The sequence below is a fragment of the Micromys minutus genome (genome assembly GCF_963924665.1).
Source record: "Micromys minutus genome assembly, chromosome: 17".
Taxonomy (NCBI): Eukaryota; Metazoa; Chordata; class Mammalia; order Rodentia; family Muridae; genus Micromys; species Micromys minutus.
Window position 1 is genome coordinate 16,675,933 of NC_137952.1, and position 72,089 is coordinate 16,748,021.

The following is a 72,089-nucleotide window of genomic DNA, read 5'->3' on the forward strand; positions in this document are numbered from 1 at the left end:
TCCTAGAATGCTCTTTTTAGAAAACTCTCTATGGGTTTAACCAAAGAAGTCATTGGCTGGAAACAAAAATATCTTATTTTCTCATCAGAAAGCCACTTCAATAAATATTAAGAGTAAATTTCATAAAACATCATTAAATCACGGTTTTATGCTATGGTAATATTTATTAATGACATATTTTATTGCAGATATTTCTGTATTCATATCTATGATTTTCATCCTACTTGAGATGCTTTTAGAATCACAATGAAATATCATTATTGCAATCTAATTATATTATTGCTACAAATAGTAAGCTTCTCAATGCTGTCTCAGCTGCTGCCTGTATTTCTAGTAGCCTGGAAGCCACAAACACATCTAAAAAAAATCTAGTTTTCAGTCTGAGAAAAACACAAAAAAATATGACAAAGAGAATCTATTTCTCCACCCAAGCAAGGAAACAATAAGAAATTAGTTTTATATGGTATTTTAAGGGAGGCAAAATGGCTTTTTCTACTTATCAAATTATTTCATAGGGTAATTGACCCATGTTTTGTTTCTTGTAGGAAATAGTTATTCTGCATTTACAAATGCACTTGTGACTGTTCTCAGAAGCATCTAGCTTAAACACGTACATGATTTGTAAGGAATGATTTTCTTCACTGGATACTGTAGTGTGGAAAATTGGTAAAGGCCTCTTAGAATTACTGAGACTGTCACACAAAGAAATGCCCTAAATGCTATTTATGTGTCTTTGCAGCTTACAAATTTAATGAGGCTGAAATCTAAAGAATGAAAATATTTCCACTACAAAAATAAAAAAGAGCTTGGAAAACGATCTGAGTTCATTGCATACCTAAGATCCGAAGACTCAAACAACATTTTTCTTTCATATGATCACACTGAGTGAGAATGAGTTGGTGTTCATTATATCTTTGTTTAAAAGACATCAAAGGGATGTTGACAGTCTTACTATTCCACTGCACTTGCTATCATCTCTGTAGACATAATAACCTCTACATTCAGGAAGCCTGAAACATCTTATAAATGTTTGGTACGTCCCATGGAATGTGGACTGTGTAGTTACTTGGCCCTGAATGTATAAACTATGAATTAAGTGTTGCTTAAATGGAAAAATTATTTGAAGGAAATACAATGTGATTCACTTCTAATGAATGCTTTCATAAGTCTCTGAAAATGTTCTCATAGAAATAGGCCAAGAAATGACTTCTTCCTATGATATTTTATCTAACAATTTTTAAAGTCAAAGAATTCAGCAAAGCTAACAAGTGTCCTATTATTAACAAGTAGTGCACATAGAAATATTTTGTGCTGTTACAAAAAAACTAAGTAAAATTAATTTTCTCTAACCCAACAAATATGTGAAGTACAATGAGAATTCTTTAACAAATATGAAGATATAAACTCAATGTTCCCCAACTCAATTGGTTTCAAGCAGCTAATATAGATCTTACATCCTTTACAACGTTTTACCCTATAGTTACTCATATAAATGATTTCATTCTCATTTCTTGTCATTGGGTTCAAGGTTATGCTAGAATTTAATAAATACCTATTGATAAAGGCTAATGTCTGTCAACAACAAAGTCTGCTGCATATGTATTAATCCTAATATTTCAGACTCAAATCTTTGTTTCTTGATGTTGGTTAGATAGTTACCATTATATACAGATATTATATCTGCCAGAAAGTCTTAAAACATGGAGGGGATGAGAAATAGCACCCAAGTAACAAAGAGCCAGTAGAAAATATTTGACAAAGAATTATGTTATCATACTTGTATAGGAAGAATAACAATTGTGTTGATTTAGAAAACAGAGTAATATCTAGGGCCTTTGTCCTAATTTGTGGTTTGAAGTCATAGGTCTGAGAAAAGGAGCTTAACATAGCTACCACTGAGAGAGATGTGAACACATAAATGTAAAATAAAGACATAGAATCTGTGATACTTTATATTACTATTTGATTGAATGATGAGAGGCTATCATCAGGATTAGCAGGAATGACATTTGTGATACTCAGGAGAATGTATTCTTTGATGTTTAAATGGAATATTCTGAAGAATTTATGTAAGGTCTATTTCATGTACCATTGCAGTTCCTTCTCACTTTTCTGCCCAACTGATCTGTCTATGGAGAAAGTGAAATATTACAGTCACCTACTATTAACTGAGCAGGCATCAACCTGTTTCTTTATGCCCAGTGATATGCTAATTTGCCCAATTTGGCAGTCCTGAGTTTAGCACATATATGTTTCAATTGTAATGTCTTTTTGCTTAATTTTTCGATAACTAGAAAGAACTATCCTATATCCATTCTTATTTTCTTTTAATCTATTTTGGCAGACAGTAGAATGTTGACACCAGATGGATTCTTTGCTACATTTACTTGGAATATATTTTTCATTTTTACACTTTTAGGAAGATGTGTATGATGATATTTATTATTAATTTATTATGGACAACATATGAATATTTTTCTTTTATGAAGCTAAGATACTAGTATTTTTATTTTTCTCTAATATATTACATTATTATCTAATATCTAATATATTATTATTATATTATTGAGTGAAGACTACACTTTTTACTCCCTTTCTTACCCCTAATTTCCACTACACCTTTCCGATGTCCCAGATTCACCCCTAATCCCTCCCACAGAAAAGTGTAGGCCTCCCAGGAACATCAACTTAAGACTACATAACTGGCTAGAATAAGACATGGCACATACCATTACATCAAAAGTGGACAAGCCATCCATTAGAAGAAAAATGGTCTCACAGTAAGCCAAGCAGTCGAAGGCAGTCCCAGCACCCACTGTTAGCATTCCAACAATAACTCCAAGCTATTCAGCAATAACAAAAATACAGAGGATCAGGCTTTCTGATCTTTGCCAGTCACTATGAGGTCCTGTCAGCTGATTCTATGGGACATGTTCTCTTGGTGTGTCCCTGAGTCTTCTGCTTTTGTTTTTGTTTTTGTTGTTTGTTTTGTTTTTTTTTTTTTCAGTCTTCTCTTGCCTTTCTCCTTGGGACATAGTGAGTTATGCCAAATGTTTGGCTGTGATGCTTTGCAACTATTTTACACTTGAGTCCTTTTCTGGTTCAGGCTCTGTGTATTTTATTACTAGGAGTTGCTTTCTTTCTTTCTTTCTTCCTTTCTAACTTCTATTCCCAATTATCTCTTGTCCTCCACTGGTAAAATCTATTTTATTTCTTCTTTTCAGGAATAGCATTGCTTTCCCTCTAAAGCCCTCCTAATTACTTAGCTACACAAGGTCCATGGCCTATAGCATGTTTGTCTTTTACATTATGGCTAACATCAACTTATATGTGAGCACATACCATGTTTGTCTTTCTGGGTCTGGGTTACCTCACTCAAGATTTTTTCTAGTTCAATTCATATTCCCACAAATAACATGATGCTTTTTTAATATTTGAGAAATACTCCATTGTGTAAATATATTACATTTTTATCTATTTTTCACTCGAGGGACATTAAGATTATTTTTAATTTCTCATTATTACTAATAAAGCTGCAATGAAGTTAGTGGAACAAGTGTCCTTGCGATAGGATGGACTGTCCTTTGTGTATATGCTCAGGAGTGTGGTGACTGGGTCTTGAAGTAGAATGATTTCCAATTTTCCAAGAAACTGCCATATTGACTTCAAAAGTGCACGTGTAAGTATATACTTCCACCAACAGTGAAGGAGTGTTCCCTTTGCTCCACACTCTCAAGAACATGAACTGTCACTTGTGCTCCTGACTTTAGATATTTTGACAGGTATAAAATGGAATCTCCAAGTCAATTTGATTTGCATTTCCCTTATGGATAAGGATGTTGAACATTTCTTTAAGAATTTTTTGGCCATTTGTGATTCTTCTGTTGAAATTTAGATCTGTACTCTATTTTTATTTGAATTATTTAGTTTGCTGATGTCTAGTTTCTTGAGTTCCTTATATACTTTAGATATTAAGCTCTCTGTCAGACATAAAGATAGTGAAAAATCTGTTTTCATTCTGTAGGCTGCTATTTTGTCCTCCGACAGTGTCCTTTGATTTAAGGCTTTTTGTTTTATGAGTCCCACGAGCTTATTGCCTGCAATATTGAGGTACACTTCACGAAGCTGTCTCCTTAATTTAACAAAATTCAGTATCACTTTTATATACAAATGAAAAACAGAAAGAAACCAGGGAAATAGTACCCTTCACAATTGTTACAAATAATATACAATAATATAATATAAAATCTTGGTGTTGGTATATATACGTATATATATGTATATATATGTATACTATAATATAATGTAAATACAAACAAACATATATACATTTGTGTATATCATATAAAATTCACATGTATATATTATTTATTTTCATATATATATATATATATATACATATATATATATATCTGCATACCTATATACATGGCATTATTGCAATGAAGTTAAACCACTTAGGGTGGCAATACTTCATCTACATCCATACTATTTAACAAATGCCAAAGTGTCAGGCATGGTGATGTAAAAATCTCATCTCCAATTGTTGATCAGACAAGACATCTTTAAGATAATGTAGGTTATTGGTATTTCTTATGGTCATATCCCAGTCATTTATGGTAAGATCCTAATCCTGAAGATACCAAGCACTCTGGCCACAGCTCTTGGAGGTACTGAGCTCAACTTGATCTAGGAGCCTTCTCCCTGCAGACCAATTCTCCCTGGAAGAAAGCAGTCAATAGCTGCACACAGCTATGAGTACAGTGATGAACAGCATGGCAAGATATATGAAAATGTGTCATGGAGACCCAATGACAAAAATCTAATATCCACTAGGTAGGATGGGATTCATGAAGAGTACTACAGAAATAACCAAGTACCAGTAGCTCATGAAATCTCAAACCCTAGAGAACATACTGCTGGCATTTTTCTAATCCAGTTTAACTGCATTCTAAATACTTAACCTTATAACCACAGGTAAGTGTATTTTCCATCCTTACCAGAGTAATTAGTAATAGAGATCTAATTTACACCCATAACATTTCAGTCACTACTAAATTTTGTCTGACTTGAGAATGCTATGTTTATACTAGAAACAAACAAACAAACAAAAAAGAAATGTAAGGTACTTTCTAAATTAATATACACAACTTTAGAAAAAAAACATTTATAGAAAATAAATAACTATATAAATATTTTCATGGCTTATATCTCCATGTGTGTTTTGTGGATTGTAGAGTATGGGAATTACTCGACATTCTTCAGCTTAGGGAAAGGTTAAACTCATATTCATTTTTGGAAGACTTTATTGCATGTGGTGAGGTTGGGAAATTTTTTGAAAACAATGGTAGGTTCCAAGCATCAGGTCATTCTGAGAATAATAGAAGTGAGAAAGAAACAAAAAGCAGGATGGAAGAACAGAGAAAGAAGAAACAATTCTTTGTGCATTCTATGTGGAAATCTAAATAGCTATGCATTAGGGCAGCTATTTGCAAAATATATGAAAACATTTTATTTTAAAAATCACTGTATAGCTCTAGATAACTAGAACTTGATATATGGAGATCTGACAAAAATCTATTGCATCTGCCTCCTTAGTGCTGAGATTAAAGAGGTATATCACCAACACTGCCTTGATTTTGACACTTAGAAACTTGGTAGAGAGTTAAATTCTATAGTAATATTATGATTAAGGGAAGTTTGGTCTACATATTGTTGTGGCAAGAAAGATGGAGTTAGAGAAGATACTTATAATCCAAGTTCTAGGCTTTTTCTTGATACCTTAATATCAAGAAACATATGTAGATTGTTCTCCCTTGAGTGGTGGGTAGGAATGTTGCTCTCAGAACAAAAATAAAAAATCAGCTATAAAAAATCATATAGTAACTTACAAGAATAAGTTTTACAGCAAAGACTTCTGGCCAAGTCTCTTTGATCATTAAAGACATGTCCCCCACAGTGAGCTTTGTCCAAAATTCAGAATATCAGGCATTACTCTGAACTGACATATCTGAATTTTTGTTGGGAATCTGGTCCCAAAATCTCAATATAAATTTCTTCATTCCTTAAACAGTGGCTTGGTCTCCTTATAACAATTGTCAAAATAAATAAAGCAGTATGTCCAATGTGTTTAGTAGGATACTTAAAGAATCAGTGTGTTTGTATTCAACTAAAAGCAATTAATAATACCATGCTGTCACTTTTCCAAGAGAATAAAGAAGACCTGTTAAAAAGACTAATAAATCGAAATTCAGACCAAAACTTTTAATTTCTACTTCACACAAGCTACTTTCTGTTTTCAGTTGGACCTGTGTTTACTGGAATATGACCAGAAGAATGGTTTATTTTGATTGGTGCCTCAAGTGGCTCAATTTTGCTGACACACTTAGTACTTGAGTAATCTGAATGACTTTCAGGATCAGTGATTAAGAAAGAAAATTTGGAACAGGAAAGCCACTTATAAGATTAATACAGCCCTAATGTGTAATGCAAATACTATGTTAATTAAATAAAAATGCAAGTGAGCTCTTAATTACTCAAATCATCTCATTCTCTCTCTCTCTCTCTCTCTCTCTCTCTCTCTCTCTCTCTCTCTCTCTCTCTCTCTCTCGCTCTCTCTCTCTCTCTCTCTCTGGGATATGAAAAGGTTTGTTTGGTCTCTCAGCTTTAATTTATTCTAAATATTTCCATGCAAGTTTGCAAATTGATCAAGAAGAACTTTAGGTGTCATATTTCAATCAACCCCCAAATCATCTTTCTTTATTAATGTATTATAAAATTTCATATTTTGTATAACCAGCTCACCTCCACTTCTCCTCTTTATCATCAAAATTTAGGTAGAGAACTAGAAGTCAAGGCTCTTCATTATAATTAAGAACATATACAAATAATTTTTATTCTACATCCTATATATTAGAACAGACCTCCAAGAGAGGTTTAACTTTGATGGATTCTGAGAAGTAACGGAGTGAAACTTGTTGAAAATAAAGATAGATATGGTGGTGGTAGTGATACTCATAGCAATACTGTCATCAGTAGCAATTGGGTGTTCACATACTACTTTAAAATATTATCTTCAAAATATATCATTTTTATTTTGACTGGGAAACTTCAGTTTTGAAAATCAGATACAAATGCAAATACCAACTCAGCATCTCTGATCTTTTTTTGGTTTGTTTTAAGGTTTTAATTAAGTATTTGTGGGTACATATACATACACATATGTATACATGTAACAATAATATAAGAAAAGAGGCTTTTAATTTGAGGGGATATGAGAGAGACTAGAAGAGGCTGTAGGGAGGAAAGGGGGATGTGATACAGTTCTCTTTAAATTAAAATATATTACTCTTTTTGTTGAACTTCACACAGTCTGTGAGTTGTTTCTGGGGTGTTCAGAGCTTTCTGGGGTTAGCATCCCATTATCAGTGACTGCATATTATATTATGTCTATTCTTTTGTGACTGGGTTATCTCACTCAGGATGATATTTTCTAGATGCATCCATTTTCTTAAGAATTTCGTTAAGTCATTGTTTCTGATAGCAGAATAGTACTCCATTGTGTGAATGTACCACAATTTTTGTATCCATTCATCTACTGAAGGACATTAGGGTTCTTTCCAGCTTCTGGCTATTATAAATAGAGCTGCAATGAACATTGTGGTGCATGTACCTTTGTTGTATGTTGGAGCATCTCTGGGGTAAATGCCCAGAAGTGGAATAACTGGGTCTTCAGGTAGTACTATGTCCATTTTTCTGAGGAACTACCAGACTGATTTCCAGAGTGGTTGTATCAGTTTACAACCCCATCAACGGTGGAGAAGTGTTCCTCTTTCTCCACATCCTCGCCAGCATCTGTTGTCATCTGAGTTTTGGATCTCAGCCAATATGACTGGTATGAGGTGGAATCTTAGGGTTTTTTTGATTTGCATTTCCCTGATGGCTAAGGATGTGGAGCACTTCCTTAGATGTTTCTCAGCCATTCGATATTCCTCGATTGAGAACTTTTTGTTTAAGTCTGTACCCCATTTTTTAATAGGGTTGTTTAATTCTCTGGTGTCTAGCTTTTTGAGTTTTTTGTATACCTTGGTAATTAAGCCTCTATCTGATGTGGGGTTGGTAAAGATCTTTTCTCTCTCTGTTGGCTAACATTTTGTTTTCTTGACAGTGTCTTTAGCCTTACAGAAACTTTGCAATCTCATTAAGACACATTTGTCAGTCTTTGACCTTAGAGCTCGAGCCATTGGTGTTCTGTTCAGAAAAATACCTCCTGTGCCTATGAGTTCTAAGGTTTTCCCTACTTACTCATCTAATAGTTGCAGTGTACCTTGTTTAATGTGGAGATCTTTGATCCACTTATACTTGAGCTTTGTACAATGATATATGAAAGGGGCTATTTTCATTCTTCTGCATGCTGAGTGCCAGTTGGACTAGCAACATTTGTTGAATAGGCTGTCCTTTTTCCATTGAATGTTTACAGCACCTTTGTCAAAAACCAAGTGACTATATATGTGAGGGCTCATTTCTGGATCTTCTATTTTATTCCATTGATTCACATGCCTATTTCTGTACAATACCATGCAGTTTTCAGCACAATTGCCTTGTAATATAGCTTGAGGTTAGGGATAGTGATTCCCTCAGATGTTTTCTTGTTGTTGAGGATGGATTTCGCTATTCTAGGTCTTTTGTTATTCCAGATGAAATTGCACATTGCTCTTTCCAACTCAATGAAGAAATGGGTTGGAATTTTGATGGGGATTGTATTGAATCTGTAAATATCTTTTGGTTAGATGGACATTTTTAAAATGTTGATCATTCCAATCCATGAGCATGAGAGATCTTTCCATTTTCTGAGATCTTCCTTGATTTCCTTCTTTAGAGGTTTGAAGTTCTTGTCACACAGGTCCTTCACTTGTTTAGTTAGAATCACACCAAGGTATTTCATAGTTTTGTGACTATTGTGAAGGGTATCTTTTCCCTAATTTCTTTCTCCACATGTTTGTCTTTTGAATGTAGGACGGCTACTGATTTGTTTGAGTCAATTTTGTATACAGCCACTTTGCTGAACTTGTTTATCAGCTGTAGGAGTTCTCTGGAGGAAGTTGTGGGGTCGCTTAAGTACAATATAATGTCATCTTCAAATAGTGATGTTCTTACTTCTTCCTTTCCAATTTGTATCCCTTTGATTTCCTTTTGCTGTCTAATTGCTCCAGCCAGGACTTCCAGTACTATGTTGAATCGGTAGGGGGAGAGTGGGCAGCCTTGTTGAGTCCCTGATTTTAGTGAGATTGCTTAAAGTTTCCCACCTTAAGTTTGATGTTAGCTGTTGGTTTGCTGTATATTGCTTTTATTATGTTTAGGTATGGACCTTGGATTTCTGTTCTTTCCAAGACTTTTAAAATGAAGTGGTGTTGGATTTTGTCAAATGCATTTTCAGCATCTAGTGAGATAATCATGTGGTTTTATTTATTTGAGTTTGTTTATATGGTGGATTATATTGATGGATTTCCTTATATTAAACCATCTCTGCATCCCAGTGATGAAGCCTACTTGATCATTGCGAATGATCGTTTTGATGTGTTCTTGGATTCGGTTTACAAGGAATTTGTTGAGTATTTTTGCATGAATGTTCATGAGTGAGATTGATCTGACATTCTCTATCCTTGTATGGTCTTTTTTGGTTTAGGAACAAGGGTTATTATAGCCTCAAAAATGAATTAGGTAGTGTTCCACCGGATTCTATATTGTGGAATAGTTTGGAGAGTATTGGTATTATGTCATCAATAAATATCTGATAAAACTCTGTACTGAACCCATCTGGACCTGGGCTTTTTTAGTTGGGAGACTTTTGATGACTGCTCTATTTCTTTCAGTGTTATGGGATTATTTAGATGGGTTACCTGGTCCTGATTTTACTTTGGTATCTTATATCTGTCTAGGAATTCATCCATTTCCTACAGATTTTCCAGTTTTGTTGAGTATAGGCTTTTGTAGTAGGATCTGATGGTTTCTTGAATTTCCTCAGTTTCAGTCGTGATTTCTCCACTTCCCTTTCTGATTTTGTTAATTTGGATACTCTCTCTTTGTCCTCTAGTTAGTCTGGCTAGGGGTTTATCAATCTGTTTTCTTCTAGTTCTTTGAGTTCTTTGAGTGTTTTTCTTCTTTCTTCTTTAAAAGCTTCTAATTCTTTATGCTTTTCCTCCCATTCTTGTTTAAGGATCTCTACCATCATCTTGAGGTAGGTTTTCATGTCTGAGTCTTCTTTTTCTGGAGTTTTTGGCATTCTGCTGTTTGTTGTGATGGGAGAGCTGGGTTCTACTGTTACCTGGTTGTCTTGGTTTCACTGGGGTATATTCTTTGCTTTCCTCTTGCCATCATGCCTTTCCCTTGTACCTGGCCTGTGTCCCTGGATCTCTGCTGTTCCTGGTGGCGGATGGTCCAAGTGCCTGTTGTGCACCCCAGAAGCCACCAGCTGGGAACAGAGGGCCCAATGCCGCCAGGTCCCTAGGTCCCTGGATCAAGCTGGGCAGCTGCACACTTTCAGCGTGCTCCGCTGAAATCTCTGCCTACTGGCTAGTCGGAATCCATTCTCACCCGGTTCTCATCAGTTCTGTGTGTCTGGTCTCCCAGCATCTCTGATCTTAATGCCCATGTGGTATTATAAAAGTAAGTTTCTTAAATAAACAACATGTTTGTTTGTACATGATGACCATCCTATAGTTGATGTTTCTAATAAAAATATTAATTGAAGGTCATACTTTCTCCGATCAGTTTGGTTCTAACAAACACTACTTCAGCTCTGTGAATCCACCTTTGTGTCACTGAGGAGATTAATGCTACCATTTCATTTTATTGAGATATCAAAGTATGTTTCCATTTGATTTCCACAGAGCTCAATGAAAAATAGAGTTTAACCTTATTAGATGAAAAATGTGATGTAGAATGTGCAAATAAAATTTAGCAATCATTAATAGGGCAAAGAGAGAATCCACAGTAATTCAGACTTCAGAGATTTCTTTTCCATCAGAAATACATTATATAAGAATACTCATATTATCATATGAAAAATACCAGAACTACTGCTTTAAAGTTATGAAGGGATTATCATTTTAAATCTTTATGAATGTCACTGTTTGAAGAGAGGTCTGGTTGTAAAAAGTCTCTTTCTTTTTTTTTTTTTTCTTTTTCTTTTTTTTTTTTTTTTTTTTTTTAATTTCCCAACAGTGCCTGCATACCTCACTGATTCTTCTTATTAAGCAATAGGGATTGGACTACGTTAGTAAATCAAGTAACTTACCAAGAGATGCAGGAGTGTGTGTTGTCTAGCAATTCCCTTTTAACTGAGACATTTTATTCTTGAGGGAAAATAATGTGCATCTGTAGCTCAGCCACTGAGAGATGAAGTATCTGCAGAGGAAAATGCCAAGTTGGCTATCTTTTTCTATGTGATATGGAGTTTTATGAATCCTCAATCCTGGGTTAACCATGTGAAAATGGAGATACACTAAGATGATTAAGGAATTTCATTGCAGTCCCTTATAACAGCATTGAGATGGTGCTGCCAGTAAGATGTTAAACCATTTGCGTAGCCAATCCTATGAATAATATGTAAAACGGATGCCAATATAGCATCTCAGAGGGAACCTGCATATTTAAACCAGAACTTAGAAGGGAGCAGGAGCACACAGTATGAGCCACCCAAGTGGCTGTATTGTTGGCCTCCTGCATGTTATTGCTCTGGGTCCAGGAGGAAGACAGAGTACAGTACAATTTGTGCTAAAGCAGATTTCTTTGAATGAGATCTTTGGAAATCCAAAATTATTGCAAACTATGGAGGAGGAGATCATGGTAAAAGTAGAAGAAGGTTCCTCTTAGGTCTCACCTTAAGTAGAGATGAAGGAAAAGTCTTTGAGCCAGATTGTAGACTGAGTTTTTCTTCTTTTCAATGAACACAGAGAAAGATAGTAGCAGAAGTGAGAGAAGACACTTTTTAACTCTAAACTTTCATAGAAACAGAAGGAGAAATCCATAATTTAAAATATAGATGGGGCCCCACTAAAGCCCTAATTTCATTTTTTACCTTTATTGGTTATTTTATTTATTTACATTTCAAATGTTATCCCTTTCTTGTTTTCCACTCCACCTCTTCCCCCTTCTACTATAACAGTACTCCTCTATCATCTACATCATCTACCCATTCCTGCCTCACTGCCCTAGTATTCCTCTATGCTGAGATATCAAACCTTTACAGAACCAAGGACCTCCTCTCTCATTGATATCACATAAGGCCATCCTCTGCTACACATGCAGCTGGAGCCATGGTTCCCTCCATTTGTACTCTTTAGTAGGTGGTAGTTCAGTCTTTGGGAGTTCTATGGAGGTCTAGTTGGTTGACACTGCTGTTCTTATGGTGATGCAAACACTTCAGATCCTCCAGTCCTTCCTGTAACTCTTCTATTGGAGTTCTCATGCTCAGTCATATTTGCCTGCAATCATCCACCTCTGTATAGGTACGGCTCAGGCAGAGCCTCTCAGGAGATGTACATATGAGGCTTCTGTCATCAGGCACTTCTTGGCATTAGCAATTGTGACTGGGTTTGGTGGCCGCATTTGTGATGGTTGCCTACGTAGGGCAGTCTCTAGATGGATGGCCTTTCCTTTAATCTATGCTCCACTCTTTGGCACTGTATTTCCTTTAGACAAAATCAATTCTGGGTTAAAATTTTGAGAAGGGTGAGTTGCCCCATCTCTCAACCCAGCACCTTGCCTAAGATCTCCATATGGTTCCTACAGGTTCTCTCTTCCCTTTGTTGAATATTTCAGTTAGTGCCATCCCTGTTGGGTCCTCAGAGCCTATTGCTTTTCTGGCACCTGGAACTTTCTGTTGGCTATCCCTGTTTCCCATTCCCTATTGCTACACACCTCTGTTCACTATTCTGACTTTTACATCTCCCTGGACTCCACACACCTGATCCCTCCCTTCATCCCCCCCCCATCTCTTCCTTCCACATTCCACCTTTTACCTCCCATTATTATTTTGTTTCTCCTTTTAAGAAGTACTGAAGCATCCACAGTTTGGTCTTCCTTCTTTTTGAGCTTCATATGGTTTGTAAGATGTATCATGGGTATTCTGAGCTTTCCTTATTTTTTTTTTAATTTTTAAATTTTTATTAGATATTCTCTGTATTTACAATTCAAATGGTGTCCCCGTCCCCCTCACACCCCCCTCCCCCTAACTTATTTCCATGAAAGTATTCCTTCTCTCAGTCACAATCTGCACCTCAGTGCCTTTACATCCCCCTACACTGGGAAAACAAGCCTTCACTGCTGTAACTGGTGAGCTATCTTGTCACTCCTCAAATTGCATTTCTTTCAGATTAAACTTACAGTGTTGAAGCAAAAGAAAACACTATTAATATATGTAGAAAAAGAATATATAGTGTCTTTTAACATGGATACAATAGGGAATATTGTATTAATAATAGGAATATTGAAACATTGCCTAATATAGTAAAAGTCAATGGGCCTTTTTTTATTGAACAACTTTATTTTAAAAAACAAAGATAAATGTACAAAATTTAAGCATTTTTTGCATAAAAGTATATGAATACATTTTTGCTAGTGCTTGGCTTTCTTTTTAAAGATTTGGTAGTGTGCATTAAGATCTTACTAGTTACAATGAGCATAAAGTACATGTAAAACAGGATGTATCTCGGAATTACTCAAAATTTTCTTGGTGTGAAAGTATTAAGCATAATGGTTTTTTCTTTTCTTTTCTTGAACTTTACACAGTCTGAGCTTTTCTCTAATATCCATGTATCAGTGAGTACATACTGTGTGTGTTCTTTTTTGGACTTTGTTCATCAATTTGCCTGTGAAGTTAATGAAGTCATTAATTTAATATATTTACTCCATTGTATAAATGTACTACATTTTCATTATCCATTCCTCTCTTGAGGGATATTTCTATAGTGATCGAACAACACTCAGCTCCTGTACTTCTTGGATTGGAAAAATCTTTTAAGGAAGCAATAATATGAGTCTGCCTCAGGAGATGTGGAACAATGGATGATATTAGTCTAAGTTTTTTGGACATAGAAATACTGAGTGATATAACTACATGCTTCACTAAAGCACAGACTTAATCCTCATACTTGATATGAAAGAAATCAGTCCCAATAGGAATACCTGGCTACTGTCATCTTAGGTGCTATTGAGTTACCACAAATGAAATATGAAGGGAAGCTAGGCATGTTTCAATTACCACTACATGGTGCCAGATGGGTCGGTTTCCATAGAAGAGTATTAAAAATAACTTTTTCAATGGAGGATGGGTCATGATCTATGGATGTTAGTAATTTTACCAGATCTTTATGTTATACAGTAGCATATAAACCAAGGTTGTAAAGTAAAGAAGCAATCAATAAGGAAAAAGAGAAGGAAGAGAGAAAGATGAATGAGAGGAGTCTTTCCAATACACTCAAAATTAAATGTGCAAAGATGATGGCAAGCTGGAGGTCTGGGAGAAAAATACAACTTAATAGAAAAAAATATATATACTATACTAGTTGGTTTCAAGTGGCTATAAACCTTGAGCAGGAGGTCACAGAATGTAGGGTTGTAGGGTCCGACCTCTGTTCCACTACAGGGCAGAGCCACTCTGGGGGGCAGTACATGAGAGTTGACTGTGGATACCATCTCTGGGCAGGCATCTGCTTCCTCCAGGGTTGTGGAAGCACAGTGTGAAACATGGGGCTACTGGAGCTGGCTGAGGGTCCCTGGGTCTGTGACAATGTTGGGGTCATCTGGTTCTCAGGCTTTTGATATTGAGGTACCACTGGAAGCTGCTTAAGAATGGAGAGCCTGAGAATGGAGTAGGGGTCTGTGGGCTGAAGCTCCAGCTGGTCCCGCTGGGAATGAGTCCTTGCCTTGACTGCTGTTGGACTTGAACTTGGCTTGGGGTTGGTGGTCATGGCTGGGAGTGCAGAGAGGCCTTCTACCTAAGATCTGACAGCAGCTCTGTAGGCAAACACCTTTTCCATTGGCTCCCCATGGATACCTATGAAAAGAGTAAGTTTGTGGTTTTAAGATATTTATTGTCATGGTAGAAAGCAGATGAGTAAAACCGTACCCCACTACTCAGAGTGGGCCTGAGGTTAAATACCTTTTATAGTGAGGAGTGTCTGGGAAGGAAAGCTTATTGGCTAAGTGCTCCAAGCCTTTAGGTAACTCATTAAAATGGAGATTTGTCTTGAGACAAAATGACCAGTGATCCCTTCTTCTAAATATGAAGGGACTTGGGGTATTGCCCATAATGACTGATGGTCACAAATCTATGGGGGCTGTGGCTCGTGACAGTGGTTTGTGCCTGGGAATCAGGAGAAACTCCTACCATTTCTTCAGGGTATACAAGGTTTCAAGCATTAGCTTAACCAGGAAGCAGGCTACCTTTCACAGTCCTGCAATGGAACATGTCAGTGATGATACAGATGAGAACATTGGATCCTTTCCCAGGGGTGTGTATTTATTTCCCCTAGAGCAGTAGTTCTTAAACTATAGATTACAACTCATTGAGGGTTCTTATGGCTGGGGGTCTCCACAACACAAGGAACTGAGTAAAATGGTCACATCATTAAGAAGCTTGAGAAACAATGCCTTAGATTATATAATGTAAAATAAGACAGTGTGTCTTGCCCAGGGTTCTTTCAGTAGCTAAGTATGATCCTTAGAAAGATAAGGGCCATAACATTGTCCCAGCCTATCAGAACAAAAAACAAACAAACAAACAAAAAAACAAAACAAACAAACAAAAAATTCTCTAGCATTAAATACCTCAGGCTAGTGTGAGGCCTTTAGGCCTAAACTGAGCAAGCAAATCAAAGTAACTATGAAAACACTGGCATCACTGCATATGAAAGATATTTGTAGTCTTACTGTATTTCATTATGCCATGTTCCTGGATATTTCTGGCAATCCTCCTCCTTTTGGAAGGGAGATGAAAGAGGAGTGGATTTTGGGAGAAGGAGGCTAAAGAGAGGAGAAACTTCAGTCAGGGCAAGAATGTACTAGATGGGAGGAGAATGATAAAATTGAAAAAAAATCTTATTTCTGGGTTGAGCTTCTTTCTTCTGAGTGGTGGACTTAACCGAAGGCCCATCAGATCCTTTCAACCACAGAGGCTGCTAAAACCCATGTTATTTGTGTATTAAGAACTAGACAGTAAGTCCCTATTGCTAAAATGACCACTTATTGTGATTGCTGTATTTGAGAGAAACAAGCTGGAGTTAAATATCCTCTCTTTCTGATCAAAAGTTCTGGAAGGTATCTATGCTGGAAGATAAATTTCATTGGTAGTCTTATTTGGCTATGACCCTTTTGTGCTACAGTACCAACAGTGAAAGAAAATGTACCCACTTTACAGTACTGGCATCGCTATGAAGAAAAAAGCAAGCCATATTTTTAGTTGTATTATTATTCAATCCCATGGGAGGAAACTCATTTTTGTTCCTCTTAGCCAGATAAGAGCCTGTGACTTAAGAGGTTACATATACTTGGACTTGAACTTTGTATGGGAGGTAAGAAAGAAGACATTAAGTTCTTGTCATACAAATCCTTCACTTGTTTGGTTATGGTCATACCAATGTATTTTATATTATTTGTAACTATTGTGAAGGGTGTCAATTCTCTAATTTCTTTATCAGCCTGTTTATCTTTTGAGTAGAAGAAGGTTACTGATTTCTTCAAGTTAATTTTATATCCAGTCACTTTGCTGAAGTTTTTTTTATCAACTCTAGGAGTTCTCTGATGTAAATTTTGGGGTCACATAAATTTACTATTATATAATCTGCAAGTAGTGATATTTTGACTTCTTCCTTTTCAATTTGTATTCATTTGACCTCTTTTTGCTGTTAATTGGTCTGGATAGTACTTCCAGTACTATATTGAATAGGTAGGGAGAGAGTGGACAGCCTTATCTATTCCCTGATTTTAGTGGTTTCTCAACATTTAGTTTGATGTTGGCTACTGGTTTGCTGTATGTTGCTTTTACTATGTTTAAGTATGGACCATGAATTCCTGATCTTTCTCAGACTATTAATATAAAGAGGTTTTGAATTTTGTCATATGCTTTTGTATCATCTAAAGAGATGATTATGTGTTTTTTTTTCCCCCTTTGGGTTTCTTTATATATTGGATTTTGTTGATGGACTTCAATATATTGAACCAACCATTTTTGCATCCGAGGGATGAAGTCTACTTGATCATGGTGAATGATCATCTTAATGTATTCTTGGATTTGTATTGCAAGCATTTTATTGAGTATATTTGCATCAATATTCATGAGGAAAATTAGTTTAAAGTTCTTTCTTTGTAAGGTCTTTGTGTGTTTTAGGAAGGAACATAATGGTGGCTTTGTAGAATGAGTTGGGTAGTGTTCCCTCTTTCTATTTTGTGGAATAGTTTGGTGAATATTGGTACACTGAAACTAACAGAACAGAAAGTGGGAAAGACCTTAGAACACATAGGCACAGGGGAAATTTTCCTGAAAAACACACCAATGGCTTATGCTCTAAGATCAAGAATAGACAAATGGGACCTCATGAAATTGCAAAGATTCTGTAAGGTAAAGGAATCTGTCAAAAGGTAAAAATGACAACCAACAAATTAATAAAAATCTTTTTACCAATTCTACATCTGATAGAGGGCTAGTATTCCATACATACAAAGAACTCAAGAAGTTAGACTCTGGAGAATCAAAAATTCCTAATTTTAAATGGGGTACAGAGCTAAATAAAAAATTCTCAATTGAAGAATATCAAATGGCTGAAAAGTACATAATGAAATGTACAACATCTATAGTTATCAGAAAAAATGCAAATTAAGATAACTGCAAGATTCCACCTCATACCAGTCAGAATGGCTAAGATCAAAGACTCAGGTTACAGCAGATGCTAATGAGAATGTGAAAAAAGAAGAACACTCCTCTACTATTGGTGAGTTGTAAGCTGGTATTGTACTCTGTAAATCAGTTTGGCAGAAATTAGACATAGGACCTGACAACCCAGCTACCCCTTCTTGGCATATGCCTTAAAGAATTTTCAACATCTAATGAAGACACATGTTCCACCATTTTTATAGCAGCCTTATTCATAATAGCCATAAGCTAGAAAAATCCCAGATGTTCTTCAACAAAAGAATGGATACAGAAATTTTGGTACATTTGCACAGTGCAGTACTACTCAGCTATTAAAAATAAGGACTTCATGAAATTCCTAGGCAAATGGATGGAACTTGAAGATATCATTTTGAATGAGGTAACCCAGTCAGAAAAACAAACAAACAAAAAAAAAATCAATCATGGTATGTACTCACTGATAAGTGGATACTACCCCCAGAATGCTCTGAATAGCCAAGAAACAATTTACAGACTTTATGAACCACAAAGAGAAGAAAGGCCAGAATGCCTCTGCCCTTCTTAGACGAGAGAACAAAACAATAATGGGAGGAAACACAAGGTCAAATAGTGGAGCAGAAATTGAATAAAAGATGATTCAATGACTGTTTTACCTGGGGATCTACCCAATATGCAGCCACCAAACCCAAGCACTATTGCTGATGCCAAAAAGTGCTTACTAGCAGCAACCAGATATGGATGCTTCCTCTGAGGCTCTGTCAGAGTCATACTAATACAGAGGAGGATGCTTGCAGGTAACCATCGGACTGAACACCGGGACCCCCATGAAGGAGCTAGAAATAAAAACTGAAGGAGCTGAAAGTGTCTGCAACTTTATGGGAAGAACAAAATTATCAACTAATAAAACCCACCACAGCTCTTAGAGACTAGAACACCAACCAGTGATTTAGCATGGAGAGACCAATGGCTCCAGATGCATATGCAGCGGAGGCTAGCATTCTCTGGCATCAATGGGAGGAGAGGCCTTTGATCCAGAGAAAGATCATTTTCCCAGTATAGTGGAATGCCAAAGCTTTGAGGTAGGGGAGGGTTTTTGGAAGAGGTTCAACCTTCATGAAGGCAGTGTGGAGGGGAATGTGATTCTAGGAAAGGGGATAACATCTGAAATGTAAATACAGGAAATATCCAATTATAAAAAGAGGTTATCTGTACAAGTAGAAAGGCATTTTTAATATTATACTTTGTAAAAGGGATGCTATACATCTGCTTTTTCTAAACATTTGTGTTTTTGTCCACATGTCAGCCTCAGACGTTGAATATACTTCCACTTTAGAATGGATAGTGTGCTATAGAGAATCAACTGCTGTTAACATTCCTGATAACAAGTCACTCCTGATATGACATCATGGCTCAAAGTTTATCTTTAGGTGGGCAACTGAATCCTCTCTAAGGTTTAGGGAACATCATGGAAGAGAAAACAAAAAGAATTCAAGGGCTAGAGAAAGGGGTTTTAGTAGTATAGAAAAGTTTTCTCTGGCCTGAGATATAACTTTCTGGGAGGAAGGGAAAAGGGAGAATCTAGAGTCAGTTTTGAGAAGTGAATAAGCTTCTGAGTCCTAGAGAGCTCCAATTTACATTACAATTACACTTTTCACACAAGGATTCTCAAGATTGTAGAAGCTGTAAACAGTAGATGGGGAACAGTATGACCTGTTGAGTTGCACAGGGAGATTCATTGACACAACACTTCCATGAGTCAACACTGGTGGTGGGGTAGTCTTTTGACTGATGTTATCATGTCTGAGTGAGCCATGTTCTTATAAGAACCACCTCATTAATACTTCTGTCAGTAATCCAAATAAACACATTAGTTCATTGAGTTAGACTGTGCTGGATTTATTCCTTAATCTGTAGGCAATTCCCTCTCTGGAGTCAGTGATGCTTGCTCCTGTCTCCCCTGGAAAAGTTAAACACAAGGGAATGGGAACATCAGAGAGCTCAGTTCATGGGCGACATGTAGAAAATGTAGCACTGGAATACAGGAAAAACAATAGAAGCCTTTCTTATGTGCTCACTTGTGCACTAAAATGAGTTTAATATTGCTGACAAAAAAAAAAAAAAACTTCCACTGAAACATCACCATGGAAACTAAATATGGTCATTATTTATTTAGTATATGTTAATAAAAATTATTCATTTTGATTCATGGCATATTTACAGAAGATGTACTCCATGTTAGCTTCTCTGGAGGGGCAAGTAAATAGAAAAAAAATGAACATAGCTAGGCAGATGAAGCATATACTAAACTGTTTGCTGCTTAAGTAAGAGGGTCTGAGCCCAGATTCCTAGAACCCTGTTAAATGTCAGACAAGAAGTCGTACAGTAACTCTAGCACAGGGAAGAATCGACAGTGTAAATCCCTAGAGAGGGCCTAGTGACCAACCAGCTTTGCTGAATGCTGAGCTTCTGGTTCAGTTGGAGTCCTTGAGAGAAGAAAAATAAAGTGGAGAAAAAGACTCAGAGACAAAATTACAAACTACCTTTGGCCTTAACATGCACACACACACACACACACACACACACACACACAAATATGGATATATATAGCTATCTATCTTTCTGCCTAAATATTTATGAACAATATGAAGAAAAAAAGAAAGAATGAAATAAAAGCTTTAGAAAAAAACATATTGAAAAAGTGAATAGAAGGACTGAAGGACCTTCTGACTCACAGGAATTGATTTTAAATACAATCTTCTTTTTTCCAGTTTTTACTAATTTATGTATTTTATAAAATATTATTATAGCTCACAAAATTTGTAATGTAATAATATATGATGAAGATAATTTTTTTTCCTTTTTCTTTTTATTTTTCTGAGAAGGACTGAGACTTCCACATTTTGGCCTTCTTTCTTTTTGAGCTTCATATGGACTAAGAGCTATTTCTTAGGTATTAAGAGATTTTGGGGGCTAGCATCCAATTAGGAGTGACTGAATATCATGTGTGTTCTTTTGTGACTGGGTTACCTCACTCAGTATAATATTCTCTCATTCCATCCATTTGCCTAGCAATTTAGTAACGTCATTGTTTCTAATAGCTGAGTAGTACTCCATTGTATAAATGTACCACAATTTCTATATCCATTCCTTTACTGAAAATCATCTGGGTACTTTCCAGCTTCTGGCTATTATAAATAAGGCTGCTATGAATATGGAAGAACATGTGTCCTTATTATATTTTGGAACATCTTTGGGGTATATGCCCAGGAGTGAAATAACTGGGTCTTCAGTTAGTACTACGTCCATTTTTCTGAGGAACCACCAGACTGATTTCCAGAGTGGTTGTACCAGTTTAAAACCCCACCAACAATGGAGGAGTGTTTCTTTTTCTCTGCATCCTTGCCATCATCTGCTGTCATCTGAGCTTTTTTTATCTGAGATATTCTAATTGGTGTGAGGTGTAATCTGAGGGTTGTTTTGATTTGCATTTCCCTTATGACTAGGGATGTTGAGCATTTCTTTAGGTACTTCTCAGCCATTCAATATTCTTCAGTTAAGAATTCTTTGTTTAGCTCTTTCCCCCATTTTTTAACAGGATTGCTGATTCTCTGGAGTCTAACTTCTTTAGTTCTTTGTATGTATTGAGTATTACACCTCTATCAAATGTGGGATTTGTAAAGATCCTTTTCCAGTCTGTTGGCTGTAGGTTTTTTGTTTTTTTGGTTTTTTTTTTTTGTTTTTTTTGATAGTGTCCTTAGCTTTACAGAAGCTTTTCAGTTTCATTAGGTCCCATTTATTGATTCTTGGTCTTAGAGCATAGGCCACTGTGTTCTGTTCAGGAAAATTTCCCCTGTACCTATGCATTCTAAGCTCTTCCCCACTTTCTCTTCTAATAGTTTTAGTGTACCTGGTTTTATGTGCATGTTGTCGATCAACTCATACTAGAGCTTTGTACAAGGACATAAGAAAGGTTCTATCTGCTTTCTTCTGCATGCTGACTGCCAGTTGAACCAACACCATTTATTGAAGATGCTGTTCTTTTTCCATTGAATGTTTTTAGCACCTTTGTCAAAGATCAAGTAGGCATAGGTGTGTGGGTTCAATTTTGGGTTTTCAATTCTGTTCCACTAATCTATCTGCCTATCTCTTTATTAATACCTTGCAAATTTTAACACAATTGATTCGTATGTAGCTTGAAGTCAATGATGGTGTTTCCTCAGAAGTTTTCTTCTTGAGAGTAGATTTCACTATTCTCCTTTGTTGTTGTCATTGTTGTTGTTGTTGTTGCTGTTGCTATTCCAGATGAATTTGCAAATGGCTCTTTCCAATTCTATGCAGAATTGGAATTTTGGTGGGGATTGCATTGAATCTGTATATTGCTTTCATTAAGATGGCCATTTTTACAGTGTTGATTCTTCCAATTCCTGAGCATGGAATATCATTACAACTTCTGAGATTGTCCGAGACCAGCTTGGTCAAACAACAGGTTTCCCAGGGCCTAAGTGTGGATTGAAAGAAAAAAAGACAAGGTTAGTCAAAATTGTAACAGACAGGCTGAGGGTTAGCAGCTGAAGAAATGCCTAGCTGAGTGAATCCTCTTTTAAACCACTTTAATAACATGCAGAAAGATAACATCAGTACTGAGTCAGAGAATAAGCAAGTTAACAACCAAAGATCCCTTAAACATCTTTCAGGTGTAAAGGTCAGGGACAAAAATGGAGTCTAACTATTGTGCCTACATTCATGGAATCAGTACTGCCCTGAGCTACATTCCTAAGGGTTCTACCTTGAACTTCAGATGTTTCCTTATAGCCTTCATTCCTGAGGGTTCTGCCTTGAGCTACATATGCTTCCTTATAGCCTTTTTAGGGTTTAGCACTGAGGCCAAGTTTCTGCCTTTGGCCAGCTTCAAAATATCCTGGTAAAATAAGATTATCTGTCATCAACAGTCCAGAGGTGCCAAAAAATGCTCCTTACATGAGATCTTCAATTTCCTTCTTCAGAGATTTGAAGTTCTTGTCATACAGAGCTTTCACTTGCTTAGTTAGAGTCACATCAAGGTATTTTATATTGTTTGTGACTAATGTGAAGGGTATCTTTTCTCTAATTCTTTTCTTAGCATGTTTGTCCTTTGGGTAAAGGACGGCTATTGATTTGTTTGAGTTAATTTTATATCCAGCCACACTGCTGAAGTTGTTTATCAGCTGTCAAACTTCTCTGGTGAAATTCATGGGGTCACTTAAGCATACTATCATGTCATTGGAAAACACTGATATTTTGACTTCTTTTCTGATTTTTATCCCTTTAACTTTCTTTGGTTGTGTAATTGTTGTGGTCAGAACTTCTAGTACTATACTGAATAGGTACAGGGAGTGGGCAGCCTTGTCTAGTCCCTAATATTTGTGGGATTGCTTCAAGTTTGTCACCATTTAGTTTGATGTTGGCTACTCATTTGCTGTATATTTAGTATATTTTGATATGGACCTTGGATTCCTGCTCTTTCCAAGACTTTTAACATGAAGGGGTGTTGAATTTTGTCAAATGCTTTCTCTGCATCTAGTGAGATGATCATGTGGTTTTTTTTTTTTTTTTTCTTTGAGTTTATTTATATGGTAGATTACATTGATGGATTTCCATTTATTGAACCATCCCTGCATTCCAGGAATGAAGCCTATTTGATCATGGTGAGTGATCATTTTGATGTTTTCTTGGATCTGGTTTGCAATAATTTTATTTAGTTTTTTTTTTTTTTTTGCATCAGTATTTATGAAAGAAATTGGTCTAAAGTTTTTTTTCTTTGTAGAATCTTTGTGTGGTTTAAAAATGAGCATAATTGTGGCTTTGAAAAAAGAGTTTGTTAGTGTTTTATCTGACTCTATTTTGTGGAATAGTTTGGAGATTATTGGTATTAGGTTATCAATAAATGTCTGATAGAATTCTGCACTGAACCCATCTGTCCTGGGCTTTCTTTGTTTGGGAGGTTTTTGATGACTGCTTCTATTTCTATAAGTGTTATAGGACTGTTTTAGTGGTTTATCTGATCCTGATTTAACATTGGTATCTTGTATCTGTCTTGAAATTTGTCTGTTTTCTCCAGATGTTCTAGTTTTGTTGAGTATAGGCTTATATAGTAGGATCTATATTATTTCTTAAATTTCCTCAGTTTCTGTTGCTATGTCTCTCCTTTTATTTCTGATTTTGTTAATTTGGATACTCTCTTTGCCCTCTAGCTAGTCTGCCTAAGGATTTATCAATCTTGTTGATTTTCACAAAGAACAAGCACTTTTTTTTTTTTTTTTTTTTTTTTTTTTTGATTCTTTGTATGGTTCTTTTTGTTTCTACTTGGTTAATTTCTGCTCTGAGTTTGATTATTTCTTGCCATCTACTCCTTTTAGGTGTATCTAATTCTTTTGTTCTAGAGCTTTCAATTGTGCTGTCAAGTTGCTAGTGTATGCTCTCTCCAGTTTCGTTTTGGAGGCACTCATAGCTATGAGTTTTCTTCTCAGTACTGCTTTCATTGCATCCCATAGATTTAGGTATGTTGTGCTTTAATTTTCATTAAATTCTTAAAAATACTTAATGTTTTTTTATTTTTTCCTTGACCATGTTATTTTTGAGCAATACACATTTCAGCTTCCATGTGTATGTGGGCTTTTTGTTATCTTTGATGTTATTAAATACCAGCCTTTTTTCATTGTGATCTGATACAATGCATGGGAGTATTTCAATCTTCTTCTTTCTGTTGAGGTTTGCTTTGTGACATTAAATACCTTCTTTAGGTTCCCAGTTCTCTTGTCAGATTGTTCCTAATACCTGTAACTATTGCTTCAGCAGATTGTCTGGCCTCTGTAACACTTGGAACTCATGAATAACTACACATACCCACTAAGTAAATATGATTTAATAATTTTAAAAATCAACTTTTCTGGCTAGAGAGATGAGTGAAGGGCAGTTGCTGACTTGCAGAGGATCAGAGTTTGGACGTTAACTCCTACATCGTGTAAGTCATAGTTATTTGTAACTTCAGCTCCAATCTATCAGAAGCTTTATCTTAATCTCTGCAAGTACCTGCAGTTATGTACAAACATATACACACGTGCATACAACCTGTCACTAATAATAGTAAATAAACTTTGAAAATCCTTTCTAATAAAATAGATTTGTAAACATTCCTTCATCAGTAGAAAAAAAAAGTCTTAAATAATTAATATCCAAGAGAATTGGTTGAATCTCAATGAAAATTTTCATTGATAATCTATTTTTTTAAAAAGATCTATAAACCATTTAAGTCGCTTGGATCACTGAGGGAAAAAGAGCAGAATATTTAAAAGCATGAAGCACTGAGAAATCTGCTGAGAGAACAAATTTATTTTCTATCATTTCTAATGTCTTCTAATTAATTAATCATGACATTTAGGAGAAATTTTATCTAACGCCTAGTCATGACAATATGTCACGGCAAACAAAAGGTAATGAGTATCTATTGCCTGATTGTGTGGGTAAGGCTATAGTTATAGTCTTATTGATAGACTTCAATTTTCTGACTCAAGTATTGTAAGAGATAATATTTCTAGAAATATTAATTTCATTATTTTGTGGATTGTTGCTTTCAAGGATATAAATACAGAGTCATATAAAATATCTTAATTTATTTACAATATCCTACTTGGTTTTCAAATTATTTATTGCAGAAATATAATTTTGATGGGTTTATTTTTTACATATGAGCAACTGTGTTAGACTCAAGAGATACAAAAATAATCCCATATCCTCAGTCTCCCTGAGTTATACAGTGAAATTTTATAGACATTTAATCAGCTATTTAAACATTATAAGGAATAGAAAGATAGGAATAAACCAATAGAAACATTAATATAGATGATCTATTCAATACTGAAAAATATGTGGGTAATTTGTGAAACTAGACCTAGCCTTTGAAAAAATGAGAAATATATTAGAGGAATTTGTTTTACACTAGTCTTATATGGTTTAAACAAGTATGCTATAAAGAATTAAAGATGTCTTTGGACATTGCCAGAAAACATTGGTATGTGGAGTATCAGAAACACTGGTATGAAGCAAGATGTAGGCAATTAGTTAAATTTTTTGCACTTAGAGTGTTTTTATGTTCTGTCTTCCTCGACAGCCTTCTATAAGACAATTTCTCCATTGTAGCTTGTGTTTTTTATGGCTCTGTGATTGTTCGCTTGCCACAGAAACCAATGCTTGTTGGTGCAGTTATACAGCTGCTGCCAAGAACACTATAAAAGAATGAATCTGAGTGAGCTACAAAGGGTCTGTTAATGGATCGCATTGGTGTTAATTAAAGTGTTATTCTAAGGCTGACTGTTGCCTCCCATATTCATAGGATTTACAACACACTTCATTAATCTCTGCCCTCCTTGTGGGATGAGCCACTGACCTGTTCTTTATGAATAAAAGTATTGCCTGCCAGATAGCTGGTGTGCCACTCCAAACAGGAATGAGTGGCATGTGGCAGATGAAAGAAAAAATTTTGCCATTTGCTATGAAATTTGATTTCCAAATATTTAGGTGAGGCATTCTGGCTGATTTTTTTTTTCTTTTTTCTGCGTTATTCACTGTCAAAGTTGATAATGACATACTCAAAACATTCCCTCACCCTACGATGCCATTATCAATAACGACACCCTTTTGTGTTTCAGGTATGTTCTGCAATCCTTAGAATTTTTTAATGATAAATTGTTAAGTGTTTTCGGGAAATGTCCATAGTTTTTAATTTTGAAAGTTTGACTTTTAGGAGGACACATGAGACAGAAATTATTGACTGCATGTAGAAACTACAACATCATGTCAAAGTAGAGATCTTTGGAGAAAAGGTTGCAGTTTTGGTTGAAGAAGTAAGGAATGAAAAACAAGGATGGTGTCAATATGAAAGTTACACTTAACTGGGTATTATTGTTTTGAACTGTGGGGATATTAAAATAGCTGTCATTAGCATTCTTCCTGCTTTGTATTTTAACAATCATACTATTATTACCAAGGTCTTCATTGTCTACAGTTAGAGGTAGGACAGCATGCAATAATAAGTAAATTTGCCTCTGCAGAATGCTTTCAACCTTTATCTTCAGTTGTTTATTTGGGAGCAACAGATTATCAGCAACATCCCAAGCTTGACTATTAGTTAATGCTAACTACTTGAAAGAAACAGTTTTAAACAAGAAAAGGCTTATTTTTCCTTATAATTTGAGGGTACAGTCCATCATGGAAGGGAGGAGATAACATCTGGAGCTTGAAGCAGTTTTTCATGCTGGGTCTATATTAGGGACATAAAGAACAGTGGTGATCAGTTGATGCTCTTTCTTTTTTTGTGAAAATGTGACACTGGTTTACAAATTTATGCAAATAATGTGCAAATATATTTCTTCAATCTTCTGTGTCTCCCTGGGACAAATACATGCAGATGTGGATCTCCTAGTTGATTGCAAGTCCACTGTTGAAGGATATCTGGGTTCTTTCCAGCTTCTAACTATTATAAATAAGGCTGCTACAAGCACAGTGGAGCATGTGCCATTGGTATAAGATGGAACATCTTTTGGATATATGCCCAGGAGTGGTATAGCTGTCTGGATACTCAGGTAGGACTCTGTCTAATTTTCTGAGGAACTGCCAAAATAATTTTCAGAGTGATTGTACCAGCTTGCAATATCACCAGTGATGGAGGAGTGTTCATTTTTTGTACATGCTATTCGGCATCTTCTGTCACATGAGTTTTTTATCTTAGCCATTCTGACTGGTGTGATGTAGAATCTCAGGGTTATTGTGATTTGCATTTCCCTGATGACTAAGAATGTTGAACATTTCTTTAGGTTTTTCTCAGCCATTCAATATTCCTCAATTGAGAATTCTTTGTTTAGCCCTGTATCCCATTTTTAATAGGATTATTTGATTCTATGGAGTATAACTTCTTGAGTTCTATGTATATATTTGATATTAACCATCCATTGAACGTAAAATTGTTAAATCTCTTTTCCTAATGTGTTGTTGGTTGACATTTTGTCTTATTGACAACATCCTTTGCCTTAGAGAAGCTTTGCAAGGTTATGAGGTACTATTTGTCAATTCTTGATTTAAGAGCATAAGCCATTGGTGTTCTGTTTGGGAAAATTTCTCCTGTGCCTCTGTGTTCTAACCTGTTCCCCCACTTTCTCTTTTATTAATTTCTGTGTATATATTTGCATATTTTTGATGCACTTGTGCTTGAGCTTTATACAAAAAGATAAATAGATAAATATCGGTTAATTTGCATTCTCCTAAATACTTACTGCCAGATGTACCAGCACCATTTGCTGAAAATGCTGTTTTCTTTCCATTGGATGTTTTTAGCTCTTTTGTCAAAGATCAAGTGACCATAGGTGTGTGGATTCATTTCTGGGTCTTCATATATTTAGTTGATCTACCTGCCTGTCCCTGTACTATCACCATACAGTTTTTATCACAATTGCTTTGTAACACAGCTTGAGGTTAGGGATGGTGATTCCCCCAGAACTTCTTTTATTGTTGAGAATATTTTTGCTATCCTTGGCTTTGTGTTATACCAAATTAATTTGCAAATTGCTCTTTCTATCTCTATAAAAATTGAGTTGTATTTTGATGCAGGTTGCATTTAATCTGTAGATTGCTTTTGACAAGATGGCCATTTTTACTTTATTAATCTTGGCAATACATGAGCATGCAAAATCTTTCCATCTTTTCAACTCTTTTTAGATTTCGTTTTTCTGAGACTCGAAGTTCTTGTCATATAGATCTTTTACTTGCTTGGTTAGCATCACACTAGGTATTTTATATTATTTGTGACTATTGTGAAGAATGTCATTTCTATAATTTCTTTCTCAGCCTGTTTATCTTTTGAGTAGAGGAAAGCTACTCATATGTTTTAGTTAATTTTATATCCAGACCCTTTGTTAAAGTTGTTTATCAGCTGTACACATTCTCCTGTTAAATTTTTGGGGTCACTAAAGTATACTATGATATCATCTGTAAATATTTTGACTACTTCCTTTCCAATTTGTTTCCCTTTGACCTCCTTTGGTTGTCTAATTGCTCTGGCTAGGACTTAGAATACTATGTTAAATAGGTAGGGGGAAAGTGGTCATCTTTGTCTATTCTCTGATTTTAGTTGGATTGCTTCAAGTTTCTCACCATTTAGTTTGATGTTGACTACTGTCTTGCTCTATATTGCTTTTATTATGTTTAGTTACCTTGAATTCTTCATCTTTCCAAGACTTTGTTTTTTTATGCATCGGTGTTAAATTATGTCAAATGCTTTCTCAACATCCAATGAGATGATCCTGTGTTTTAGCTTGTTTATATAGTTGATTACAAGAATGTATTTTCATATATTGATCCATCCCTGCATCCCTGGAATGGGGCCTACTTGATCATGGTGAATGATCCTTTATGTATGTTCTTGGATTTGTTTAGAAACATTTTATTTATTAATTTTTGCATTACTATTCGTGAAGGAAATTGGCCTGAAGTTTTTTCTTTCTTAGGTCGTTGCGTCATTTAAGTATACACATAATTGTAGCTTCAAAGAAGTATTTAAATAGTGTTCCTTCTGTTTCTATTTTGTGAAATAATTTGAAGAGTATTGGTATTAAATCTTCTTTAAAAATTTGACATAATTCTGAATCAAACCCATCTGGTCCTTAGATGTATTTTGGTTCGGTGTCTTTTTATGACTGCTTGTATTTCTTTAGTGGTTTATGGACTGTTCTGATGCTTTACCTGATCATGATTTACCTTTGTTACCTGGTATCTGTCTAGAAAATAGTCTATATTTGTTAAATTTTCCAGTTTTGTTGAGTATAAGCTTTTGTAGTATGATCATAAGTTTTTGAATTTCCTCAGTTTTTGTTGTTATATTTCCCTTTTCATTTCTAATTTTGTTAATTTGAATAGTGTTTCTGTGACCTCTGGTTATTCTGGCTAAGGGTTGATCTATTCTATTGATTTACTCAAAGAACCAGCTCTTGGTTTTGTTGATTTTTTTCTATAGTTTTTTTTTTTTTTTCTACTTGGTTGATTTCAGCTTTGATTTTGATAATTTCCTGCTTTCTACTCCTCCTAGGTACATTTTCTTCTTTTTGTTTTAGAGCCTTCAATTTTGGTGTCTAGGTGTTAGTGTATGCTTTCTCCAGTTTATTTTTGGAGACACTCAGAGCTATGCATTTTTCTTTTAGTGTGGCTTTCATTATATCCCATAAGTTTGAGTATACTGTGTCTTCACTTTTATTAAATTCTAAAAATTCTTCAATTTCTTCAGTTTTCTCTTGAACAAGTTGTCATTGAGTAGAGCATTATTCACTTTCCATATGTATGTGGACTTTTTTGTTGTTGTTGTTATTGAAGACTATTATTAGTCCATGGTGATATGATATGATTCATGAAATTATTTCAATCTTCTTGTATCTTCTGAAGCCTATTTTGTGATGGATTATATGGTAAATTATGGAGAAGGTATCATGAGGTCCTAAGAAGTAGGTATGTTCTTTTGTTTTAAGATGAATGTTCTGTAGAAACCTAGTAAATCTGTTTGGTTCATAAATTCTGTTAAATTCACTGTATTTTCATTTAATATCTGTGTTCATGGTCTGTTCTTTGATGACAATAGGTTGTTAAAGTGTTCCACTATTATTGTGTGTGGTGTAATATATGCTTTGACCTTTAGTAAAGTTTCTTTTATGAATGTGGGTACCTTTGCATTTGGAGCATAGCTTTCAAGATTGAGAGTTCCTTTTGATAGATTTTTCCTTTGATGAATATGAAATGTCTTTCATTATCATTTTAATAATTTTTGGTTGAAAGTCAATTTAATTTCCTAATTAAAATGGCTACTCCAGGTTGTTTCTTGGGACCATTTTCTTGGAAATTTTTTCATAGCCATTTACTCTGAGGTACTCTCTGTCATTGTAAGTGAGATGAGTTTTCTGTATGCAGCAGAATGCTGGGTCTTGTTTATGTATCCAGTCTCTTATTCTATGCCTTTTAAGTGGGGAATTTACTTCACTGATATTAAGAGATATCAAGGAATAGTGGTTGTTGTTTCCTGATATTTTTGCTATTAGATGTAGAATTATGTTTGTATGACTATCTTTTTTTGGGTTTGTTGCAAGATTACTTTCTTGGCTTCCATATGATGTAGCTTTCCTCCTTGAGATGGAATTTTTCACTTATCATCTTTTGTAATGCTGGATTTGTGGGAATATATTGCATAAATTTGTTTTTATTGTGAAATATCTTGGTTTTTTATCTAAGGTAATTGATAGTTTTGCTGGATATAGTAACCTAGGCTAGTATTTACGTTCTCTTGGGGTATGTAATACATTTGTTCAGCATCTTCTAGCTTTCATAGTTTCTGTTGAAAGTTCTGTTATAATTCTGATAAGTCTGCCTTTATATGTTACTTGACAGTTTCCTTTTTTTGCTATTAATATTCTTTCTTTGCTTTGTACATTTGGTGTTTTGACTATTATGTGACAGGAGGAATTTTTTCTGGTACAATTTATTTGGAGTTCTGAAGGTTTTTTGTATGTTCATGTGCATTTTCATTTTTAGGTTAGGAAAATATTTTTCTATAATTTTGTTGAAGACATTTACTGGCTTTTTTTATTTGGGAGTCTTTGCTCCCTTCTACACCTATTATCCTTAGGTTTTGTCTTCTCATTGTGTATGGGATTTCATGAATGTTTTGGGTTAGGGGATTTTTACTTTTTGCATTTTCTTTGACAATTGTTTCAATGTTTTTTATAATATCTTTTGCTTCTGAGATTCTCTCTTCAATCTCTTGTATTGTGTTGGTGATGCTTGCATCTATGTCTTCTAATATTTTTTCCTAGGTTTTCTATCTCCAGAGTTGTCTTTCTTTGTGATTACTTTATTTTTCTATATACATTCTTAGATATTACATGGTTGAGTTCAGTTCTTTCACATGCTTGGTTGTGTTTTCCTGTAACTCTTTAAGTAATTTTTGTTTTTTCTCTTTAAGGGCTTCTACTTGTTTACTAGTGTTCTCCTGTATTTCTTTAAGTGAATTATTCATGTGCTTCTAAAGTCTTCTATAATGATTTGTGATTTTAAACCAAAATCTTGCTTTTCTGGTATATTGGGATATTTAGTGCTTTTTTGTGATTGGAGAGCTGGGTTGTGATGGTTCCAAGATGTCTTGGTTTCTCTTGCTTAGGTTCTTGCACTTGCCTCTTGCCATCTTGTTATCTGTGATGTTAGTTGGTCCTGCTGTCTCTGACTGGAACTTGTTCCTCCTGTGAGCCTTTCAGCCAGTAATCTTAGAAGTGAAAGAACTCCTGGGAGAACAGCTCTCTCCAGGCAGGTTTTGGATCTGGAAGACTATGGGACAGCCTTATCCCTGGGCACAAATGCAAACCAGAAAGGTCCTGTCCCAGGTGACCTTGTGGATTCAGCACTGTACTCACAGTCGGTGTCTCCTCAGCCTCTTAGTGAAGTAAAATGAATTCCCAACTCTGGGCTTTGAATAATGCACTACTAAGAGACCAGCTCTCCGTGGGCAGGTTTTGGGTTAAAGGGAAGTGGGATAGTCCCAGCTCTGAGCACAGATAGAGACCTGAAAGATCCAGTCCCAGGCAGCTCCATGATTCCCATGCCCTGTGCACTCCTAATAGGTCTCTTTTCAGACAACACTCAGTGGAGAGAAATTGGGGTCTCACCTGTGGGCTTAGGAGTAAGAGTGCCCCTGGGAGATTAGCTGTCTTTGGGCAGGTTTTTGGTCCCAGTAGCCATGGAACTACCCCAGCTCTGGGCACATATAAAGACTAGAAGTGAATTTTATAGTTTAAATGACCTGATCTTGGTGAGATTTTAGCTATGACTTAAGTGTGATTTTAAAGTCAGTATCCTCTTTTGACAATTCAGAAGTCTGCCTTTTTGAATAAAAAGAAAAAAGGAAAAAAGAAAGTAAGAAATAAATAAATAAATAAAGATAGAAAGAAAGAAAGAAAGAAAGAAAGAAAGAAAGAAAGAAAGAAAAAGAGAGAGAGAGAGAAAGAGAAAAAGTTGAAAATAGAATATGCTAAAAAACTGTCAGGAAGATTCTCATCTGTGAAACAAAATACCACATAAGAAAAAAAATTAAAATAAAATCACTGTGTGTTTTTTTAAAGAAGTTTTATAAAGTACAAAGAAGAACATTTACAGGTTCGAATGATATGATAATGAACACACATTTAAGATTTGAAATTTTGAACCATTTAAAATAGAAAATGATTTCTTAGCCAAAATATGTGCTCCTGGAAAATAAGAAAAGGAACATAACCGAAAGGCACTGAAACCAAATCACTTCCTGAGCAATAATGAGCTTAGGTTTTTAATCAGACTAATGAGAAAAGATCTGTAATTCAGCACAGCCCATGACTCATACCATAGAGTTTTTCCCTACAGTTTCATGGCAGGCCTTGATGTATCATTCATTAGGTACTGCAAAAGCAACACTTTCTAGAACACAATGAACTTCAGACAGAATGGCAAAACAATGAGGAAGCAGCTCAGGTCCTCCTTTGCAAACTGCCCCTTGCTACTTCCGTGAGCGTGTTAGCATTTCTCATCTCCAAGCCATACTTATTACCTCTGTTCTAATTTAATGACTTACTCGTGAGGTTGGAAATTCTGCCTTTTTAAATCCCTGTGATAAAATTGTTGCATTGTAGGGGGAATCTGACTAGAAATAATTGACTAGGTAACCGATCAATTCTCAGGTTTCCCAGCCTCTCTAGGTTATCAAGGACATAGGATTTTGATGGTTCATTAATATCTCTGTTTGTGATTCCTGTCCAGAATGGCTTCAAATGTTCTAAATGTATAGCACTTGTAGGTGCAATTCAAGACTGAATCATTTGTAGTTTAAAGACTAAGTACTTACAGATAGTCCCTGACAGCCAGAAGGATCATACAACTCGAGTAGACCACCTAATAAAATAACAAGAAGGTTAGAATTGATCTTAAGATGGAAAGGTAGGAACAAGTGGTCAGAGTTCAAAGGGAAAAGTGTGGGGTGTGGGTTCCACCCTCCTATGGCCCTGTCATGCTTTACGTGTCCACCCTTAAGAGTGACTCTGAACTTCTCTAAAACTCAATGTTCTCGACTGTTTAATGATGATAAAATATAGCTTTGCATTATAGATTTCTTATCTGCATTAAATCAAAGTTTATCTTATTGATTTGTTTGCACTTAGACCTATTATATTGTAACTAGGTTGTATTGACTGTGCTCCTATTGTAGGAGAAATTATGTGTTTTCATACATTGCAGGACACATTCTCTTTTAAACTAGAAGAGAAAGGTTAATTTCCTGTATCCAATCACTGTGAGGATCACAATCATCCTGTTAAGGTACCCTCACGACTCCTGGCTGGATTTTCTCTTAGGGAGGACTAAAGAATACATAATCACCTGTCGATACTCTCATTGACCCAAAGTACAAATTGCAATTTTGTTCCACTCTATCCTCTCTCTTTTGCTCACTCTATATTTTCTATCTACTTATCTGAGTTTTTCCCTCCCAAATTTTATTTTATTGGAAATTCTCTGCATTTACATTTTAGATGTTATCCCGTTACCACTGTACCCCTCCATTACCTCCATGAAGGTACTCTCTCTCCCAACTACTCTCTCCCACCTCAGCACTTTGGTGTTCCCCTACACTGGAAAAACAAGCCTTTCCTGGACCATTGATGTCAGAAAATGCTACCCTCTGCTGCATATGTACCTCGGCCATGGGTCTTTCCATGCAAACTCATTGGTTGGTGTTTTAGTCCCTGGGAGATATGGTGGGTTTGGAACATTGATAATTTTGTGCTTCCCATTGGGTTGCAGATGCATTCAGCTCCTTCAGTCCTTTCTCTAGCTCCTTCATTGTGGTCCTTGTGTTCAGTTTGCTGGTCAGCTGCAAGCATCCTCCTCTGTATCAGTATGGCTCTGGCAGAGCCTCTGAGGAGGCATCCATATCAGGGTCTTGCCATTAAGCACTAATTGGCATCAGCAATAGTGCTGAGGGTTTTTTGTTTTGTTTTATTTTGTTTATTTGTTTTTGCTGTGACCTTCATCTGTAAGTGCTTTATCTTTAGAATTGTAAGATGGTACTTTATGTCATTTTAAAAATGTATTTAGATTCATTCTCCTCGTGGTCCACTCGCTATTCCACATCCCATACCCCACCCCCAGATGTCCACACACCCCATACCCATCCCACCAGACCTCCGTACCCACTTGGACCTCCAGTTTCTTAAGGGTTAGGTGCATCTTCTTTGACTGAATTCAGACGTGTCAGTCCTCTGCTGACTATGTGTGAGTGTCTGACTAGTGGCATAGTGTATAAGAAATCTAAGTAGTCTAGGCTTGTTGAGACTACTGGTCCTCCACCAGTGTCATCCTCCTTCTCAGCTTCTCTCAGATTTCTCCTAATTCACAGGGGTCAGCCGCTTCTGTCCATTAGATGTGTGTATATATCTTCATCTGACGATTTCAGCTATTTGTTAGGTCATGGTAAGCCCCTCTCTGTGAGCACCCCATAGCCTCATTAACAGTGTTAGGCCTTGGGGCCTCCTCTTGAGATGGATCCCATTAGGGCCTGTCATTGGGTTTACTTTTCCTCAGGCTTTTCTCCATTTTTATCCCTGCAGTTCTTTCAGATAAGAAAAACTATGGCGCTGAGTTTTTTACTATGGTATGACAACCTCATCCTCACTTGATAGCCTGTCTTTCTGCTAGAGGTGGGCTCTACAAGTTTCCTCACCTCACTATAGGGCATTCCATATAAGATCCCTCACTTGAAGTCCTGAGAGTTCCTCATCTCCCATGTCTCTGATACATTCTAGAGAGTCCCACTTATCTCCTGAGGTTGCCTGTTTCCATTATTTCTGCCTGCTCTGTGGGTATCAGTCCTGCCCCCCCCAAACCTTATCATGTTCTCCTCTTTCCCTCCCTGTCCCCTTTCCCTCTCAGGTTCCTCTCTTCCTACCCACTCCTGTGATTGTTTTCTTCTCATTCTAAGTGGGACTGAGGTATCCTAACTTGGTCCCTTAGACTTGTTAACCTTTTTGAGATCTATAGATTGTATCCTGGATACTCTTTATTATTTTGGCTAATATCTACTTATTAGTGAGTGCATTTCATGCATGTCATTTTGGGTCTGTGTTACCTTACTCAGAATATTTTTTATTTCATTCATTTTCTGCAAAACTCAGAAATTAAGCCACGTACCTACAGACACTTGATTTATGACAATGAAACCAAAACCATACAATGGAAAATAAAAAGCATTTTCAAAAAATTGTGCAGGTCCAACTCTATGTCTGCATGTAAAATAATGCAAGAGGATCTATATTTATCACCTTGCACAAAACTAAAGTTCAAGTGGTTCAGTGACCTCAACATAAACCCAATACACTAAACCTAATAGAAGAGATAATGAGAATAGCCTTGAACACATTGGTGCAGGAAAAAAAAATGAACAGAATACCAACAGTCCAACAATATAAAATTAATAAATAAGATGCTGTGGAAATATAAAGCTTCTGTAAAGCTAAGTAAACTGTCAATAAGATAATACTATAGCCTAGAGATTGAGAAAAGATCTTTCCTCACCTTGCATCAAACAGATAGCTAATATACAAAATATATACAAAATTCCAGGGGCTAAACTCTAGCAAACCAAATAACCCAATTAAAAAACGGAATACAAAACTAAAGAGAGAATTCTCAACAGGAATCTCAAATAGCCTTGCAATACTTAAAGAAATGCTCAGAATTCTTAGTTTTCAATGGAATACAAATCAAAATGATCTCGAGATTCCACCTTATACATAAAGATACAGCTAGACTACTCATGTATTTATCCCCTAAAGGTGCCCCATCCTACTCTAGGGACACATGGTCCACTATGTTCATAGCAACTTTATTCATAATAGTCATAAACTGGAAATAACCCATGTTGTAGATTTGATATAATGCTTGTATTATGGGTTCCAAAAATTGCATGAGAATTCCTCATGTGAGATGCTGAGGACCCCTATCCCCACCTGGCTCTGACTAGCAAATAAAGTTGCTGGTGGACAATGGCTTGGCATAGAGACAGAGGCAGGGCATTAGGATTCACAGGCAATGAGACCTAGAAAGTGGAAGTACTGCCATGACAGAGAAGCAGAAGGATTAGGCTTGAGGCCTGCAGAAGAAAGAACATACAATAATGAAAGAACCAGAAAAGAGGATGCCCTGAGAGGCTCTAGTCCAGCAAGGCTAGCAAAGTATAGATTTTTTTCTCTTACAAATTTATTTTTAAAAAGAGGGATACATGTATAGATTTTTAAAGGCATTTTGGCATAACATTATATGAATATATTTTTGTCAGTACTTAATTCTTTTAGAGGGTTGATAGTATGCATTGAAATCCCACTAGTTACCATAAGCATAAAGTACATGTAGGACAGAACGTGACATAAAAACAGTCAGTTTTCTTTGTGTGTATAGATTAACCATAATGATCTTTGAATATTTTGTGAGTAATAATTCAGGAGTATCGGAGGGGAGATATTATCAATCTATAAATTTGGCATGGCCCAGTCATTGAGCTGTTAAAGGCACATTAAATATAAGACTGTGTGTGTGTGTGTGTGTGTGTGTGTGTGTGTGTGTGTGTGTTCTTTCAAGAAACTAGAATATTTAGATAGGTAGCAAGAAATTCACACTACCACTAGGATATTAGAGCATATTAATCAACTAGTATTGCAAACCCAGATGCCCCTTATCCAAAATGTCCATACAGAAAATGTGGTTTATGTACAACATGGAATACTATAGTTTTAGCACGAGAACATCATGAGTTTTGTAATCAAATGGATGCAGCTAGAAAATATCAATCTGAGTGAGGTAACCCAGACCCATAAGTCCATGCAAGGTATATACTCACTGATAAGTGGATATTAGCGATAAAGTACAGAATATCCTTGATACAACTCATAGAGCTGAAGAAGTTAATCAAGCAGGAGGGCCCAAGGGAGGACCCCTGAATCACACTTAGAAAGAAAAATAAAAGGAGTCAGAAGGAGGGAGGAAAGCAGATGGAAGTCTGGAGTGAGAAGGAAATCAGGGGGCAGGAACAGGTGTGAAGAGGCAACAGAGAAGTGTAAAGGGCCAGGAGAATGAATGGAAATATGTAGCTGCCTGGAATGGAGGAGGGTAGCATCACTAGGAAGTCTCAGAGATTTGAGATAGTCAATAATATATAGGAGTCAATACAAGTGATCTTAGCCGAGATGACTAACAGTGGGAACACCGACATTGTAGCCAGGCAGGGCCCTCAGTGAAGGGATAAGAACACCAACTTACCAACAAAATTTCTGACCCAACAATTATACATTTGAAAGAAATGTGGGGATGGAGCAGAGAAAAAGCTAAAAGCAAAACCAAACCAAATCAACCAAATAAACAAAAATGGCCACGCAACAATTCGTCCAACTCTAAATCCACCCCATGGACAAGAACCAATCCCTGACATTATTAATGATGCTCTCTTATGCTTGCAGCCAGTAGCCTAGTGTAACTTTCCTTTGAAAGGTTCTGCCCAGCAGAAGACTGAAACAGATGCAGATACCCACAGCCAAACATTGGATAGAGGTCAGGGACACTTATGGAAGAGTCTGAGGGAAGGATTGAAGGTCTTAAAGGGAATAGCATCCAACAAGAAGACCAACAGAGTCAACAAATATGGACCCCTGGGAGCTCTTAGAGACTGTGCCAACAGAAAACATACACAAGCTGATCCAAAGTTTCCAGCATCTGTGTAGCAATCAACAACTTAGTCTTCATGACTGACTTGCCTGGCTTCAGAGGGAGAGGATACATCTATTCCAGCAGAGATTTGATTTGCCAGAGTTTAGAGGGCAGATACCCAGAGGGTCCCCACTATCTCAGAGGAGAAGGAGAGGGTGGATAAATACCGAACTCTGAGAGAGAAGAACATGAAGGGGCATACACTTAAAGGGGGTGTCAATTAATTAATCAATTAAAAACATTAACTTAGGTTTTGCACACCATATGAAAAATTAATTTAAAATGGATTATGTATAAAAAATGTCAAGGCTTTATTAGAACTTATCTAAGCTGCTTTTGAATGATAAATGCAAATATATTTTAATATTTCTATAATCTGATGAGTGACTCAGGAATTAAAAGAAAATGCTTATCTTGTGATATCTATTTTCTCCAAATCTTCTAGTTACAAAAACACTATTAAAATGCAAAACATTAAATTTATTTTTATCTCATAATAAGGTTTGGCTGAACTATGAATTATAATATAACTTGTGAAAACCATATGTATTCAAGTGGCAGTGACTTGTAACAATTTCCTAAACCACAGAATAGCCCATGCTTTTATAAGTCACACTGCTGATATTTTAAGTTTTGACTCTATATAGTATAATGACAGCTGGATTGATATGAAAAATTTTAGAGCACTTTTTGTTGAATCTGTATATTCATATCATAAGCATCAGAAATTGCCTTACTAAATGAACAGAATTATCAGTCTATTGGTCCCAGAGTTTCCTGTAATATGGGTGTCAGGTAAATCCAAGCTCACTACAGATTGTAAAATTGAGCACAAGGTGAATAAGTCTGTCAAGTTTTAAATAGCAATGAACAGCAAGTTTTGAATAGCAATGAATACCAGCACCCATTTTGTGGCCAAGAGTTTGTAAATATCAGGTTGTGTTTACTGTAATGGGCTCCTTAATTTTCAGATTTCAAAGCCCTATTGTCATTTAATCATTTTTATCAGCAGATAGCAGCTGGCTATATTGAGCCACATTGTTTTGAATGTGTACATTGTAAATCCTTTTTGAGCAGAGTAATTAATGATCCATGGAATGAGTTCAAGAGATGCTAATTTCTATCAGTTTCTCAGTAATACAGTATTATCATTACACATGAAATGAAAACTTTTGAGGAAGTCATAAAACCTAAAGTTTGTCACTGATCGTAGAATAGAAATTTTATTTAGGATTATGACTTGGGTTCGTGCATGCGTTTTTTGATCATTTACAAATGTGTTCAGAAACATGGTGAGGTGCTAATGAGCATCGTATTCTGGATAAGGACTGCAAGAGGAGTCATGACTTGTGTGATAAAGTAATCATTCCCAAGCTTGACTGCCTCTGTGACTTTAGAAACAGCATCTCTAAATTTGATATCTAATGAGCATCAGTTGAGAGCAATAAAAAAGAAGGCTGATAGAAGAATGATTGTACATTTGCTGGATAAAAAAAAAACATGTTGCCAAGAGACAGTATATTTATTAGCCCGATTACTGTTACTAAGAGGTTGTGTGAATTCAGGTCAGCAACTTAATTTTCAGATTCTTCAGTTCTTCCTACATGTGAAGAAATAGTCAACATTTAGTGGACATGAACATAATTACAAAGACTTAGGACTGAATGGTTTTAATCACACATCCATTTTGTATTAGCCAATAGATATTTTGCTAAATACCTGAATATTCTGAGCCTAAATTCTTTAGGAAATGGAGCTAAAGTTTCAATGGCTTAAGGTTGTGAAAATTAATATAAGCAATTACACTAAAACCAGGTAGATACTAAGGAAGATAGAAATGTCTGAAATTATCTTTTTGTAGCTATTCAAATAAAACGAGGCAATTCCCAAAGGCTCCTAGGATAAGTTTTACAACCTAGCTACTGGGATGTAAATTTGAATACTCATTTGCTGTGTAAGAGATAAAGAAACATTATGGAAGAGAGGTGCCCTATTTGAGTGAAAAACTGTTGTTAGCCAACTCTGTGAAAAACACAATTCTTGTGTGGACCATAATACATAAGCATATTTAAATAATAGATTTCCGATTGTTATTCATGTTAATTTTTGATCTTGCTCTTTTGACCTTGCTCTTTGCATACTACTCATTATGCACATTCTTGTTTTTAAATATTGTTTGGTTATTTTATTTATTTATATTTCAAATGTTATCCCATTTCTCAGTTTCACCTCCACAAACTCCCAATCCCCCTGCTTCTATGAAGATGTTCCCCTACCCACCCACCTACTCCCACTTCACTGCCCTAGTATTCCCCTAAGCTGTGGCTTCAGGTCTCCCTTTGATGCCAGATAAATGTGCCCTCTACTACATATGTAGCTGGAGTCAAGGGTCCCTCCATTTGTATTCCTTGGTTGGTGGTTTAGTTCCTGGGAACTCTGGGGTTCTGGTTGGTTGGCATTTTAGTCCTTCCTGTGATGTTGCAAACCCTTTTAGCTTCTTCAGTTCTTCCCTAACACTTCCATTGGGGTCCTTGTGTTCAGTCAGATAATTAGCTACAAATATCCTAAGTTTTCAAACTTTAAAATATTTTAGGTGCTTTAAAATAAACATTTAGATGCTTTTAAATAAACTTTATTATAAAAAGTTTTGCAAATATAAATATCACTTATTAAGACTAACTATATTTAAACTTGATAGAGCAAATTTTGTTCTGTTTTGGGTTGTGAGTGTGTGTGTGTGTGTGTGTGTGTGTGTGTGTGTGTGTGTGTGTGTGTGTTTTGCTGTTGTTCTTTTGCCCTGGTTGTGGAGTTTACATTGATGTACTGTTATTTATGTAAATAACTCAATCAGGACAGAACATCCCACTCTATCAAAACTGGAAAAAAATAGGATGTAGGTTTCTTAGGGCCTTACAATTTGTTAACTTTGTATGTTTATTGAGCCAGGCTGGGAGCATTTTCTGATAGCCAATGAGATGGCGTCACGAAAGTCCTAAAGCCTCAAACATTCTTCATTTATGAACTAAGCAGCAGTGCTCTCCTGACTGGTTCCATACCACATTTTCTTGTTCTTCTTGTTCTTGTTCTTCATTTTCTTCTTATTGTTCTTCATTTTCTTTGTGCTCTTCTTGTTCTTGTTCTTGTTCTTGTTCTTGTTCTTGTTCTTGTTCTTGTTCTTGTTCTTGTTCTTGTTCTTGTTCTTGTTCTTGTTCTTGTTCTTGTTCTTGTTCTTCTTCTTCTTCTTCTTCTTCTTCTTCTTCTTCTTCTTCTTCTTCTTCTTCTTCTTCTTCTTCTTCTTCTTCTTCTTCTTCTTTTTCTTCTCCTCCTTCTCTTCCTCCTCCTCTTCCTCCTCCTCTTCCTTTTTCTCCTCCTCCTCCTTCTTTGCCTGTAATCAAAATTGATGTCTTTGGGTTAAAATAATGGAAACTATCATTTTTGCACAAAAAGTATTAGCAAAAGTTTATTGAATTCAACAATGTGTAAACAGGCACTTTACAAAATACTAGCATTCATTTCAGATATGCAAAGCTGGAATAACATTAAAATATATCAATTTCCTATTGATATAATAACAAGTGTTTATATGAGGACTATTTTTCTTGATGGTGTGGCCACAGGTAAGTTCCTCATATAAATGTAATCAAGAAAATGAACATATCGTTGTACTAATTGATGGTGAAATTATTTGACAAACTTCAACATTCATTCAAGATTGATTTCTCATAAAACTTTTATGTCTTACAAAATGGCTGAAAATTAACTGTATTGCTAACACCATAGTTAAGGAGTTGGCTTAAAGAGATGCAGCACTAGAGAATTTTTAAAGTATGTAAAACATTTGTAACTTTGATGATGGACTTAAAATATCTATTTCCCCAAATCCACATAAAGGATAGCACAAGGGAGTAATCTTAATGTCTGTAAGAATTTAAATTTCTTAAGGAGTTTGTGGTGAAATTCTAACTGTAATAAAACAAGATAACTGTATTAAAAATGTATGAAATCACTAAAAAATTGTGGAGGAGAAAGTGCTGACCTGAGGAAAAATGAGAAGAATCTATAAAACTAATGGCAATGGGAATTGTACATAGGATAGTACTGTAGTTAATAACATATTTTCCCAAGGGAGTACTGTTAATGATTCTTATACTGATATAAATGTGAACAAGAGTAGAACAATTATGCAAATGTATGGTAATATGAATGTCAGCTTTATCACCCTTAGTGTAGTTAGAGATATGCATGGGCAATAATCTACATATTTTCAGGAATTAATGAATTAAAGTTATATTGATGTCTGTACTCATGGTCCACTTTAACATACACACATATTGTTGCATGTATAAATATTAGTAGATATACATACCTACATTTATTTTTATCTAAGCATATATTTGACATACTGTCAAATTAGTAAACATTAAAACAATAAACACATCTTTGTATATGTATATTTGTTAAGTAACATAGTTCAGCTTTTAACAGTAAGAGATCTTTTTGGTGACTTCTGTGTTTCTCTGACAAACTCTGTGTGTGTGTGTGTGTGTGTGTGTGTGTGTGTGTGTGTGTGTGTGTATTTATGATGAATGCACATTCAGAAATTCTTACTTTAGCTGTTAGAAGATATTTTATTTGGGAAACATGTTGTTTATTTCTACCTCAGCTTTGAATGTACTTCTTCTCAAAGAATTTCTAAAAGCTCTAAAGTGGTGGAGGGATATTGATCCTGAACACCCTAAATGTCTATATATTGTTATCTACTTAGGCAGAATAAGTGTGTCCTCATATCAAAGAATTCTAATTCTCTATAAAAACATTCTTCTCTCAAAGAAAGGGAGCAGAACTGCTGTGTTTAATTCTGGGCTGTGCATCTTATAAAACAGAAATGGAAAGAGGGAGCTTTACATGAGATAAATGTGGCATAGTTACAGATTTTAGTTAATGGCAATTGGACTTGGGTCTTCCCTCATGTGTGTACCTTTGTCTTTCTATGGGTCCCAAACAACTGATGCCAGGGCCATCCCAAAAGCTGTTGCTTGTACATGAGAGAAGTTTTTCTAGTTGGAATCTCTTGTGTAGGGAGCTGCACCCAAACATGGCGCCAGCTTCCCGCCCATTGTTCAGCCTACAAAAACCTTTCCCCTCGTGTTGCTTGGCAACCACATAGTCACAGCCCACCCCCGGGGCACGTGATTGAGCTACAGGAGGATGCACCAATCAGGTAGCGACACAAGTCTCTTAGGCATATATAGCAGTGGAGAGGAAGAGAGTGGAGAGATTGTGGGAGACACCACGTGGACAGAAGCCCAATAGGAGAGGTTGTGGGAGATCCCACGTGGAGAGAGACTCGGTAAAAGAGATTGCGGGAGGTCCTGCGTGGACAGAGACTGGACAGAGAGATCGCTCGTGGGGGACTGCGCATGAGAGGTCGCCTAGACAGTAGAACTCGGTAGGGAGTCCCCGGCTCGGAGAGAAGTTTCCTGCTCAAAGTGCTGTTTAATAAAGGTTATCCACAGAAGAAGAATTTGTTTGTTGCATGCCTGTTCCTAGCGGCGGGAAGCGTGGGCGTGTGACACTCTTGTCTGGCCTCACTTGGTGAGGATATGTCCGGCCTGGTAGAGATTTGATATGCTAAGGTGGCAGATACCAATGGGAGGAGTTCTTGGGGAAAAATTATGGGTGGAATGACCTACAAGGGAGCAGTGAGCGAGATGTAAATTGAATAAGTAAAACAAAAACAAAAACAAAACAAAACTACAACAAAAATCAGTTAATGTCAACAAGTAATGCTGCTATAATATGCTTTGAAATGTAGATGACACTATATGTCTATGATCTTCCTGCCAACTGCACACAATATTGGTACAACCAGGAGAAAAACATTACATGAATAGCACTTGTACATACTTGACTACAGATGTATAGAATGTATAATTAATGATTCTCAAAACCACAGATTCACTCACATAATCTAAGAAATTATCATAGACCAGTACACTCAAAGAGTTGTGTTACATGAGAAGCAGAATGGAGCACAGAAATGAAAAGGCACTATTCCAGGAAGATTGGCTTGTTTCAATGATTAAATATCTAAGAGAAACATCAGGTGAATTAGCAACTCTCTTTTCATCCACTGTTGGGGGGGGTAAGCATGCCAAATGGAACAGTCCATATTACCTCAGAGAGAAGACAAAGAGAAGATACAATAACTCTTTTTTATCCAGGTGTCCAAGGCCCACATCATGGTATCATTTACATTTGGAATGGGTGTTTTTCTGTTAGCACTTCTGCTCTAGAAATATCTTCTGAGACAGAACCGGTTGTGTGTTATATCACCTAGGCACTTATCAATCCAATCAAGCTAACAACAGAAATTAACCATCATAAGAACATCAAGTTAAAAACTGAGAATCTCAAAACCGTGTAACTAGGATGATAATGTAGGAGAGGAGAAATGAACAGTCAAAGCTAGGACTCTTCTTTATATGTCATAGTTTCATCCTGCTACAAAAGAAGGACCCAATAATACAGTAAATATTGAGACTTTTTACAGGTAAGACTTTTCAAATGGTTTCTTTTTGGTCGAATTTGAGGCCTTCTCTACAGGGGGAATTTATGTCTGGTACTGTCAACATAGCCAAAACCCATGTAAAACCCAGAGAGTCACGCATCCAAAGAAAACTCATTTATGTTGTTCTAAATGATTATCATTCTCTAATTGATTTTTAAATATTTGCATTTTATTTTGGTCAAATAAACTTATGGCAGAGAGTGACTAATTCAGGGATATATTGTTTTTTAAAGTGTTGAGAATAAGAGATGAAGAGTTTGCGGACAATGATCAATGCTTCACACAAGTATAGGGTTAAGAGAACATTACAAAGTAGGGAACAGAAAAATGTAAAAATTAATGGAGTATAATCAGTGCTATGAAATATTGACCTTTGAACATGACATAGATGATGTACATATCGCATAACCTCATAGCAGCTGGAACTACCTAGAGAACAAAGAACAATTATAAATTTCAGTGAGGAGGTGGGAGGAGCTCCAAAGGTTTGACCTTTAACAGACAAGTTTTGGCCAGTTTGTGGCTGCTGGCACGGCAAAGTTACTATTCTTTGGGGTATGATCACTGGTATGTTTTCTATTTTAGGGGCACTACTCTATACACTTCTTAATATGGGCAGTGCTAGCTTGATTTGATATGTTAAAATACTACTTATTTTTAAAAAGAAAAGTATGACTTTGGAAGAAAGAACTAATGAGAGGTTCTGGTAGATAATATGGAGTGTGAAAAGGAATAGTGGATATTATAAAAAAAATACTGTATATTTGTATGAAACTGTCAAAGATTGAAAAAAAAATATCATAGTAACATAAAGGTAATTCACACTCCTATTGTCTGGACTTCCCTTACATGATGGATGGTATTCTCAACCTATACACCAAAAAAAAAAAAAAAAAAAAAAAAAAAAAACTTCCTCCTTCTGATGCTTTTATCAGGTATTTTTTCCACAGCAACAACAAAAGTAACTAATGCAACAGCTTTAGAACTACAAAAACTCTGTTTACAAGATGATGTGCAGGGGATCAGCCTGTTCTCTGCATGACAAGACTTAGTCTAAGCCACACTACTGTGCTGCTTCTTAGGCATGTCATTGAGACAGTCTTGGTCTAAGGCTTGGATTGACATAAATAACCAAACACTGAATAGGTTGAATAATATTCTTAAATTGATTGAATTAATATTCTCCCACTAAAAGCCTCATTGCATGAAGAAACATACCTCTTTTCACATTTAATGACTCCTTTACTACAGTGTTCATTGAGAGACATAAACAAATAATCATCAAGGAAGGTACACAGAAACTTTTGATACTGTTTTAAATTTTATGTCAGGAAGCATAACTTGTCTAGCATTTTACTCATTGTAAGCAGGTAATTCAGTGTAACCAGTGTCTAAGTTTTTTGGGAGTTTGGGTGGATAGCTCTATATTAAAAGGAGGTGGTAAAGGCTTGACTAAGGGGAGGTTTGGATGTATTGCATGAAAGAAGAATAAAGAAAAAAAGAGTATTGGGAGAACAGATGAGTTGCGGGTACCTGAAGCTTCTTCCAAGATGATGCCCACACCAGTTATCCTGTTGAAAGAGGGTACTGATAGCTCCCAAGGCATCATTCAGCTTGTGAGTAACATCAGTGCCTGCCAAGTGACTGCTGAGGCTGTAAGACACACCCTTGGTCCCCGTGGCATGAACAAATTTATTGTGGATGGTTGAGGCAAAGCAACAATTTCTAATGATAGGGGCCACAATTCTGAAACTCCTCGATGTTGTCCATCCTGCAGCAAAGACTTTACCGGACATTGATTGCTAAGTCCCAAGACCCTGAGGTTGGTGATGGCACCACCTCAGTGACCCTGCTGGCTTCAGAGTTTCTGAAGTGGGTGATGCCCTATGTGGAGGAAGGTTAGCACCCTCAGACCATCATCCTTCTGAAGCTGCATGCCTTATTGTGACCAGGGATGTGTCTATCAAGAACCCCGCCCTACAGTGAATGTTTCAGCTCCAACTGCTGCCCGGGGCAGAGACCAGGGCCGCTTCCATTGAGAGGTAGTCTGCACACCTCCTTGTGAGGTGAATTTGGGGAGTGAAAAAATTAATCTTCAATGTTCTCACTGGAGGTGATTTAAATAAAACATAAGGTTATTTGATCAGTCTTTTTATAAGCATCAATAAAAGAGAAAAAGAGTATCAAGAATTTCTATATAGAATTAAAATTATGTTTATGTGTCATGATGAATGCTATAGAATTCTAATTGATAAAATTATAGCCTATGCTTTGTGTTTTAAATTCCAGCTAAAGTAAGGGCACAGGTCTGCCAGGTAGGTCCTGTTGTGAATCCTGGAATAAATAGCTAATACTGGTGGAACAGGTTTTACAAAGAAGTAATTGAGAGTTACATCTTGCCAAAACAAACTGTGAGCTGTATTCTGTAAACACTGTTTGCAGTAGGAACACAGAATCAATAACAACAGAAATCATAAAACCAAACAATAGGATGGAAGTCCTTAGTACTCTACAATTAAAATTTAAACTTAATTTGAGGAGTTAAAATTATGGATTCATTCCATATGGATCCAAGTTCCTTGCTTGTGGAAGAATCTCACCATCTTCTTTCTGAAAAAAAAATTTTTACTCTTTCCACATTTAAGTTCCTGTTAACTCAATACAGTTTGCCTGTACCAGTTGCCTTGAAAGGCGTTATTGCTGTGCAAACATAGTGTAAATATCCACCATTCGTGGTAGACTAAGAAATGAGAACTGAAAAAAAAAAAAAAAAAGAAATGAGAACTGATCTCACATTGCTTTAATGTGTACAATGTAAAATGAGAAGAAACACACACCAGTAAGATGGCAATAATCTGACATGTCAGGAGAAATTAGAGAAAGCATGCCACTAAATGAGGTTAGAAAACAGAAGAATAAATGTAACTCGTGCCTTGGGCTAAAAGTATTTGAATGTGTATACTCGATACTTGTAGATTTCAAGTGTTAGCTCACTTGTCTGAAATTGGCTTTATACTACGACTTTGTTTGACTGAAGTTTGGATTTAATACCAGCTGTATTAAGGATGTGGATAAGGTGCTGAGAATGAAGCTTCTAGTACTTTCTGAACACCTTTTCTCAAATAAGTTCCTCAAATACTGCTTTATTGAAGTAGTGAACAAAACGTCAGTGATAGAAGCAGTGTTGCTCGTGACTGTCTTTTACTTGGTGGACACTCATATTGAAAGCAAGTAAGACCAAGTTCTGCTCAAGATAGAGGATACTGTCAGTTCACTCTCTCATTTCCTTTAGTCTCATTATACCTTTCCTATATCGTTTGATGACAATGTTGGCTATTTAGTCTATAAGCCTCACTTCCATCATGAGCTTGATAAGTAGTACTATACAGGTTTAGTTACTCAACATTTTGTTTTAAAGAGTCTTTCTAAAATAGGGAAACTCTTTCTAAAACCTTAAGTATTTTAGTTAGTGACTGGAAGCATGATATTTGCTTGGGATATATTCAAGGAAGAAGGCCAGTCTCTCGGAATCAGTGAATAAATTTCAAAATAAAAGCTAAACGCCCAACAGCGGCAGTTGAACATTTTTGTATTCTGCATGGTGAAACCTGGAGAGACCACCTTCAATAGCTAAACAGAACCTCCAGTGGAGGGATGTGGACAACAATCCACCTATAAGACTTTCAACCAAAAATTGGTCCTGTCTAAAAGAAATACAGGGATCAGGATGGAGCAGACTCTGAAGTAACATCAGGCTAGTCAATGGCCCAAGTTAAGACCCATCCCATTGACAAGTGCCAATCACTGACACTACTACAGATTAAATGTTGTGCTTGCAGATTAGAGCCTAGCATAGAATTCCCCTGAGGGGCTCTACCCAGACAGAAACAAATACCTATAGCCCAATATTGGTTAGACGTCAGAGACCCCCATGGAAGAGTTAGGGGAAGGATTGAAAGTTCTGAATGTGATGGCAACCCCACATAACAAGTGAAACATTTTATACAAGGCAAATTTCAAATTGATTCTCTCAAGGTCTAGTATGCATTTAGTTAGAATAGGCAAGGTAATTTTGTGTCAAGGGGAACAAAATTAAAAAATCTGTGGAGAATGAGTTGTGTTACCTCATGCACAATACTAAATTTTAGTTTCTAGGATAACCAGGTTTGAAAGTTTATTTGCTGAAGGAATATGTATGTATATTCCTTCATATATATATATATATATTTCTGTATCTCTATTTTTATCTCTATCTATGTATATATGTATATATGTATGTATGCATCTACCTATCTATCTATCTATACTTCTATATTACTTAAAGCCATCTCAACTTCAGTATTTATTTCAAGAAAGATGTCTAGTATCCTTTAATCCAACTACACAATATGCTAATGTATTTTAACAATTAAAAACTCATTAGGAATTCTGAGAAGCATGAACCCCTGATCAAGGATTTTTTTCTTTATGCAAGTCAACAACTCTTAAAGTATAGACTGATGATTCAGGTGATTCAAATGTTAAGTAACTGCCTTGAATTTTGAGTTAAAATTAATATACTCACAGATGTCCATGTCATGCTGTCCAGCACTGCTTTCCAAGCTGCAGGTCTTAGTGACCCATTATTGAATAAACAATGAAAACAACTTAATGAGTCAAGAAGAGCATTTTAAAATACAAATAGAAAATATAAAACTGAGTCATATGAAAGAAGAGTGAATTTTTCTCTTAGAAATCTGCTCGCATATGTCTGTTTGAATGCACATGCCTGTGTACATGGCCACGCTTTAGTAATGCACTTCAGAATGTGACACACCTGAAAACTGTGTCTCTCACAAGTTATTTAAGCACTCAAGTACAACAGGGAAGTGCTACATTTCAACTCTTTTCTAAAATCTCTTTTCCAGATTAAGGAGGATTGATAAAATTCTAAAAACAACAACAAAAGTGGATGCATTAGGCATCCTTTATACTTCTTTCATAAACAGGAACTGTGTTTTTGAGTGTTGAATTTAAATGATTTAGACCTTCGGTCTCCATTTCATTCTTCCTGAGACAATTGAAGTCTCCAGTGACCAATTTGAGATAATGAATTTTAAAGGCTATTTCAGAAAGAAATCAAGAACAGCATATGTATATCACTTTCCCAGACATTCAAAATACAAAAGGACCTTCATGAGAAATGAGCACAAAAATATCTGAAAAAAATATACGAAGCTGGATTCGAAGATCAAGAAAGCTGTGGATAGAAACTGAAACTAGGTGAGAGATTCAGTAGATCATAATCCAAACAAAAATAACACTAGAAATATAAAATAAGTGGGACATAGAGGAATCAGAATAACTTGAGGAAACCTGTATAAAAGAATGCCATAGGAAATAAATGCCACTGAGTAAGGAAGAAACTCTGTCTTGTTTGTGTGTGTATATGCATATGTGTATGTGTGTATACCCACAAAGAGTAATCATATAGATGATATTGTATTGCTTTTGATATATGTATAATTTGAACCTTCATACATAGTAACAATTATTTGAGTGCATCAGAAGGTAATGAGAAACGAATATTAATAAATACCTTTTAGTATAATTAAGCTATCTTGTAAATACTAAAGCTATAAAGCAAAAATACTTTTGGAGGAAAATAGGTTAAATTAGATACCTTTGAAGACTAACATTGCACCTTGAGATCACATCAATATGTTAAGAAGAAACAGCTATACATAGAAAGATAATGAAAAAATAGTACTCAGAAATGAAAATGGAACAGATACAAATTTGTCTCATGAATTAATGAAGCACAATTTTAAAGAAAAGTATTTAGATCTCAAAAGTTTCATGTATTGAATATTAGACCTCAACAAGCACCCCCCCCCAAAGAAAGATCTCAGAATACACAATAAACCATCCACAGAACTTATGAATGGATGTCTCTCAGAAGTTCTCCCAAAGTCACACAGATACAGATGAGAATGCTGGCAGCTCAACAACAGTCTGAACATGGGGTTCCCAATGAAAAAGCTAGATAAAAGATGGAACTATCTGAAAGATTTGCACCCTCATGGGAAGAACTACATCAGCAGCAGCAGCCAAGGCACTGTGGTGGAGAGGGTGACTGGGAGAGGGAGCATCTTCATGGAAACAAATTGAGTTGGAGGAGTAAGGGGGGGAGGGGTGCGGAAGGATATAACATTTGAAATGTAAATAGAGAGAACATCCAGTAAAATTTTTACAAAAGTCTCATGTAATGTAAGTTCTTAATAAAATACTTAAACTGATAATTTATTATGCCAGTTTACTGCTAGAAAAGAAAAAAATTATGGATGAAGTAAAATGCAAAAGGGTATAAAATTGGGAACTAAGAAAGTATCCTGATTTTGACGAATAAATACACTTATAGCTAGTTGTGTCAAAAAGAATGAGTTAGAGCCTTCTAAAATTTTAGACTATACAAAAGACAGTTGTGTAGATTATAAAATAAAGTATAATGTGAGTTATTGAATGACATATTTCTCTTTCAACATGCTATTGTCATGTAATGTTCAAAATATAATTTAATGTAAACAAATTTTCTTATAATCCTCTACTTCTAGTTTACTGAGCCACTTTTGCCTTATCTCTAGATAGGAATAATATTATTCTAGCTTGTTAATAATACAAATAAAATATGTTGAAATTACCTCATTTTTTTTCTTTTCTCATATTTTATATCCTTTGCAAAATCATATTTTAGGGCAGATGGGACCAGCAAAACACAAGCATGAGGATATGAGTTATCTTTAGCACCCTTGTAAAAAGTTAAGCATGGTCATACATGTTCCTGTTACCTTGCAAAACTGAGACAGGAGGATCCCTCAGACTTGTCAGCCACCAGACTAGCCGGATTACTGAGCACTGGGCCTCTGACAAACCCTGTTTCAAAATCCAAGACATACAATATACGAATAACAATTTAAGCTGTATTCTGTTTTCTACTTCCTGTCATTTCTCTCCTGGTTACTATGATAGATTCCATATGTTAATGCTTGATTCACAGAGATCACATGATTTATAAAGTAGTATAATATCACCTTCAAGTAAAATCAGTCCATGGATTCCCATTTTTCATGTGCTACAGCCAAAATAACGACAGATTTACATGGTCAAACTATCTCTCACTGCTTCTTTACTCTTGCAGGCTAGACCGATAATGTCTCCCCTACATCATCCAGCTTCTGTGGACCTCCTCCTTTACTGATCTTCAAATGTTCAATCAGACCTCACCTCTGAATCATTCTTTGCCCCCTGAAAATATCTACAAAGTCCAAGCATGGATTCCTTGTAAATCTTTGAGAATTTTTTTGAGTTACTTTTATTACCTTATTTAAAAGTACAGGGTTTTTTCTCAAGACTTTTGTTGCTGTTGTTAACTTATTGATACATTTAAATTACATAAGGCAGGCCCTGGCAACAAGAAATACGTATGAATGCTTCATTGTTGAATAGATCTCTGCATGAGTGAATTTAGATGCCTTAGCTCGCTTCCAGCTTTCAGAAGAACGTTCTGAGTTCTTGTTGTACCAGTCATAAGATGTGGTTAGTATATCTCTATGCTTCAAGTTGAACAAAAATTTAAAAGTGAAGATGCCAAAATATGGTGTCATCTTGCAAAGTATCTTAAAATAATTATTGGAGAACAAAGGCTGTTTCTGAGGAAGAGAATATTCACAGGAAATGCAGTAATATATATCCTTTGCTCCTGTCCCAAAAGACTGTCTGACTCATCTTCATTCAAAGGAATCCACAGCTTCAAGGCGAATCATTCTCTGTTCTAGAATAAAGTTGCAGGACCCACACCATAGGACAGCAGGCACAGTGGGAAGCTATTATTATATACCATATTTCACAAGTTGAGTGGTTATTACATTATTTAGCTAGGTGGATGATTTGGGAACTTAAAAAAAAAAAGGAATGCTTATGTTCTCTTTTCCTGCTCCATTGCAACACTTGATCAGCATTTCCTGAGGCTGGGCTGGATAATATCTAAGCAAATGACTCAGTAGAATAGGCAAACAAAGAAAAAATGCATTTTAGAATATACTGGTGATATAAAGGGACAACTATTAATACTTATTGCTTCGGGGGGGGGGGATGGCTCAGTCGTTACCAGACTAGGTGCTGTTTCAGAACACCAACATTCCCAGAACTCACAGAGTAGTTCATGACTTCTAGCTCAAAAGAATCAGATAGTATCTTTTGGGTTTTACTGATACCTCCACTTGTGAGGAAGTATGCAAGTACACAAGCATAGAAATAAATACTGCAAGCTAAACCTTCAGCTTTCTCCTGTAAACAGTCCCCCCTTCTTCCATGATACAGGTATCTTTTTTTTTTAACCTCTCTCCCCACAGCTGAAGCACTCTTTTTCATCTCTTTCACTCCCTTTCCTACTAGTATGACCTCCATGTATTTGGGTTAGAATATGAGTGGATATGCATGTATGTCTAAAATTAATGTATATTTCAAAATATGGCTTATTTCATTTAGTGTAATGATCCTCAGACCAATACATTTATAGCAAGTATTTTTTGAAATTATGATTTAAAATTTTATATTTTTATTCCAGTGTGTTTTTATTGGTTATTTTATTTATTTACAATTAAGATGTTATTATCCCCCCTCCTTGTTTCCCCTTCCCAAATTCCCTATCACATTCTCCCTCGCCCTTGATTCTACAAGGGAATCCTCACCATCCCTACTCTCCTCTCATTCCCCTACACTGGAGCAACAGGACTCCACAGGACCAAGGCCCTACCTTCCATCGATGCTACATAAGTCAATCCTTTGTTATATATGCAACTGGAGACATAAGTCTCTCTGTGTTTACTCTTTGTTGGTGGTTTAGTTTCTGGGAGGTCTGGTTTAGGTCCTGGGGGAGTTTGGATTGGTTGATATTGTTATTTTTATAGAGTTGCAAAACCGTTCATCTCCTTCAAGATTCCACTTAACTCCTCAATTGGGGTCCCTATGCTCATTCTGATGATTGGCAGAACCTTTTAGGTGACAGCCATATCAGACTCCAATCCGCAAGAGCTTCTTGGCATCAGCAAGAGAATCTGGGTTTGGTGTCTGCAGTTGGAATGGATCTGTAGGTAAAACAGTCTCTGGATGGCCTTTCCTTCAGTCTCTGCTCCACAATTTTTTCCTACATTTTCATTAGACAGCAACACTTCTCCATTGCTGGTGGGATTGTATGCTGGTACAACCTCTCTGGAAATCACTTTGGAGGTTTCTCCAAAAAGTGAACATAGTACTACTTGGTGACCAAGCTGGCCATATACCCAAAAGATGCTACAACATCTAACAAGGACACATGCTCCACTATGTTCTTAACAGTGTTATTTATAATAGACAGAAGCTGGAAAGAACCCAGATGTCCTTCAGCAGATGATTGGATATAAAACAAAAATGTGGTACATTTACAGAATGGAGTACTACTTTGCCATTGACTTCCTGAAATTTTTAGGCAAATGGATGGAACTAGGAAATATTGTCCTGAGTGAGGTAACACAGTCACAAAAGAATACACATTATAGCCATTCACAGATAAGTGAATATTAGGAAATAATCTATGATACCATATGGGTATTCCCAAAGATCATAAGAAGCTCAAGAAGAAGGAAGAGCAAAGTGTGGATGCTTCTTAGAAGCATCTTCTTAGAAGATAGAACAATATGATCATGGGAGGTAGAGGGTAGGAGGGACTTGGGAGGAAAAGAGGCGGGGAGAGAGAATAAGGGTGTCAGAATCAGTTGTGGAAGGAGACAGGGGAGAAAGTCCTCTAGGCACTAGAAAGTCCCAGATGCCAGGAAAGTAAGAGGCTCTCAGGACCCAGAGGATAACATTAGATGAAATACTCTACTCTTATGTTATCATATTTTTCTAGCTATTCATTTGTTGATGGAATCCAGGCTGGGTCCATTTCTTATGTATTGTGTATGATACAGCAATAGACACATTCCTGTGGTATGATGATAGTTGCTTATAGTCCTTCAGATATATTTCTGACTGGTGCATATGTGTAACTTGGTAGATGTGTAATTCCTCTTAGGCAAACTCAACAATAACATTCACAGTAGCAACACCAGTCTCTACTCTCACAAGCAGTATACAAGTTCTGCCATCTCTTCGTCTTTAACAAGAAACTGTTTTCTTTGCTTAGGATCATCAGAACTCCATGACAAATTTCCCTTTCTTTTATTCAGCGGATAAAAGGGTTGAATGCTCCTTAAAATATTTATTGACCATTCATATTTTTTGTTGTCATTGTTGAGAACTGTCATTTAATAAGCTCATTTATTGATTGGATGGTTTGTTTATTTGATTATTACATTTTTAAAAATTAAATTCTCCCTGTATTTACATTTAAAATGTTATCCCTTTTCCCAATCCTGCTCTCATCCACCCTCCTTCTCTACTTATTTCACTAAGATACACTCACACCTAATCAATCTCTTTACCCCATTGCCTTGGTATTCCCCTACACTGGGAAAACATGCAATTTCTAGACCAAAGGCCTCTTCTCCCATTGATAGCAGACACTGCTATCTTCAGCTACATATGCACCTAGAGCCATAGGTCTCTCAATGTGTGCTCAATGGTTGGTGTTTTAGTCCATGAGAGTTGCAGAGGGTTTGGTTGGTTGAGATTGTTGTTCTTCCCATGAGGTTGCAACCCCTTTTAGCTTCTTCAGTCCTTTCTTTAGCACCTTCATTGGGGTCCCCATGTTCAGTCCCCTGGTTAGCTGCAAGTATGCTCAGCTGCATCTGTATGACTCTGGAAGAGCACCTGAAGAGGTATCTTTATCTAGTTCCTGCCAGTAAGAACTTCTTGCATCAGCAATAGTGCTTTGGTTTTGTGTCTGCATAAGGGGTTAGATTCCTAGGTGAGGTAGCCTCTGAATCTGAATGTTCTTTTCTTCAATCCCTGTTCCTCTATGTGTCCTTGCATCTCCTTTTGTGATTGTTTTTTTTCCCCCTCCAAAAAAGAACTGAGGCATTCCCATTTTAGCCTTTTTCCTATTTGAGCTTCATGAGGTCTGTGAAATGTTTCTTGGGTATTCAGAGCTTTCTGGGATTAGTATTCCCTTATCATTGACTGCATACCATGTGTGTTATTTTGTGACTAGGTTACCTCACTAAGGATGATAGTCTTTAGTTCCATCCATTTGCCTGGAAATTTCATGAAATCATTGTTTCTAATAGCTGAGTAGTCCATTGTATAAATGTACCACACTCTGTATCCATTGCTTTGTTGAAGGAGATCTGGGTTCTCTCCAGCTTGTGGCTATTATAAATAAGGCCACTATGAACATATTGGAACATGTGTCCTTGTTATATATTGGAGTGTCTTTTGGGTATATGCTAAGGAGTGGAATAGCTGGGTATAGAGGTAGTACTATGTCCAATATTCTGAGGAACCACCAGACTGATATCCAGAATGGTTGTACCAACTTACAACTCCACCAACAGTGGAGAATTGTTCCTTTCTCCACATCCTTACCAGCATCTGATGTTATCTGTGTTTTTGATGTTAGGCATTCTGACTGGTTTGAGGTGAATCTCAGGGTTGTTTTGATTTGCATTTCCCTGATGACTAAGGATGTTGAGTATTTCTTAGATGCTTCTCAGCCATTCCTCAGTTGAGAATTTCTTTATTTAGCTCTGTACCCTATTTTAACAGGCCTGTTTGATTCTCTGGATTACATTTTCTTGAGGTTATTGTATATATCGGATATTAGCTGTCAGATGTAGGATTGGTGAAAATCCTTTCCCAGTCTGTTGACTGCCTTTTTGTTTTCTTGACAGTGTCCTCAGCCTTACAGAAACTTTGCAATTTCATGAGGTCCCATTTGTTAATTCTTGCTCTTAGACCATAAGCCATTGGTATTCTGTTCAGGAAAATTTTCCCTGTGCCAATGTGTTCTACGTTCTTCCTCACTTTTTCTTCTAATAGTTTCAGTGTACTTGCTTTTATTTGGAGGTCTTTTATTACATTCTTTATATATTCTAGATAGATAGTTATTCTTCATATAGTCCAGAATATGTATCATACACTTTATATACTATAATTTTCTTACAGATTCATAGTTGGCACCAATCTCCTCTCTGTCATTCTACACTCTGGTAATGATTTTCCCTTCTCTATAGAAATTTTGATTAATTTAACTTTATTTTTCCACTTAATGGAATATTTTTATTATTATTAAAGTCTTTTTTAAAATTTCCTGTTTATATCTATACCTTAAAGTATTTTATCAGTCAGCTGTCCCACGTTCTCTAAAACATTCTAATACTAATAAATTAAAGAAGATACCAGATGATCCAAAGATATTCCATGCTCATGAATTGATTAAATCATTATTGCAATATATGGCTATATTATAAAAATGTTTTTGGAAACAGGGTCTCATTACATCGCTCATGTAACCTCGAATTTCAATTCTTCAGTCTTAGTCTCCTAAGAATTATAAGCTTAGACTTATGTTATAACTTACCTTTGAAATACTGTAAATTTTATTAAGATATAGATATATGTTCATGGAGAAACTTAAACAAAAATTTAGAAACATATATATTATTGTAGTATTTCTACACATTGCTCTTACAATTTTCCTAAGGTAGTACAATTTTCTAATTATTTTGTACTAAATATTCTTAGACTTTTCAGATTAAATTCTTGTTCTTCACTATCAATATTCTGTTAAATATATATTTAAACCTATTTTGCCTTAATTTTCTTCTCTATCAATATGCATGTGTTTATATACAGTATTCGGGTCTAAATGAATCATTAGAAACAAAGGTTTTGTAATGGTAGTTGATATGCAATAAATACTTCATAATGCTTAAAAATATCCAAATATGGTGACAATCATGATGAGCAAGTATCTGTGGAGTAGGACTCAAGTACTTTGGGAATTTCCAGGAGGTAATATAACTGGGTCATAAAGTAGGTATGGTTTTAGTTTACTTTAAGAGTTGTCAGACTGGTGACCAATTTGCATTCCTGTGAACAGTGATTGAGCATTTGCCTTACCCCTCAACCTCACAGAATCTCTTGTCAGTTGCCTTGTTCATCTTAACCTTTATGATTAGAGTGAGACAAAGGTTTTTGTTGTTTAAATTTTTATTTCCCTAATTGTCAAAGATGATGAAATTTCTTTGAGTTATTTCTTAGCATTCATATTTCTTCTATTGTGGCCATTCTGATTAGAACCCAGCACATTTTTTTAATTGGATAAGATTTGAAATTTAATTCTTTGTATATTGTAGATTTTAATCCTTTGCCAAATGTGTAATTAGCAAAGATTCCTCCAACTCTCTGAGTTTGATTTTACTTTATTGGAGCTGTTCAACAGCCATTTAATTTTATGAGGTCCCACTTGACTTCTGTTGGCTTTAATTTCTAGGGTAACTGAATCCCATCCTAAAAGGTCTCTATTATACATACACCTTGTAGGGTTTGGCCTAGTTTTTTTCTCTCACAGTTTTATATCTTCAGGTTTCACACTGAGATTCTTTTTCATTTACTTAGTGATATTTTATGCAAGGTAGTTAATATGCATCTAATATTATTCTACTTCATATGCTCATTTTCTCCAGTATATGTTTATAATAGCTAGAAAATAGAAACAACATAAATAATCCTCATCAGGAGAAGGTGAAAATCTGACATATACATATTATTGGATAGTATTCAGTGGTAAAGAAAAATGAAATCACTAAATTTTTAGATAAATGACTGTGCCTAGAAAATATTATATTGACTGTGATAATACAGACCCCAAAAACAAACAGCATATGTTCTTTTTTATTTCTGCTTTCCAGCTCCATATCTTCATGTGTGAGTATATCATGTGAAATAACTCTTGAAACTAGGAAAGTAGAAATGTACTTTTAGGACACAGATTAAGAGAGGAAGAACAGGATACAGATGAAAGGAAGAGGAAGATGAAAGAATGGGGAAGGGGCTCTACTCAAAAACGTTACAAAAGTTGATACAAGGAGAATTAAGGGGATGAAAAAATAGCACCAAGATTATTTTATTAAATCTTAATGAATAATACTCTTATATATCTGAAAGTACAAACAACAATTAAGTATATGCACACACACCCACACACAGAGTATATAGAAAGTTATACTACTTGATATGGTAAATACAAACCTTTTTGCCAGTTAAACAAACCCACCTTTCAAATGGTTGGAAAAGGTAGTCAAGTGACTTCCAAACAATATAGACTATTGCTATTGTGACTGATTGACTCTCAGAGGTTGAGAATAAACCTCTGTTCCAGAAGAACAGATAAGTTCTAATATTACATAGGACTTAAATTATTTGAGATGGATCTAACTTGAAATCCTTCTTCCAGTCCTCTAGTTTCAACAGTATATGAAAACACTGTTCAAACTACCAAGGGAGAAAAGCAATTAATAGCCATATGCAATTATGACAGTTCTGATCCACAACAGTGACCAGTATGGCAAGATATTCATAAATGTGAAATAGTGGCACTCATATATTGGTGATAATCAACAGTTGATCAAGTGTACTTTAACGTCTATCATCAGCAGGGAAATCACAGCTGGTGCTAGAAAACTAACCACCTACTCAAGGATAGATAGTAAACTCATGGATCTTAGAAGAAAATTTAGCATGACTCTCATAGACCAGAACAATTACTTAGGGACATTCTAAATCTTATTCTACTACCAGAGAAGTGTGTCTATAAATTTTCACCAAAGAAACTTGTTTATACAACAAATGGAGACTACCACAGAAAATTACAACTAGACTTAATACAAAAACAATAATCCGTAAGAAGCATACCGCCAATAGATATATCTGCAGCATAGTCTCTGCACCTACAGCTCAGAGAACATTACTGAAAAGGGGACCCAGAGACTCTTAGATCTAGAATACCAGCAGGTCTATTGTGAGACAGCCTGTTCTGGAAATGTCTCCATAAACAAGACTTGAACAATGACAATATCAAAAGACATGCTTCCTTGAAAGGGGGTCACCTCAAAACCACCAGACACAAAATCTATGGGCAAATAATAATTTGTGGTAGGGAAAGTTAGCCTTTCCTGATGGTGAGTTTTTACAAAGTGGTATACACTAATTTCATATACACACAAACAACAAAAGTTAGCTTGGCAAGTGGCATTTGCATATTGATACATGCGTACATATATTATATACAGACAGATATCACACTGTGATATATATATAGTGTATATAAATATTTGAAATATATTTGTATATATGTATACAAATATATATATGTATATATGGAAACGAGATCATAATCAGAGATAAGTGGAGTCATGGGAGAGCTTGGAAGGAGAAGATATGGAAAGGGCTAGAAAGAGAAAAGGAATGGGAGAAATAATAAAATTGTATTTTTATTGAAATGTATAAATAATATATAAATATATGAATCAATAATAGATAGTAAATAAAATATGTAAATAGATAAACTGAATGTAGTCAATAATTTGGAAAGTTAAATTTTGGGGATACTTTTGTATTTTCTTAAATGACAGAGGTAACTAAATCCCTCACTATGTTGTACATGGTTATTTTTGTCACTAAAACAGGATTAATAATGCAAATATTCAAAAAGTGATGATAAAAACTTCAGATCACTTTTCCAAAAATAATTATAAAACTCTTAATTTCTGTTTATCAAAAATATAAGTTAAATCCATGGGATTTCATAAGCATCAGGCATTCTTTAATAATATCCTCTGCAAGAGAATTTTTCCAATTGCCCGCTTTGCTGGATCACTGACTCCAAGACCTGACAGTGGAAGAGAATTCTGACATTCCTTCAAAAGTCTATTTCAGCAGCAAAATCAAAATTGTCACAGCCCAAGAGAAAGATTTTTTTTTCAAATAATAGGTCATGATGTAATAGTGCTCAAAAATTTACTTTCATTTTTATCTATCATCAAAAACAGAATGGAAGCAAGTGCATATTAGATAGTATATATGAAGTGGTTATTAGCAATTTCTAAAATCCTGTATTTCGCTTTTATGCATGCATGTGTGTGTGTGTATGTGTGTGTGTATACACACAAGTACTATGTTAATGTGCAATAATATGCACGAACTCTATGTAGGGAGAAAAATCAACCTATTGCCAGAGAACATTGCTGATGACAAGAAATGCTTGCTGATGGAAGCCTGATGTAGCTCTCTCCTGAGAGGCTCAGCTAGAGCCTTACCAATACAGATAAGGATGCTTACAGCCCACCATTGGACTGAGCATGGGGACTCCAATAGAGGTATCAGGGGAAGAACTGAAGGAGCTGAAGGGTTTGCAACCCCAGAGGAAGAGCAACAACATCAACCAACCAACCCCCCAGAGCTACCAGGGACTAAACCACCAACCAGAGAGTACACAGGGAGGTTACGCATGGCTCCAGCTGTATGTGTAGCAGAGGATGGCCTTGTCTATCAATAATGGAACGGGAGGTTCTTGGTCCTGTGAAGACTTGATGCTCCAATAAAGGGGAATGCTAGGGCTGTGAAGTAGGAGTGGGTATGTGGGCGGGTGCGCACCCTCATAGAAGCAGAGTAGGGGGATGGGATAGGGGATTTGTGAAAGAGAAACTGGGAAAAGGTATAACATTTTATATATGAATACATAACATACCCAAAAAGTAAGAAAAGAATGAAAGAAAAAGAAACCTATGTATTTCTAAAATCATACTTTCAGTTTATTTCACAAAATTGCACACGTGTACCTATGCCTGCGCAAGTTATTATACATTCCAGCACAAGATGGTTTAAAATTTCTCTAAGCCAATGTTTTGTAAACTGAGATGGGATCTATACAGAGTAAGGACTACAAAATATACTGACAGGGGAAGACTGTGACAAACTACGAGTCACAAAATTTAAACTTGTCCTTGTCCACAGAGTTTACAGCTGCACAGTGAAAGGTAGAGAGCCCAAGTCAGGTGCTAGTAACAAAAACTTTAATGTTCCACTAAAAGGTGTCAATTCTTCTCATCTTAGCCTCAGTGGGTCCCTCACCACCCCTTGATTCCAGAGCTCTGGGCAGTCCTAAATCAATATACATAAACCAAGCAATATGCATGTGTGGAAATGTCAAAATACAAATAAGGCTGGCAACTAAAGATATCCTTCCAAAACAGACAAAATAGCTAAGCAGACAATTTTATTAGATTTGGGTAAATCACAAATAGAAAACATTATTTCGGATTCATGAGCGACAGACCTTCAATCCATCATAGAAATTTAAAGAAATTCTTTCTCCCATGACCTTGAAGAAAAGTATTCAGTATGAAATGAAAGTGGTATTGGCAGTTGCAAAAGCAGTAATAAGCATATTAATATTTACATAGAATTTATTAAGAATAAACTGTGCTAAATGCTTTGAAGAGATAAAATGTCTTCAGTCTTCAATGCAGAGATTTAAGATATCTGTGAAAAAGTTATTGGTCATTTATTTTCCTGAATTCATTTCTTAAGAATGATAAATTTTTAAACTCAGCTTTTAATAAAAACGGAACTAGAAAAGCATATATGCTCTCTGGGTTTAAAAGCGAACTCTATAGTTTTTACTGAAGAGATGACTCTGAACAAATGCGTGTACATAAAGGTTAAATGTTTCCAAATTTTACCCGCATTTGCAATGATTATTCAGGCTAGAAGAGCTTTCTCCTGAGGAAGAACATGACTCGTCTCATTTTGCATTCACAGACACTCCTTCTCACTGTGAAACAAGAAGCTTCTTCTGGAGGCAGTGACAAATCCTTGGGCCGGGGTTGTACTCATCTAGCATGCAGTGCTCCCATTGAGGCCACTTAATCCGATTGACGTCAGCCAGTGCTCCGTGCACAGAATGTACCACTAAGAATCTAGGAGAATCGATCTTCCCTCAACTCACATTGCCATGACATCCACAGCCTCCAATTTATTTCAGCTTGTGGTTTCTTTGCTTTCTCTATCTTCTCCAAATAAAGGAAGTATGTGGGATTTTTGTTGTTGTTGTTTTTTTTTCTGTTATTGTTTTTGTTCTTGTTATTTTAGACTATCAGCCTTGGTAATTAGGTTTTCTTAAGTAAAGATGCTGTACACAGACAGGTGGAAAAACAGTTATGTCTCAGGACAAATCTCAGACAAATGTTGACTGGGAGGTCAGTAGTACACACAGACACTGTTTCCAGTGGCTTTGACTATAGGATCTGATGTGCTTGGCTGGGAAAGTGAAAAAGGTGGCAGCTTCCTTAATCTGGGAATGTAGCATTTATGGCAGCATAATACTTGGTTCTCATTCATATAGGAGAGCTTTCTATTTGTCCTTCAGAGAATATCTGGAAGTGTCCAGAAATACTGTTAGCTGTCACATCTGGAATATTTGTTCTAATGTTCTTTGTAGATGCTAAACATCCTCCAACACCTAAGAAAGTAGCCCCAGACACAGATTCACACAGGCTGATCCTCAGTAATCAAAAGGTCATGAAGCCCTGAAACTTCTTCCAAAGTCACATTGAATGGGGAGGTGAGGTCACTGGATATGATTAACTGACTTTCTTATGTGCATGAACTTGGGGAGAGGTATAATTGGAGCCTCAACTTGCCTCCTGCAAAGACAACAGTAGCCTGCTTCTTCTGCACTGCTCTCCATTGGACAAGCATGTACACCAATGGAAACTATAAAATGGCAACTATGAAGTCTAGATCTCATATATGTATGATTTTTTTCAAAAGTTTCATTTCATGAAAATAGAGAAGCAGCTATTATGGAGAATTATTCCCATGACAATGACTCCTTGGAGTTGCAGATTGTGCATATGAAAAATAGTTTCTCATAATTCAAGAACAATTTATCAAATGCCTACACTGGCTATAGTGATACTGAGATTCTATATGTAGGAATGAGTGTATAAATGTGTGATTTACTCTCTATGTTTTATCCATTAAACCCAGACATGAACAAATTATGATATCCCTCCTTGACTTGCTCAGTTTAGTGAAGAAAGAGACAGTACAATGTACTGAAGCAAAGCTACATACCCCAAGGGCAAGGATACCAGTCAGTGCTGACTTTAATCTTGGAAGACAAATTCATTCGCCAGTGATTTATTTGACAAACAAATGTTGATTAAATTCGTGTTATAAACTCAGTGCACTGAGCCAGACACATTGCATGTAATTACAAGAGTATGATGCACTCTGAAGTCAGAGTTGGAGTAGCTGCAGCGAAAGATAGAGAAGAGTTATTCTACTCTTGTGGGAGAGGATAGAAAAACGCTTCAAAAAAAGGAGCACAGAAATAAGATTAAAAAGTTCATACAGTGGTAGTATTCAATGATGATCAGAAACCTGTCCAGAAAACTTACCTACAGAATAGTTTGAGTCATATGCTAAGAGTCAGATGAGGCCAGTAAGGTTTTTATAATAAAAAGAACCAATCTTCCAATTTGTACCTTTCATTCATCGTTGAAATGATAATATGATGTCATTTCTCCTTTCTTTTCTCCATTCAAGCACTCCTGCATGCATGTCCTTTCTCACTTTTATATTTATGAACGTCATTCATTTTTGTTAGACATATTTTATATATGTATATACGTGTATATTTCTAAATATAACCCACTCAATGTGTATAATGTTACTCGTACATATGTTTCAGTGTTAAGTATTTGGTATTGCATCAAAGATTGGTATGGTCTTTCCTGAGGAAAACTCTTTCAGCATTCTTTGGTTGCTTATAGCTCATTGTGTAGGGTTGAATGATTTTGACTTTTTAATCCGGTTTGGCATCTCTATTATTGGTATCCCCTTGTTCCTCTCATAGTTTGGTAGTAATGGTAAGAATTCACAGGTGTAGTGTCTGACAATCCTAGGAGACACAGTCTTACAGCAAACTCCTAGCTTTTCTGGTGTTTACTAATTTTCTGTTCCTTCTCCTTTAGTGTTCCCTGAGTCTTAGGTAATGGTTTCTAAATGTATCCTTTGGGTGTGTGTTCCTCAGTTCTTCCTACCATTTTTTACTTGCTGTTTTCTGCACTTTTTAAACTAAGATTACATATTGGGACTCTTGAGAGCAGTAGGGCTGAGAAAGGAGTACAAGTAGAAATAATGCATGTTCAGGTATTTATACAGATCAAGGTAAGCTATGGGTGATAAAGTCCCAATCTAAGTTGGAAGCAGAAAATGCCTAGGATTTCTTTCTTTCTTTCTTTCTTTCTTTCTTTCTTTCTTTCTTTTTTTTTTTTTTTGTAAAGCAACGTCAAACAAGCAACGTCAAACTAGAACTTGGCTTAGGATAGCCTTTATATGCTTTGCTTTTAGAAAGTTAGGGGATACTTCCTTTTGGGAAATGAGAGCTCAGCAAACACAATTTGTACTGGATACACTTAACTTAAGATATCCACACTACGTAAACATATTGTGGGCTAACTACATGTTAGGAATTCAAATGAGATTTTCACTTCATAATTATCAAAAAGTTCAATAATATCATTATTACTCTTTTTTTATTTGAAATGTGAAGGCTAATAGATGTTGATACCTAACTATAACATGGTACATACAAAAGTCAACATATCACCATAAGGCTGTGCAGCTTGATGTCTGTATTATCTGACCAAAAAAAAAAAAAAAAAAAAAAAAAAAAAAAAAAAAAAAAAGCAATACTGAAGGCAGATGGTAAATATTAACAGTAATTAAAATACATGATTGAGCTGAAAATACAACAAATGGCTGTTGAGAGTATGATTGCACATGCACTAGCTCACTTAGTGTTAGAATTAATATTAATAAGGCAACAGTGGAGAACATTTATGACACAGCTATAGGAAGTACTAATATGTAAATCAAATTCCTCCTAATCACTCCTCATGGGCTTGTTTATTACACCCAATCAAGGAACTTGTGTTTTAGCTGAGAGCATCTGAAACTACAGCAACTTATTGAATAATAGTACTGCTAGAGGACTTATTATTTATGTTGTATCGTACAAAGATAACTATTGTGACATAGAGTTAGTTTGTTGGGCTAGCATTTAAATTAGAATCTTCAACATAAATGTTCTTTACTCTTCTTCAGATGACAAATTCCCTAAGATACTAAAATAATACACAGGAAGCTTAATAACATATATTGTTTGTAAATGAAATATTGATATTGTCTTGGATGAACAGATCCTGAATTTCTCAGCTTGTCTTTGTCCTCTTAGTTACCTTAAAGGTGAGGTACTTTAAAGCCCTCTTGATTTTATAGCAGAATATTTTTTCCAATACGTCATGCTTGACAGTCAGTAAGCTTATAGAGTTCTGTCATGTTAACTGAGAAAGGCAGAAGGTACCCTGTGTGTCAGAGAGACATCATTCTGTGACCTTTGTAAAATTACTAGAAATGGTTGAGAATAAGGAAGGAAAACATTGCAGATTACTAGAGTATAAAAAATTTACATTAAGCATGAAAGCATATGATTCAATATTTTTAAAAGAAGAGAACACTAACATTTGTGATCATTACAAATAAGCCTCAGTGCACTCTTTTGTGCTTAATGCAGGCACACACAGAGAAATGATGCATTATTCCATTAATATGTAAAATTTACCAAAATCATTGAGTCATAGAAGCATGGTAGATTAGTGATTACCAAGAACTGTGGAGTGGGGACTAGTTATTTGAGAGATATTGGTTAAAAAAACAAAAACAAAAAAAAAAACAAACAAAAAAAACTAAATACAAAGGGTTTTTGATGTTATTTGGAGTTAGCTTAAATGATCTTTAGCATAACATGGTGAGTATAGTCAGAAACAGTGGATTATACCCTTTAAAAACAATGTATCCTAAAAGGACATGTATAAGATAATGGAGATGTCAAATAGCTTGTTGTAAAAATATATTCTCGAGGAATCTCTATAGTGCAATGGATAGATTTGTTAATTAGATTTTATATGCAAATTTCATTCCATGGATATCAAAACATTATTTGTATGCCATAATTCTATCAGTGTTTTTCAACTAAAAATAAAAATTTAGGGCTGTAGCTCAATGAGTAAGACTTTATTTATTCTTGTGAAAAATCCAAGTGCGGTTCCCTGCATGCATGTCAGATACCCTCCATCCTAAGACACTGGATTCAAAGTCCTTTTCCAAACCTGGCAACTGAAACTTGCTCCTTGTTTGAAGAGCAAGGCAGTAGAAAAAGCAAGCTTTCCTGATTGTGCCTTCTTTGGGAGGAAAGGGCCTCATAAATCACCTTATTGTTTCGTGGGCCTTAGAGGGTGCTACTGGGAATGGCAGTGTGACTCATCCTACTGAACTGCTGTAATATTAAAGAAAATAAATAACGGAACTGAGAAGGCATTAACGGAGGAAATGAGGCATGATTCGTGAGGCAGAGGTGATCCTTCTGCGCTGCACGTAAGTGGATATCACCCAATTACGTGGGAATTAAGCTTGGTGAGGGGTTTGGGAGGTGCCACCAAATCACACTATTCAGAGTGAGTGACAGAGTGTACAGTCAGATGGTACTGAATTCCCTAGGCACTCCTTTTCCTCCGAGTGCTCCTTCTGAATAATAAGGAAGTACATGTGATCCTGTTGTCATGGCTTGCTCTCAGACTTAAGTGATAACAGTAATAACAGTGTCTCATCTTTGCTCAGTGCTTCCTGATTTGCACATATAAGTCATTCTACTCACAAAGCAATCATGCGGACACCCAGCTGAGAGGAAGAAGGCAGTGTTCCACAGGTTGTAGATAACAGGGCACAGCCAGGGTAATACGGATTCTTAAATCTTTCGATTGAAGGAAAAATAAAAGCTCAGGCCAGTTTAAGCTGTCAGTTTTCAGGGCCCCTTGTGAAGGAACAAAATCATTTTGGTAAGGTAGCTAATTAGATCAGAACTATAATAGATAAGAATATGACCATAGTATCCTCAGCAACAAGCTCTTAATAGGGATCTGAAAAGGGTCTTTAATGCAGCAGGATTTAGAAAGTATGAAAGGATAAATGTAGCTGGCTAGATGTTTTGCTTTGTAAACTGCAGGCAGACAATCCAATGACCTAGATGATGGAAGGAGAGGGCATCTTCTCCAAGTTATTCTCTATCCTTTAACAGAGTATATTCCCACACATAAGTAAATGAGTAAAAGTAATGATAATGTAAGTAACATCTGTGCTACACATTAGGCATGGTCATCCCTGTGACAGGGGACTATTGCCCTGGTTAAGGCAGACTTCCTGTGTCTCTATTTGGTACATACTTCTGAGACAGGCAGGCTGTGAGGTTTGGTAGGGTATAGAGCATGCTGATTTGGCCCTGGTAGATAAACAGACCAGAAGAAAAATGGAGTTCCAGGGGGCAGCAGCAGGAGTAGGGGTGGGGATGGGGGGCAGGTAGTACCCTGTGGGTGTCACTCTGTGGGATGTGAGAGAGTATCTGCCAATGTCCAACCCCCCTTTTTATCATTTTTATTGGATATTCGGTGTATTTACATTTCAATTGTTAGACTCTTTACCCTTGTCCCATCCCCCACTCGCCTCACTTTGCTTTCATGAAGTTGCTCCCACTCCCAACTCATCACCCTGGCATTCCCCAAAACTGGAAAAATGAACCTTCACTGGACCAACAGCCTCTCCTCCCATTGACATAATACAATGCCATCCTCTGTTACATAAGCAACTGGAGCCACAGGTCTCTCCATTTGTACTCATTGGTTGGTGTTTTAGTCCCTGGGAGCACTGGGGAATTTGGTTTGTTGATATTGTTGGTCTTCCCATGGGGTTGCAAACCTTTCCAGCTCCTTCAGTCCTTTCTCTAGCTCCTCCATTATGATCCCAGTGCTCACTCTGATGGTTAGCTGCAAGCATCCTCCTCTCTATCTGTATGGCTCTGGAAGAGCCAGTAAGCAGACACCCAAATCAGGCTCCTTACAGTGAGCACATTTTGGCATCAGCAAGAGTGACTGGATTTGGTGGCTGCATGCAGATTCCCAAGCGAGGCAGTCTCCAGATGACATTTTCTTCAGTCCCTGCTCCACTCCTTGTCCTCAGATTTCCTCCCATGAATATTTTGTTCTCCCTTTCAAAGAAAGATCAAGGCATCCACATTTGGTCTTCCTTCTTTTTGAGCTTTACATGGTCTATGAATTATTTCTTAGGTATTCCAAGTTTGTGGTCTAGTATCTACTTATCAGTGAGTACATACCATGTGTGTTTTGTGATTGAGTTACCTAATCAGAATGTAATTTTCTTGTTTCATCCATTTGCCTAAGAATTTCATGTAGTCATTGTTTTTAATAGCTGAGTAGTACTCCACTGTGTAAATGTAGCACATTTTCTGTATTTATTCCTCTGTTGAAGGACATTTGGGTTCTTTTCAGCATCTGGCTTCTATAAATAAAGCTGCAATGCCCATAGTGGAACATGTATCCTTGATATATGTTGGAATGTCTTTTGGATATATGCCCAGGGGTAGTAAAGCTGGGTCCTTGGGTAGTACAATGTTTAATATTCTGAGAAACTGCCAGACTGATTTCCAGAGTGTTTGTACCAGCTTACAATCCTATAAAAGTAAAGGAGTGTTCCTCTTTTTCCACATCCTTGCCAGCATTTGCTGTCACCTGAGCTTTTGATCTTATCCATTCTTACTGGTGTGAAGTGGAATTTTATGTTTGTTTTGACTTGCATTTTGCTGATGACTAAGGATGTTGAGCATTTCTTTAGGTGCTTCTCAGCTATTCAGTATTCCTCAGTTGAGAATTGGGTTACTTGGTTGTTTATGTCTAATTGGTTAGGTTCTTTGTATATTTAGATATCAGCCAATCTGTTCTTTTGACAGTGTCCTTTGTATTACAGATGTGTTTCAGTTTTCCATTTATTAGTTGTTAATATTAGTGCCTGAGCACTTGGTGTTCTGTTCAGGAAGTTATCTCCTGTGCCAATGAGTTCAAGGCTATTCCCCACTTTCTGTTCTACCATATTTAGTGTATCTATTTTTATGTTGAGTTCTTTGATTCACTTGGACTTGAGTTTCAAGCACAATGATCAATATGGATCTATCTGCATTCTCCTACATAGAAGGATCTAATTAGTCCAGCACCATATGTTAAATACCTTTTCATTTTTCTTTTTTTCCCATTGTATAGTTTCTTTGTCAAAAATCAAATGATTATAGGTTTACTTTTAGATCTTTAATTGATTATGTTGAGGAATCTGTTTTTATGTCAATACCATGTAGGTTTGGTTCCTGCTTCCCCGTAGTACAGCTTAAAATCAGGAAGGATGATGCCTCCAGAAGATTTGTTGTTTTTGTTTTATTTTTTTTATTTTTTTATACAATTGATTTAACTATCCCAGGTTATTTGTTTTTCATATAAAATTAAATATTTTTCTATCAAGGTCTGTAATATATTGTGTTGGGATTGTGATGGGAATTGTGTTGAATCTGTAGATTGCTCTTGATAAGATGCCCAATTTATTGAGTTAATCATACTGATCCATGAATGTGGAAATCTTATCATCATCTGATAATCTTCTATTTCACTTTGAAGATTTGAAGTTCTTATGATACAGGTCTTTCACTTTCTTAGTCAGAGTTACACCAAGATATTTTACATTATTTGTAGTTATTATACTGGTTGCTACTTACCTAATTTCTTTCTCAGCCCATTCATCATATGTATAAAGGAGGGCTACTGATCTTCTTCTTCTTCTTCTTCTTCTTCTTCTTCTTCTTCTTCTTCTTCTTCTTCTTCCTTCTTCTTCTTCTTCTTCTTCTTCTTCTTCTTCTTCTTCTTCTTCTTCTTCTTCTTCTTCTTCTTCTTCTTCTTCTTCTTCTTCTTCTTCTTCATTATCAGCTGTATAAGTTATCTGGTAGATTGTTACTTATATACACTGTCATGTCATCTACATAAAAATACTTTAATGTCTTTCAAAATTATATCCACTTACTATCCTTTAGATTTCTTACTGTTCTGACTAAAACTTCAAGCATTGTTCTGAAGTTATGTGGAAACAGTGGAGAGCTCTGTCTTGACTCTGAGTTAGTCAAATTGCTTTAAGCTTTTCTTTATTTAATTTGATGTTGACTACTGGCCTGCTGGAAATTGCCTTTATTGTCTTTAGGTATGAACCTTGCACCCCTGATGACAGCCAATCAAAACATATCAAAAGCCTTGATAGAAGAGCTAAAACTTTAATATGGCTAGTAGAGTATGTTGGAAATATATGAAGTAAGGCACGGGCATTCTAAATAAAATTCTAGTAGCACAGGCAATGGTACTATGAATTAGCACATAGGAGTTAATTGAGTTTAAATGTCTCTGTGTACCACAGGAAGCAAGAGTTAATTGAAGATATAGGCAAAATATTGTGAACTCTGTCTTCTTCAAGTTGCCTTTGGTTCTAGTGTTGATCAGAGCAATAGAAATCAAAGTAGAAGACATATTAACATGCAGCAAAGTTTAGTTAATCCACTGAGACTTGGTTGGAATAGTTTCTTTAGTTTATAATCTGGGTTGTCTCTGTGGTGACTAGGAGTTCATTCATCTCTCCCTTGGAAAAGACAAAACAAATTCATAGTCATATAGCAGGTTATATATTTATATTTATATCTGTATCCCTAAATTAATATATTCCTAATATATTGAAAATGATAATTGTTCTTCATTAACTAAGTTTTGGAAAATTTCCAATCATAAATTGTTATATCCCCATATAAAT